Source organism: Vulpes vulpes, chromosome 7 (genome assembly GCF_048418805.1).
Source record: "Vulpes vulpes isolate BD-2025 chromosome 7, VulVul3, whole genome shotgun sequence".
Lineage (NCBI taxonomy): Eukaryota > Metazoa > Chordata > Mammalia > Carnivora > Canidae > Vulpes > Vulpes vulpes.
This window is the reverse complement of record NC_132786.1, coordinates 75,303,749-75,375,837: the sequence shown is the minus strand read 5'-3', so window position 1 is coordinate 75,375,837 and position 72,089 is coordinate 75,303,749. Positions and strand designations below refer to the sequence as shown.

General features: G+C 34.7%; 1 pseudogene; it reads left to right on the top strand.

Moving 5' to 3' along the window:
- The first annotated feature begins 36,373 nt into the window (after positions 1 to 36,373).
- LOC112928968 (microtubule-associated protein RP/EB family member 1 pseudogene) lies at positions 36,374 to 40,615 on the top strand (annotated as a pseudogene).
- Positions 40,616 to 72,089: the final 31,474 nt, after the last annotated feature.

The window sequence follows — 72,089 nt, the reverse complement described above, 5'->3', positions numbered from 1 at the left end:
TAGTAAACCATGACTTTGCTTTCCTTAATAATTTTACTTTTTCTCTATCTCTTCTGATAGCAGTACTTCTTTTACAGATTTCTTTTTTTTAGTGTTTATCTGTTATGTTCTTGGAGTTTTGAGTCACATAATTTTAGTGTGTCCTTGCACTTTTTTATTTTATTTGATTTTATACATTTTAGGTAAATTTAATCCATGTTAGGGAAAATTGATATATTTAAACTGTATTGCACCACGCTTGTGTTTTCTATTTGTTATAAGTTGTCTTTTTTTTAAATTTTTATTTATTTATGATAGTCACATAGAGAGAGAGAGAGGCAGAGACATAGGCAGAGGGAGAAGCAGGCTCCATGCACCGGGAGCCCAACGTGGGACTCTATGCCGAGTATCCAGGATCGCGCCCTGGGCCAAAGGCAGGCGCTAAACCGCTGCGCCACCCAGGGATCCCTATAAGTTGTCTTAACTTTATACTTTCTCATTTCTGACCTTCCATTCATGTCACAATGTATTTTTCATTTGATAAATTAATTTTCTTTGTAGTGGTTAACTTTATGTTCTAACATTGTATATCACTCATAAAATAATTAAAGTTGTTCAGCATATCTGTCTTCCTCACAAAAAAAAAAATGACTTTGGCATGCTTAAACTACTCACTAAAATACTACCTCCCATATTCCTTGTTACTGCCTATAGTTTTCTCTCTATTAGTTAAACATAAAATAATTTTACACAGTCTCTGTGTTTTACATAAAATATTGATTGATTGATTGATTGATTGATTTTTTTAAAGATTTATTTATCTGAGAGAGAGAGTGTGTGTGTGTATGCTCATGCATGGGTGAGGGACAGGGAGAGAGAGAATCTCAAGCAGACTCCCACTGAGTGTACAGCCCCATGTGGAGCTCCATCACATGACTCTGAGATCATGACCTGAGCCAAAAACAAGAATCTGAGGCTTAACCTACTGACTCATCCAGGTGCCCCTACAGGAAATATTGACTTATATATGTTAAATGCATATTTTATTTTACAAATTTATTTTTCAGACTCCATTTAGACAGCCAAAGCATCATTTTCTTCTGAAATCTAGTTCAGGTGCTTTGTTACACATGGAGTGATATAGGCCTTGTTCACCTAAACAGTGAACCTCTAATCTCTACTGGGTTAGATTTGTAACTTTGTACCACCATCCATGTCACCTCTCCAAACGTGTGTTCTACTTCTGCTTCAGTCTTTTCATTTGTTCCTTGTTTATCAGTTTGGTTTTATGTTTTTATTATGTTTACAATAATTTTTTTTCTGTTGCTGGCCTGTAGTTGATAAGATTTCTTCCTGAAATCATAGTATCATAAAAGCGAATTTGAGAATTTTATAATTATTCTGTCATTTTCCTTTTAACTAGTGCTTCTTTAGTTATCTGGAGATATTGTTAAAATTTAGTAGCTCTGTGAGAAGCCTAGGATTCTGAACTTTTTGTTTTTGCCCATGCTGCTGGTCCATGAGCTACACTTTGAGTAATAAAGCTTTAAACATCTGTACCATTTTTTCACAGTGATAAGACTGATGATTACAACATTCTGCTTACTTTGATCAGGTTTGACCAAGAGCTCATTATGAGCCCTTCATTCTTTGAGAGTAGTCAAGTTTACCCCTGCCTTGGAATTAGCCCCTTTAGCAAATAGAGTAGGCTTTCAATCATTTAAATTTAATTTTGAGACAGTTGATGATGGATGTATTTCCATCTCTGTACTCTTAAAGTTTACATCAAATTAAGCTCACAACATGACAAAATGTGCCAGTTTACTACTTGTAACTGATCTATACAAATAATCTTGGATAATCAACTGGAAAGTAGGATTTGTGGGTAAAATATATGTAGTAGTTCATGACAAGCACATGCTCTTTAAGAAAGGATTTATTTTTTAGTTCTTGACTTCTCCAATATCTTTAACGTTAGTAAAGCCCTGAATGAGGAAAATAGCATCTTTCTATTTCTATCGGTTTACAACAAAAATTTGTGTATAAAAGCACAACTAATTCTAAGATTTGTGAGACTTTGAGTAATATATTTTTACTAACTCTACAATAATACGATAGTGAAACCAATGCCTGACATTCATATAAAACCCTTAAAAACCATTTATGTTTCAAAGCAAAAGTCGCCCTTGTCTTCTGAATGCCAAGAGGATGATTTTCTCAATTTGTGGACATGTGCTGATACTCTTTCCATTCCTCAAATAACCCAAGGCTGTTCTGCATTCTTGTTTGTCTTATGTGGCACCCTGCCACATAAATATGTAACTCCATAACAGTGGAGTTCTTATTAAAGCAACTATATTTTAATTGCTAAAATGAATGCTGAATAGAATGGAATCAGTAAAGTTGTGACTACTTACATTTTGTGCACATTGTACTCTGGAAAAAAATGCTGTCAGGTGGCTAGTAAATGGTGAGTTTACATCTTAAATTTATGGTAGAAGCTAAAATATATTAATTCATGAATAAGAGTAACAGTTTTTAGCCTATTCTCTTTTCTTACTAGGAAAAGTCCAGTTCTTCCTAAGTAGTACTATTTTACATAATAAAATGGCCTTGAGGAATTCTGCCAATGTCATTTATAGACAAAAACAAGTCTTCCTTCAGCATTAGTCATACAGTGACATTGAAAACTCTTTGGCTTATATAAACATATTCATTGTATTCATTAAAGTAAAATTCCATTCCCTTTTGCTTTCAGTTCCATATGTCTCTACTCCACTCCCCAGTCAGTGATGCAGCACAAGAATCTTGCCCCAAACACACATTTGCTTATTTTGGATCCTTTCTTGCACTGTGTCATAGAACAGCTGGTCAAGTATAGCTACCTTCTGTGACTGTAATTCTAGTGCTGGGGAATAGTTCCTTCTATTTTTATATAAGAAATAAATATCATTTTCTTATAGACTCCTAGAATAATCTTATATCATCAATTGTTACTCTAAAATAATTAGGGAGATTATGAGAATTAGGATAGCATTACTAGAACAGACTGTAGAACAGATAATGTCATGACAGCATTGTAAATGGACTTGCTTTCTCTGCTCAGAATTAATATTTGTCAGCTATCATTTTAAAATACCAAGCTGAAAATTCCACTTACTACTTTTTTAAATAATTAGGATTATTTAATTATAAGTACTACATATGCTATTGATTCAAAAATAATGTATTATAATTTCAGTGTTTGTGCATAAGAAAAATAGTGACAGCCTGGAGGTGAAGAATAAAAGAAAGAAAGACAAAAATGTTATTTGTACATAGCTGGGCCTATTTAAATATTTAATAGAGACTATTTTAGAATTTTTCTATTGTGTTTCTTAGCTAAATAGAATTGCTAGTTGCATAATTTGCTAGAGATAATTTGAGTTTGTTGTGCATGGACCAAAATAAATATTTCTAATACTAGTTTGGAAGCTAATTTCTTTGAATTTCACACTTCTGTTGCCTAAATACAGGACATTTTATTTACACTAAAATTGTGATTTTTTTTTTTCAAAAGCCAACTATAAAATGCAAATTTTAGAGGAGCAAAAAACAGAATGAAATCAGATAACATTAGCCTAAAATCAATAACTTTGAGATTAAATGCCAAACAAAATTCGTATTTCTTTCAAAGCTTTGGTACTCCAAAATATGTGCCATTTTAGTATTCTACTTACTGTTTACCGGACTATAACAACAGATATTTGCTACGGTTTATGTTAAGTAAGCCAACTGAAATGATGGTTACCAGCCTTTTAAACTTCAGGGCGTTTAAAAATGCCTACAGTTTTGCCTTTTAATATTTTTGAAAAACTGGGCCGTTTTGAAGAGAGGTACATAATCCTTCTCTCTGCTTGGCACAGCTTGCTAAACCTAATTTAATGAACAGAGAAAGGAGAGAGGCAGGGATAGTGAAAAGCCCAAATTCTGTAAAACTCTGTATGATGCCCCTGGAATAAATCTAGTGTGGGAAACCAATGCTCAAACACCCTGAGGAAACAGCCTTTGTTGATTTATGACCATACAGTATACACATAAAAATAACTGAAATATCGTTATAGGACACAAATAAATAAGAGTAGGGATTGTTACACACCAATATTTCTTGGGATGAATCATGATTAGAGCACTGCGAACAATCCAACATGTTGAACTATAAAAAATTAAAGTTGAATCAAAAGCATCAGAGTAGGCAGCATCACGAACTCATTCTTTTTGTTTGAAGGTATAAGTTTGGGCAACTTTTGTGAATAAGAGAGTTCTAAAAGTGTGTTTCTGGGTACAATGTGTCAAACAATAGTTATAATGTCAACAAACTTGTCATAGAAGTTATGAAGGAAAAAGTCTTTCAGTGAAGAATGATTTCTCTCTAGGCATAAAAAGGGAAAATCAGAAATGCGATAATTAAATCTCCGAAATCAAGAGTTCCTCATTCTCTTTTCATTTAACTACTTTGGAAGAAATAAAGAAGAAGAATAATTTGAAAACATGAAGAAAGAAAAAGATAGCAGAGGAAGGCATCAAAGGATAGTAGTTTTCCCCTCTAGAAATGGAAAAGTGGTATCAAAGCCACCAGAAGAGGGCTGTAATTCCACTTCAAGCAATCAGTCTCAGAAAAATGAGTTCTAGGTTTCCAATAATATAATTCAAATTTTGGAAAAAATTTTATAGATTTATTTACTTAAATAAATGTTTTACTGATCTTTCTACTAAAGTGAACACAATTACTTAAATATCCTCCCTTTCACTATAGAGCTCTACTATTCAATATGATAGCCATTAGCCATATATTGCTTTTAAGTACTTTAAATGTATCTGGTTTGAATTGATATGTGTCATTGTAAAATGCTCCATTTCGAAGACTTAGTATAAAAAATGTAAAATATCTTAACATTTTATATTGATTACATGGCAAAATTATAATATTTCATAATCAGTTTAAATAGAATACATCAAAATTAATTTTACCTGTTTCTTTAAGTTTCTTAGTGTGGTAATAGAAAGTTAAAAATTACACACATGGCTAACATTTGTGGCACCAGTTATATTTGTATTGGACAGTGCTGGCATTCTGACCAAGATTGTCAGATACAAAAGTGGGATCCATACCCCAAATCTGATAAAATTCAGTTCCTTTTTAGAGACTTAAGACACAATCATGCATATGCACTTTCCTCTCAGGGATAGGGACAATTCTTTTTTCAAACCAATCAAAATTTTAACAGATAATTATTTACTTTCTCAGTATGAAAAAGGTGCTGCTAAGAAGTTGGGATAATAGAGGGAAAAAGAAACACACAGACCTTCCAGTCATGAAGTATGTATTTTAGAGAAGGAGATAGAAAATAAACAATATTAGTTACAGAAATCAGCTGATTTGGGTGCTAGAGAGAAGTGCAATGTCTTTTGCTCTGGATATGAGGGGGACTTAACCTAGTCAACATGTACCTCCTGGTACCATGTACACCACTCTGAACATAAAAGATGCTTTGTTTTTAATGGAAATAAGCAAAGAGTTTTTTTTTTTTATTTTTAATATTATCAGAAAGCTGTGTGTGGTTAGCCAGTGAGTTACATTTTAATTTAATATATCATATTTCAGGAATTTTAACAGCGTAAAGAATAAAAAACAAATACTTGAAAAATATGGTATCTCGAAGGCAACTGTATATAGTGAAGAAGGCTTTATAGATTCTGTGAATAGTTACCATACAATATAGAAAATAAATGATCTCATTATATTTCTTTATAGATTAAGTACTCTCATTATGCCTTTTAGGGTATGCTAAAGTTGAACTTCTTTTCAAGTAAAAATTAGAGACATTTTGTCTAGGGAAATATATCATGGATTCATTTGCTGAGATTGACAGAACTGCTGTGTTAATGTACTACATTCATTCCAGTTTTGCAAAGCATATTGAAGAAATGAGGGACAACACATCGGAAAGATGTGTTCAAGGAAAGATCATGTATTGTGATTTAATATCAATAAACCATGTACCATGTCTGTGTGTTTTCAAATGTTGTATATTGGCATATGTTTCCAAATGTTATAATCCTCTTACCTCTATCCAACTAATGTATTCACTAGTCTTCAGAAACCCTTAAGTCTTTTATCTATATAGATTTTTTATAGGTGTGCTTTTTACCATATACTGTGTTCATATATTTGTTTACCCATTCATACTGCACTCTAATATGCAGGAACTAGCAGTTTATGAGCTTCATAATAGATCAGTGTCTTAATATATATCATTATAGTATAGAAGCTTGGTTTTCAGTACATGGTCATTACATAAGTCATTGAAGATTCATTCATTTAAAAATATTGAAAATTTACTTTTTAGCAAGTATTTTTATGGGCTTCTAGAAAGTAATTCTAAAAGTAAAATAAGAAACAAAAGTATAAATTTCAGTGATGTAAACAGGTTTATGTAGTCAGTGTATATGAAAATATAAAATCTCAGTTACATAAAAAAGGTTATATAGCCATTGTATATAAAGTAATAAATATAGGGCAGCCCCATGGCTCAGTGGTTTAGCGCCTTCTTCAGCCTCGGGAGTGATCCCGGGGACCCGGGATCAGTCCAGCATCAGGCTCCCTGCATGGAGCCTGCTTCTCCCTCTGCCTGTGTCTCTGCCTCTCTCTCTCTCTCTCTCTTTCTCTCTCTCTCTCTGTGTGTGTGTGTCTGTCATGAATGAATAAATAAAATCTTTTAAAAATATAAAGAAATAATAAATATAGATATATTTAATACATAATATATATTCATCTCAGAACTTCTAGGAAAACAAGGAGCTAAGTGTTCTCTTGGTTAATAGGCTGATTCTTTGTCTTCTAGAGAAGAGGAAGTATTTAACAACTATTGATCTGGGTTATAGCAAATAACTTATAAAACATATTGTAGGACAGCACCTTTATTAAAGGTGTGTGCATAAATCAGAACTTTATTTGTTGCTGAAATAATGTTATTCTGGGCATATATGTGTTTTTATAGAGCACAATAGAAATAGTCTTTAAGAAGTCAATGAAGTAACCAAAAATTTATTGAAAGAATTTGCTACTTATAATTGATTAATTGGGTTCTAGTTTTCAGAAAAATGAAATAAATTGAGCCATTTCTCTTGGAAGAGTAAGAGAAGTCAGTAATTATTAGGAAATAATGACATGAATTGAGAAGTTGGAAAAGTTTTGAAAAGACTTTTAACTCATAGTATTTTTGCTCTATTTATTAATAGTAAGGAAAGCATGTGAAGAGATGGAGAGTGAAAGTTTCAACTTGGAAAAGAGATAGAAATCAAGAAGGGAAACTCAAGAAAGGTAATAGTTTGCAAAAAGTATTCTTTCTTAGTGAAGTTACTCTTCTTCCAGTTTTTTATTTTCTTAGTTTTTATTAAAGTATACTTCTCCAAAAAAAGAAAAAAAGTATACTTCTCTAGTTTTATTTCTATTCTGCTCCAGTTTACTTCTTTAGCAAATACATGAGTAGCTAGTTCAGTAACTAACATGGGCACTTGAGATGTGTCAGACACAAGATAAAATATCAGTTAATAGTCAAACGTGGTGTAAGTACAGATACCCCCACCCCCCTTACATAGTTTGGGATGCTGAATTCAAAAGAGATTGAATAACTTGCATGTGGTCACATGATAGTGGTAGAAATGAGACTAAAATAAATCCTTTTACGCCAAAGCTTTCATTCTCAGGTGTTACGAAGAGATTATAACTTCCCAGCTGAACTGTCTTTATCTATTCATTTATTTTTTGCTCCCTTCACCCAAAGGTAAATTCTAGATTCCCAATCCTTAAAATAATGACTGGTAATGTAGAAAATGTGAAGTAGATACTTGTTGAATAAACGAAAAGAGAGAAGGGGGAAAGAAGGAAGGAGGGAAGGGAGGAGAGAAGGAGGAAAGGAGACAAGAAAGGAAAAGTTCTGAATGAGATGTGTCTGTAAGTTCCCTCTTTTACACTTACTCTACTCTCTATACTTTACTAAGTATCATAGGCCTCTCAAGGGACTTCTTAATTATTTTGTCTTATTTTGTTTTATGCACCTGTGAGATGCACAACTTAAGCACTTTGAAATTTTTATCTGATCTTTTCATTCTCACTTAGAAATGGACTCTCAGTACTTAGAAGACATAATCCTAGTGTTAACAGTGACTTGTAGATAAATCACATAACAATTTGGTTCTAATTATGTCATTCCTCTCAACCCCCATTAGTGGTTTCATAAATTCAAGATTCTGAACTCTCATAGCTGACTATTACAAAATGGTGACACACACTTTGACATCCATATATGATATTACTCTGCTTTGAATATCATTTGCTGTCCTTTCTGCATGAAAAGCTTCTGCTCACCCTTCTCTACCCAGTCAGTTATCAGCTTCCTCGGAAACCTCATAGCAGTATGCTGCATATTCACTGTCAGCTCTGGAAGCCCTTACATAGCTGTCATCCTTACGTGTTTATCCTTTAACACATTGTATTGTCATAACTAGATGAAAAGTCTAAAATATTGAGGATCATGTTCTTCATCTTTAAAAATGCCATAGTTGAGTGCTTAACGCATAACGTGGGTTCAATATATTTTTGTCAATTATATGAATAAATTGTCTACAGGATTTCAAAATGGGCATAATAAGATGAAATATAAAAGACCTGGTAGGGTTATACTTATCAAACCATTGTTCATCATGAAATCCAGATGACAGGGAAAAATGGGCCTATATTTTTCAAAAGAGAAAAAATTTACTGTAATGAATATTAAATCATACTATCAGTATTATTCAACAAAGGCCTATTGCAAAAAATTTTGTTTTCTAACATTGTCCAAAAGAATTTTTTATAGTCTCTTATATATACTATATAATATATAGTTTTTACACCAGGGATGTTGTGCTCATTTATTTATTCATTCATCAATTTATTAAACAATGTTATTGGGTGACAGTGTGTTAGTTGTGAAATATAAACTATGTCAGATATTGCTCTTCCGTGTGAGAAGGCCTTGAAGCTGGTATGAGTGGAGTAGAAGACGTGTGGCTGTAATGGGGTGAGCAAAAGAGGTGTGAATAAGAAGAGTGTGAAAATTATTGAGAGTAGATTTTAAGCATTGTCAAAATGACAATAAAGAAGGAGTTAACTATATGAGGGAATGAAAGTGTTTATTATATTGATCTTGGAATAACCATGCTACCATGTATATGTATATCAAATCTTCAAGATGTACATTTTAAATATATGTAATTATATTTGTCAGTTTTTCCTCAATAAAGTTTGGAAGAAAAAAAATCTTCAGAAAAAAATCCTGGACATTGGAAAATAAACTAGTAATAAAGCATTAAAAAAGTATAGAGATGTCTGCAGAACTAAACCATGAATGATCATTTTATGAGTATGTAAATTATTCTGGTTTTAATCCCTAATAATGGCAAAATTAAGAGGTATTTTAAGCATGTTCATGGCAGCCCACTTTTTAAAATATGTATTTATTTGGATAACAAGTGTGAATGAATGAACGCTAAAACATTGAGGACAATTATCTACTATAATAATCTAGACAAGCAATGAAGAAGGAAAGAAAGATTTAAGGGATAAAGTTGTGAGAACTTACTGATAAATTGGATGCAAAGTATATAAAGTCAGTGGCTTAAGAAGAATTTCATAGTTAATATGGAATTAAAGAGGAGAGAGAATATCAGTTGCACTAAATTTTAAACAATTAACTTTATATCATGTTTAAATCTATTAAAAATTATAGCAGCAAGTAGAAATTTCAAAAATATTTTTGCCAGTGCAAATAGTAATAAGCATCAATTTGGAGTTTATCAATTGATCCACTTTTGATGTACTATTATGTTCTTAAATTTTGCAAAGACCAATTCCACCATATCCTAATTAGAGCTATCTACAGTTAATATACACATTTTCCTTGCCTTGGAATCGACTTTAGTTGGCTGTTTTGTTCCCCAACAAGCAGTGGAGTTGGAAAAATATTCTTCTGCTGCCTTGAGATAGAAGGCTAAAATGCCTGAAAAAACACAAGACCTCTTGATGTTTGTCACTTTTCCATGGAATAACCCCAGTAAATTGTGTAAGGAAAGTATCTCCGGGACAGTCATTAAAACTCACGACTTCTTATGAACCTCAGCCATCCAATTGAGCTGTGCCATATTCACATAACAATGTGCAGTTTGTAAGTCTGTACCTACGATTTCTCTTGCCTCAAGTTAAACCACTGTACCCAATTTATAAGTAAGTCTGACCCTCATCTTCACCATATGCACCTTTTGACATTGTCACTGTGGTGCCCTTAAATAACATGTTTGGATTAGGCAGCTCCCTCAACCCTCAGCTCAAACTAGCAGCCAATCAGTTATTGAAATGTGGATGCCAGAAATCAGAGAAAAAGCTAGCTTAATTCATGGACTCACTTATTTTATTTTTCCTATTTTTTCCATTGTGTCAAAATATACCTAAAGTTGACCATCTTAACTACTTTTAGGTGTATAGTTAAGTGGCACTAAATGTGTCTATAATGTTGTGGGACAGTAGCTACCATCAATCTCTGTAACTCTTCCATGTTGTAAAACTTGCAACTCGGAAGTTTCAACATCTAGAAATATCTTGAAACTCTACATCCATTAAAGTACCTCCCCATCTCTCCCTCCCCCATGTCCCTGGCAACTACCATGCTGCTTCCTGGCCTCTATAATTTTGACTCTGCTAAGTAGCTCATATATAAATGGAATCCTACACTATTTGTCTTTTTTTGTTAGTGGTTTATTTCACTTACTATAATTGGATGTGCTTATTTTAGACTGTTGTATGATGCAGAAGAAAAAGCTGCCACTATAGTGTCTAGTTGTCACATTAAAATTCTGTCTGTCCTCTGTCCCTTCAATCACACCCTTTGAAGTAGCAGACTTTGGACTGTCTACACTTTTCCCAGGAAACTTAAATAAAAGAAAATTATCCCTCAGCTCCAAGGTCTTCAGCTGTACAGTATGCTTCTTTTCCAATATTCCTTTTATGTCAACAAGGGAAGATTGGAATTATTTAGGAGCTTTGTCATGATTACAGTATCCCACATAAAATTTTAGTTTTTTGAGCCTTTCACAATTAATGTTTCTGCTTGTTTTCTTTTTTTAACATAATTTAGGATTAGTCAAGAAGCAACATTCTGGATTGAAATGTTGTTTCAGAAAACAAAATTACATGTGTCTGATGATATTATAAATGTTAATTCCAGTTTTGCATCACATACCAAAACGTCTGATAGATTTTTCTTGTTCTTTATCTTTTTCTGCCTGGATTGTGGGAGTATAGATCTCTGTAGCAGAGCATTTAAAACTCAAGAGACCTGATTGTAGATTGAAAGGATTAACCCCAAAGTAATGCTGCTATTATGTTTACCTGGCATTTTTAGTAAGATCATTTCAGATTCTGAAATGTTTTGAACTCCCTCTAAGACTGATTGCATTTGAATGAAGTGACCCTGAAATTATTGTACAGTAATTAGAAACATATTCAGTGGTCTAAACTGGCAAATCACTGTGTATTATTAACTGCTGCTCTGTTTGTTATGTAAATACTTCAGGTTGCTGCATTGTGCAATGCATGAATTGCTAAAGGGATAAATAATTTACTTTCAAGGCAGATGGCTGCCATTATCCAAGCTAACCCCATGTTCCATATAAAAGTATTGATATATCTTAACTAATTCTTTGAATTCTTGATCTTTCTTAAGTAAGTATTTTGGTTAATTCTTATCATAATCTGTGTCTACAAAAGTTCAGAGAATTATTCTCCCTGAACAAAAGAAAAGTGTGCATGGAATTGGGAGTCCAAGGGAGGAGATAAAAGGCCTATTTCTCTGCCTGTGTTCACATGATATTTTATTATATATTCTTTTATTTGTATGTATTTTTTACTATGTGTAAAGCTTTTATTTCCATTATTTTATTCATGAGCTAATTTGACTTATGGGTTCACATTAAGATATGACATTATGAAGATACTTCCTCAACAATTTGACTAATGCATCTCTGTTCTGCCAACTTATTCTTCCTTCTACTATTGAACTGATATTTTTCAATCCATTCTGATACCTGTGTCTTTTGATTAGAGCATTTAATCCATTTATATTCAGAGTAATTATTGATAGATATGAATTTAGTGCCATTTTATTATTTTGTCATTAGTTCTGTAGATTTTCTCTGTTCCTTTGTCACTTTTGTCTTTCTTTCCTACTCAAAGAGTTAATATTTCTTGTAGGCTGGTTTAATGGTCATGAACTCCTTTAGTTTCTGTTTGTCTGGGAAACTCTTTATCTTTCCTTCTAATCTGAATGACAGCTTTGCTGGGTAGAGTATTCTTGGCTGCATATTTTTCCCATATAGCATGTTGGATATATCATGCCACTGATTTCTTGCCTACTAAATTTCTGTGGAGAGATCTGCTGCTAATCTTATTTGTCTTCTCTTGTAAATTAGGGATTTCTTTTGCCCGGCTACTTTTAGGATTCCTTCCTTATTTGTGTTGTCTGCAAATTTTGCTACAATATGCCTTGATGTTAGCCTGCTTTTGTTGATTTTGGTGAGAGTTCTCTGTGCCTACAGGAATTGGATGTCTCTTTCCTTCCTTTGAATCTCAGTTATTGCATTATTCATTTTAGCTTGACTAGTTTTTAGGTCTCTTTTCTTTGCTGTAAAGGGCTTTCTGGTATCCTCTAAGCTTTTTCTCAAGCCAGATAGTATCCTTATGATTGTTGCTTTAAATTCTGAATCATTCATATTACTTCTATCTGTTTTGATAGACCCCTGGTCATGACCTTTTCTTGTCCTTTCTTTTGGGATGAATGTTTCCATCTTGGCATTTTGTCTAGGTTTTTGTTTTCTTCTCTGTGTTAAGAAAGGCTGTTATGTTTCCTGCCCCTGAGAGTAATGTCTTAAATAAAATCTTTTTTTTTAAATATTTTTTTCTTTTATTTTTTTTTTTTATTTATTTATGATAGTCACAGAGAGAGAGAGAGAGAGAAGCAGAGACACAGGCAGAGGGAGAAGCAGGCTCCATGCACCGGGAGCCCGACGTGGGATTCGATCCCGGGTCTCCAGGATCGCGCCCTGGGCCAAAGGCAGGCGCCAAACCACTGCGCCACCCAGGGATCCCAGTAATGTCTTTATTAAGAAAAGGTCATATATTGTCCAGGACCCTGTGCTTCAAGAAGTGTCTCTGATGTATGCTGTGTGCACTCTGCTGCTGTGATTTGGCTGATCTTTTCCTCAGGTCAGTTCTCTGCAGAGTGTCTCCTTGCCTGCAGAGGGGAGTGTTTGGACCTTGGCCAGAGTGTGGCAAGTTTTAACTAGGGGTGTTCCGGTCTGCTTGTTGAAAGAGACTTGATGGTATTTACAATGGAGATGAAGCTTTGCAGAGCTCATGGTTAATAGACATGGCATGGGGTTTTCTGCTGGTCTTTTGGGAGAGGGGTCCCCTGCTCTGGTTCTCAGGCACACCTGCCCTAGAAAAGTAGCACCTGCAGAATGCAGGGGGGCAGGGTTTGATATAAGTGGTCTAGGCTGCCACTGCTCACTCTGTGCTGCTTACCAAGTGTGCTTATTGTATTCTAAGGGCAGGGGGCGGGGGGGAGTTGGTGCCAGCCAGCTCTCTCATCCCTGGAGAGGGGAGTTCCTCGCATCTTTCCTGAAAGCCCTTACAGAAAGGTAAACAGTGTCCCTTCATGTGTCCCAGGTGTCCCTCAGCTCACTGCCTTCACCTTGTCTGTCTGATACATTCACCTTCCTGGCAGCACAGTCCACCTTGGGCTCTATTCCAGGTAGGCTGGCTGAATTTTAAAACTCCAAATGTTAAGTACCTGGGATGGCAGGGACCCATGCTGGTCCTCTGGGGATGGGTCTTGCCTCACTGGGACTGGTATAGGTTTGTCCCAGAAGGGCAATTGCACCAAAGCACATGATGTGGAGTTTGGAATAAAGCATAGCAAAGAGCCAGTGTCCAGGTTAATCACCCTCAACCAGTTTCTCTGCACTTATGCTAGGAGGTGGGGGAGAAAATAGTGCCCTGGGCTCTTTTGTCCCCTGAGAGACAATGCCACCTCTCTTAGATGTGCTTCAAGAATAGGGAAAAACATCTCTTGAAGTGCATCCCAGGGGATATGCAGATAGCACTGTCTGCCCTCTGGGTTATCTGCTCTCCTTTTCCACAGGAGCACTGCAGTGCCCTCAGAGCTCTACACCAGCTACACTGCACACTTCTAAAACTCCAGTCTATCATACCCACTGTTCGTAAAAACTCCCAAAAGTCAGCCCCTCTCTTTTCCCAGTCAGTGGTTTTAAGGAAATGTTTTCCTTGTGCAATCCTCTGTGTGTTCCTCTGTCTCATGTTCTCTCTCTCTCTCTCTATCATTTCTCTCTGTGACCAAGGCTCCCTCCCCTCTCGAGGACCCATGATCCATTTCTCCCCCAAGCCACAGCTCCACACCTCATACATTCCATAATGTGGCCTCTTCTCTCCCTCTAATTGTGCAGTTTGTTCTGTCAGTCCTCAGAACGAAAAAATCCTCAACAGAAGGTTTAGAGAGAACATATTGCAACATCATAAAGGCCATATATGAAAGACCACAGTTAGTACTATCCTCAATGGGGAAAAACTGAGAGTTTTTATTCTATGGTTGGGAATAAGACAGGATGTTCACTCTCACCACTTTTATAACATACTTGAAAGTACTTGGAAGTCCTAGCATCAGCAATCAGACAATAAAAGAAATAAAAGGCATCCAAATTGTCAAGGAAGAAGTGAAACTTTCACAATTTGCAGATGACTTGGCACTCTATGTAGAAAACCCAAAAGAGTCCACCAAAAAATTGCTAGGGCTGATACAAAAATTCAGTAGTGTCATAGGATACAAAATCAATGTACAGAAATCTGTTTCATTTCTATATACCAATAATGAAGCAACAGAAAGAGAAATCAAGGAATCAACCCCATTTACAATTGCACCAAAAACCATAAGACACCTAAGAATAAACCTAACCAAAGAAGTAAAAGATATATACTCTGAAATGTATAAAATATTTATGAAAGACATTGAGGTGACAAAGAAATGCTCGTGGACTAGAAGAAAAAATATTGTTAAAATGTCTGTGCTAATCAAAAACAATCTACACATTTAATGCGATCTCTATCATAATATCAGCAGCATTTTCACAAAGCTAGAACAAACAATCCTAAAATTTGTATGGAACCACAAAAGATCTTAAATAGCCAAAGCAATCTTGAAAAATAAAAATAGAGCTGGAGATATCACAGTTCTGGACTTTAAGTTGTATTACAAAGCTGTAGTCATTAGGACAGTATGATATTGGCACAAAAATAGGCACATAGACCAATGGAACAGAATAGAAAATGTACTCACAACTATATGGTCAGCTAATCTTCAACAAAGGAGGAAAGAATGTCAAATCGAAAAAAAGTCTCTTTAACAAATGGTGGCAAGAAAACTGGACAGAGGAATGAAACTGGACCACTTTCTTACACCATACACAAACTATAATTCAACATGGATGAAAAACCTAAATGTGAGACAGGAAACCATCAAAATCCTGGAGAAGAATATAGAGAGTAACCTCTTTGATGTTAGCAATGTCTTACTAGTTAGGAATCGTGAGGCAAGGGAAACAAAAGCAAAAATGAACTATTGGGACTTCATCAAGATAAAAATCTTCTGCACAGCAAAGTAAACAATCAGCAAAACTAAAAAGCAACTTTTGGAATGGGAAAAGACATATATGATAGAGGGTTAGTATCCAAAATCCATAAAGTTATCAAACTTAACACCTAAAACACTCAAATAACCTAATTAAAAATGTGCAGAAGACATGAATAGACATTTTTCCAAAGAAGACATACAAATCACTAAAAGACATATGGAAAGATGCCCAGTATCACTGATCATCAGGGAAATACAAATAAAAACTACAATGATATATAACCAGAATGGCTAAAATAAACACCACAGGAAACAACAGATGGTGAAGATAGGGTAGGAATGCAAACTGATGGCAACCCTCTGGAAACAATATGGAGGTTCCTTAAAAAGTTAAAAATAGCACTACCTTATGATTCAGCAACTATACTATTAGGCATTTACCTAAAGGTTACAAAAACACTGATTTCAAGGGATATAAAAACCCCAATGTCTATAGCAGCACTATCAACAATAGCCAAATTATGGAAAGAATCCACATGTCCATTGACTGATGAATGGATTAAAAAAAGTAATATGCTTATGCAATGGAATATTACTCAGCTATAAAAAAGAATGAAATCTTACCATTTGCCATAATATAGAAGGAGATAGAGACTATCATGGGAAGTGAAAGAAGTCAGAGAAAGACAAATGCTATATGATTCACTCATATGTGGAATTTAAGAAATAAATGAACACAGGGGAGAAAAAAAGGGGGCAAATCATAAGAGAGTTTTAACTATAGAGACAAACTGAGCATAGCTGGAGGGGTGGGGTGTGCGTTAAATGGTTGATGGGTATTAAGGGGGACACTTGTGATGAGCACTGGGTGTTGTATGTAAGTGATTAATCACTAAGTTCTACTCCTGAAACTAATCCTATATTGTATGCTAACTAGAATTTAAATAAAAACTTGAAACTACAAAAAAAAAAAAAAAAAAAAGGAAAGTGAACAAACTAAAACTGCATACAACAAATTATATGAACCTCATACACAGAGTTTTAAGCAAAAGATACCAGGAACAGATCAATATATACCTTATTATTTCATTTATAAGAAGTTCAAAAACACAAAAACCTATCTTTGGTGACCAAAGGTAGACACTGTACACCTTGAAAAGGTAGGAGTTAAATGGTTTTAAATGAGTATGAGAAGAGTTTTTGGTGTGCTGGTAATGCTATTTATTGATCAAAGTGCTTAGTACACAGGTGTGTTCAGTTCAGGAAAATTCATTTGGCTATATATGTACAATTTGTTCTTTGGGTATTTTGACTAAATTCAAAGATTCATCACTTCTTCCTGAAAAAGAGAAAATTGACATATCAGAAAGTAATAAGAGTCACTGTGGGAGGCTCTAATAACTCCAGCCTCTCTTGAGATAATTTAGTAAGACAGAAACTTGTTAATATTTTAAAAATGTGAATAATTAATTTGACATAATTTTTCTATCTCCCTTTTGTCCTGTCTTTTCCCCCCCTCTATCTACATTATTTGGGTTTTCTAGAAAAACAAAACCAATAGGTTATTTATATACACATACATAGTATGTGCATATATGCATACATACATACATACACACACATATACACAAAGATATTTATTATAAGGAATTGGCTCATGCTGTTATGGAGTCCTAGAGGCCCCACAATCCACTGTTGACAAACTGGAGAATCAAGAAAGCCAGTGGTCTAAGTTCCATACCAAGTCTGAAGTCTTGAGAACCAAAGAACCAATGCTGTAAGATCCAGTCTGAGGACGGAAGAAGAGTTAACAGATGAGTCAGGCAGAGAGAACAGATTATTATATGTAATATAATATATAGTATATATATTTTCACTTTACTCAGTAATGATGTTTAGTCCTGGAATTTTTTGGAGACATTTTTTTATTCAGTAATTCACAATTCAGCAATATCAAATCTGTTACTTCTTTCCCCATTTTGGGTTTCTAATTTATTATATATTAAAATCGTAGACATTTTGTCTTCAAAAAAATCATCTTATTCAATTTTTATAAAATCATTACTTTTCATTATGATTCCAATATCTCTTTAAAATTTTAAAGAATTTCTTAACAATATTTGTTAAGAAACTGATATTCTGTAACTAATAATTATCATCACTATTATTTTTAGCATTCTGGCTCATTAATATGTTTAATGATTTTTAAAAATATTATGTCATATTGTTTAATTTTTAATTGGTTGGAGTTTCTGGAGGTTTTCATTTGAGGATCTTTTCCTTAGTATATTTGTTTCTATCAGGCACCTATGAGCACTGCCAAATTGGTGCTACACTAAAATAAAATATTAACTAGTGTGCTTTGAACCATACAGGTAACATGAATTCATGGACCAGATTCAGGTTCATATGTGCATATGGTTAGATAGTCTTAAGGGATACTTATTTTATTTTGCCTGTTCTGTTGTAAGTAGAATTTGAGAAAGGCATATATTCTCACTCTGTAAAGGGTGATTTTTCTCTGCAAAATGTTATTCTTTGGGGTTCCAAGTTTCATGAGAGGTAGAAGTGGAGTGTCTCTCTAATATGACCCTAAAATATTGACAATATTAAAGCTGTCTCTCTTGTACTCTAATCCAGACCCCTTTTAAAACCCAGGCTTTATCCTACCAAATATCCCCAAGGAAAATGCCAGGGTCAGAGCTCACTTTTTTTTTTTTTTTTTTTTTTTTTTGTTATACAGCTTTCTTAACATTTGTTTAATTGGTTTCCCTGCCATTCCAACCATGGAATAAAAAAATTGTAACATATTTTATGGAGAAATTATTCAGTGTGCTGGATTGAGAGGATTTCCTCAGGAAATTCAGTCAGCATTTGCTACAAATTTAAGCAAGCAATCTTTCTAAATTTTTAAAAATGTGATTATTTGACTTACATGAGTAAAATCTTTCAGTGGATCACTTTGATTTTAAGATAAATTAAGGAGTACTGAACCTAGTGTCTAAACCTATCTCTTCTGCTTAATCTCATTACATCCCAACTCATGCCCTTGATATCAGCAAGTTTGACTTATGCACTTGCATTGCTCTAAGCATGCCCTCATCTCCATGACTGTGCTTTGATAATGCTGCATAATAAAAGACCCTCAAATATTGATTGGTAGCTAAAGAAAGTTCATATTTATTTTTTTATGCATGGATATGGATATCTGCTTTAGTTTGGGCAGATTTTGAAGCTGGTTGAGATAAACTTGGCCTGACTTCAGGCTTTAGATTCAGGGCACTATTTGTGTTCATTCTGGGCCTTACACTAAGGGAGGAATGGCTCCTGAAACATACCTTTTTCTTGCTGGTATTCAGAAACTCAATATAACAGAGCAGGAACACAAGAAGCCTTGGCTCAGAAGTGGAATGCTGTTATTTCTCTTCTCTTGTCTTCTCTTCTTTCCTCTGTCTTGTCTTCTTTCCTCTCTTCTTTCTTTTCTTTTCCTTTTTCTCTTTTCTCTCTTCTCTTCTCTTCTCTTCTCTTCTCTTCTCTTCTCTTCTCTTCTCTTCCCTTCTCTTCTCTTCTTCTCTCTCTTCTCTTCTTCTTCTTCTTCTCTTCTCCTCTTCTTTTCTTTTCTTTTTTTCTCTTATTTCTGCCTGCAAAGAAAGACATGGTCAAGTGGGGTGGGGAAGAGTCCTGCCTATAATGAATTATGTCAGGGGAGGGGAAGTTATATTATAAGAAAATGATACAATCTAACAAATCTCTAAAAAATGACATTATCGCCTAACAATATCCATTAAAAAAAGATATAGAAATAAAAAGGACAGTTTTTACCACGAACGTTAGAACTTATGTTTATATTACTCATTATCTTATCTGCAGAGGTGGTTATGTCTAACTTAATTGATTTTATTATATAGTTTATAACAGTATATTTTGAAGTTTTAGAAATTAGTTGATTTACTTCAATTTTTTTTACAAATTTGCAGTCTGAATGTGTCATATACAACATGATGATAATCAGCAATGTGTTATTTCCCATTATCCTTGCTCCAAAGTCATTTTCTCTGGAATTCCATATCATTTGTAAAATTTTCATCTCTTATTTTCTGTTTTTCTAAACCTGAAAATTAACCTACCATGAGATTTCTCCTAAATGCTTCTTTTTATTTTTTAGCTTCTGGTAAAATATTTTATTAAATATAATTATTGGGATAGACCAAAATTAAAAAGTAATATAACACAGTATATATCAAGATCAAGGTCTGGATATTTATTAAAGCAACTTCAATACTATATAAAGAGTACTTCATTGTATTTCATAGGTACCAGTATATAATTGCCTTGGCAATGTTAGACTAATATATGTCAATTTATGTCAGTTAAAAAAGTTATTTGCTATAGAGTGAATGTTTATGTCTCCTCAAAATTCATATGTTGAAGACCTAATGGTACTCAGTGATAGTATTTGGAGGTGGGGCCTCTGGGAAATAATTAGGTCATGAATACAGAGCCTTCCTACAGTGCCTTTATAAGAAACATGACAGAGATATCTCTCTTTGCCATGTATGTATACATAATAAGATAGCTATCTGCAAACTAAGCTTTCGCCAGAACCCAAACATGCTCATACCTTGGCTTTGGACTTTTCAGCCTCCAGAATTGTGAGAAATAAATTTTTGTTGTTTAAGCCACCTGGTCTGTAGTATTTAGTTAAAGCAGCCTGAAATATGTTGTTGTTTCATTACAACAGAAAACTAAAATTCATTTTAAGGTAAGCAAAAGAAGTGGCCAGAATTAAATACATTAAATACATATAAGACACATGAGGATTAATTGTTCATTTTTCAGTATTTAATTAGTCAATTTAGGCAACTACTATTATAACCAATTAGTTGCTTAATTTGAACTAATTAGTTATCCAACTAAAACTGCCATTTAACTCGAATGAAATAAGTGAAACAATCTCTGTATAGATATAATCTAAGATATATCTTGTCTTCTTACTGAGAGACTTACATGATACACTGATTTTTTTAAAGTATAAATTATCCACTTTTAAACATGAATAGCTACATCTGAGGCTCTCCTCAGGTCTATTAATTTTATCTGAGAAAACTATTTTCTTAAAAATACTACTGAATTATCATGTAAATAGTATGATGAAAAAATGTGAGCTATAATCTGCTAAAATATTTGGTCATTTTTTCATCCAACCTCAGCCTGCATTAAGCTCCAGAACAAAACAAAACAAAAGAGATCCTTGTTTAATAGAAATTAATTATAAAGTCAACTTCAATGACAGTAATACAACTTAAATGACAGTAATATAATTTCTACATAAGATAGAGTCATTTTATATGCAGAATAGTATAAATATTGTGCCTGTAGCCTAGTGGCAGTTTTTTATATCTGTGTTGTAGTATTTCCTCTTTCACAGAATTGAAGCTGATCTTACCCTAAAATCTTTCTTGTGTTCTTTGAATGCAGTTAAAGGGGAATATGAATAAATATTCCTGCAAAATTCTGAAAGGAAATAAAGAAAATCAGGACATTTTCCCCCAGTTTTTCTTTACAAAGATACCAACATGCACCACAAAAAAACATGAAAGTCTCATGTCCATTTACTGAAATCATCAAAAACCTGTCAGTAGGGGTTTGGTGGTCCAATCTCAACAGATTGTGCTTCCTCAAAACTAGTAAGATAAAATAAATAATAATTACACAAGTTTTTACTATCTATCCAGAGTAATAGTTACACCCAGCATGCTATCTTTCAAATAGAGATAAATAGAGATAACCATAATGGTTATCCCTGGTTTTAGCCCTGACATCACTGCAAAATATGTGTGTGTGTCTATATATATATATGTATATATAGACACACACACACAGACACACACACATATTTAATATGTTTTTCATAAAAATTTGAATGATTATTTCCCAAAATGAAGATTTTCAAATAACCCAGTGTCTAAGGAAATGTCTTCAATAGTTACAAATTTTTCCTTTGAATTTAAGAGTTTTAACTATCTTTCTCAATTGCCTGTTGATTAAATACATACTAATTTTTAGCATTGCTGAAATGAGTTCTTAAGTAATAATAATGTTCGTAGTTTTACAAAAGAATCTGTTAGCTGCCTGAATAGCTTCAAGTTTAAGCTGTAATGAGAAAACAAATTAAATATTAAGAATAAGGGATAAGGAAGCTTCAGGGTTCAGAAAGTATCTAATTTTCTCTTCAAATAATATCTTATTGAATATATCTCTTAAAAAGATTTTTAAGTATGAATTTGCCTCAACATCTTGTGTATTTTCTTCAGTATCTATTTACAAAATATTCACTAATCACCTAAGGAATACTAGTTACATTTCTTTTTATTTATTTATTTATTTATTTATTTATTTATTTTTTATTTTTTTTATTTTTTTATTGGTGTTCAATTTGCCAACATAGAGAATAACACCCAGTGCTCATCCCATCAAGTGCCCCCCTTCAGTGCCCATCACCCAGTCACCCCCACCCCTCACCCATCTCCCTTTCTACCACCCCTTGTTCATTTCCCAGAGTTAGGAGTCTCTCATGTTCTGTCTCCCTTTCTGATATTTCCCACACATTTCTTCTCCTTTCCCCTTTATTCCCTTTCACTATTTTTTATATTCCCCAAATGAATGAGACCATATGATGTTTGTCCTTCTCTGACTGACTTATTTCACTCAGCATAATACCCTCCAGGTTATCCACGTCGAAGCAAATGGTGAGTATTTGTCGTTTCTAATGGCTGAGTAATATCCCGTTGTATACATAGACCACATCTTCTTTGTCCATTCATCTTTCGATGGACACCAAGGCTCCTTCCACAGTTTAGCTATTGTGACATTGCTGCTATACACATCGGGGTGCAGGTGTCCCGGCGTTTCATTGCATCTGTGTCTTTGGGGTAAATCCCCAGCAATGCAATTGCTGGGTCATAGGGCAGATCTATTTTTAACTCTTGGAAGAACCTCCACACAGTTTTCCAGAGTGGCTGCACCATTTCACATTCCCACCAACAGGGCAGGAGGGCTCCCCTTTCTCCACATCCTCTCCAACATTTGTTGTTTCCTGCCTTGTTAATTTTCCCCATTCTCACTGGTGTGAGGTGGTATCTCATTGTGGTTTTGATTTGTATTTCCCTGATGGCAAAGGATATGGAGCATTTTCTCATGTGCATGTTGGCCATGTCTATGTCTTCCTCTGTGAGATTTCTGACAATCTTAGCTGAAGGCAAACACTCAATCACTGAGCCATGCAGGAGTCCCCCATAAGAGACCACATCATTGCAAATGGCAAGATTTCATTCTTTTTGATGGCTCAGTAGTATTCTATTGTGTATATATACCACATCATCTTTATCCATTCATTTGTCGATGAACTTCTCTTTCCATAGGTTGGCTATTGTGGACATAGTTGCTATAAACATTGGGGTGCAGATGTCCCTTTGGATCACTACATTTGTATCACCAGTAGTGTAATTGCTGGGTCATAGGGTAGCTCAATTTCTATCTTTTTGAGGAATCTCCATACTGTTTTCCAGAGTGGCTGTGCCAGTTTGCATTCCCACCAACAGTGTAAGAGGGTTCCACTTTCTCTGCATCCTCACCAACAGCTTTTGTTTCCTGAGTAGTTAATTTTAGCCATTCTGACCCGTGTGAGGTGGTATCACATTTGTGGTTTTGATTTGTTTTTCCCTGATACCAAGTGATGTTGAGCATTTTTTTCATGTATATGTTGGCCATTTGTATGCCTTTTTTGGAGAAATGTCTGTTCATGTCTTCTGCTCATTTCTTGATTGGATTATGTGTTCTTTGGTTGTTGAGTTTGATAAGTTCTTTATAAATTTTGTATACTAGCCCATTATCTGATAAAACACTTGCAAATCTCTTCTCCCATTCTGTTGGTTGTCTTTTGGTTTTGTCAACTGTTTCCTTTACTGTGCAAAAACTTTTTATCTGAATGAAGTCCCAAATGCTCATTTTTGCCTTTGTTTCCCTTGCCTTTGGAGAGGTACCTTTGGAGAGATCTAAGACCTTGCAGTTTTGGTCTTAGATGTTGCTGTCTGTTTTCTTCTCTGGGATTTTGATGGGTTCCTGTCTCACATTTAGGTCTTTCATCCATTTTCGGTCTGTATTTTCCTTGTTGTGTAAGGAAATGGCCCATTTTCATTCTTCTGCATGTAGCTGTCCAATTTTCCTAACACCATTTGTTGAAGAGACTGTCTTTTTTCCATTGCATATTCTTTCCTCGTTTGTCAAAGATTAGTTGATCATAGAATTGAAGGTCTGTTTCTGGGTTCTCTATTCTCTTCCATTGATCTACATGTCTCTTTCTGTGCCAGTACCATACTGTCTTGATAATTACATAATGCTCTGTAATAGATCTTGAAGTCTGGGATTGTAATGCCACCAGCTTTGGTTTTCATTTTCAAATTCCGTGGCTCTTAAGATCTTTTTTGGTTCCATACAAATATTAGGATTATTTGTTCCAGCCCTTTGAAAAAAGTTGATGGCATTTTGATGGCCAATGATAGGGATGACATTGAATGTACAAATTGCTCTAGGTAGCACACACATTTTAACAATATTTGTTCTTCCAATCATTAAGTATGCAACATTTTTCCATTTCTTTATATCTTCTCCAATTTATTTCATGGGTGTTCTGTAGTTTTCTAAGTACATATCCTTGGCCTCTTTAGTTAGGTTTATTCCTAGGGATCTTACATTTTTTTTTTTGGTGCAATTGTAAGTGGTATCAATTTCTTAATTTTTCTTTCTTCTGCCTCATTGTTAGTATATAAAATGCAACTGACTTCTGTGCATTGATTTTATATCCTGCTACTTTATGAAATTCCTGTATGATTTCTAGCAATTTGGGGGTGGCATCTTTTGGCTTTTTCACATAGAGTATCTTGTTATCTGGAAAGAGTGAGTGTTCAATTTCTTTGCTGGCTCAGATGCATTTTATTTCTTTTTGTTGTCTGATTGCTGAGGCTAGGATTTCTAGTAATATGTTGAAAAACAGTAGTGATAGTGAACGTCCCTTGCCATGTTCCTGACCTTATGGGAAAAGTTCTCAGTTTTTCCCCATTGATAATGATATTCACTGTGGACTTTCTGTAAATGGCTTTTTTGATATTGAGGTATGTTCCCTGTATCCCTATACTGTAAAGAGCTTTAATCAAGGAAGAATGCTCTACTTTGTCAAATGTTTTTTATGCATCTATTGAGAGGATCATGTGGTTCTTATCCTTTCTTTTATTAATGCAGTGTATCACATTGATTGATTTTCAGATATTGAATGACCTTGCAGGCCAGGAATAAATCCTACTTGGTTGTGTGAATAATCCTTTTAATGTACTGTTGGATCCTTTTGGCTACTATCTTGGTGAGAAATTTGGTGTCCATGTTCATCAGGGATATTGGCCTGTAATTCTTCTTTTTGGTGGGGTCATTGTCTGGTTTTGGAATCAAGGTAATGCTGGCCTTATAGAAAGAGTTTGGAACTTTTCCTTTCATTTATATTTTGAAACAGCTTCAGAATAGGTGTTAATTCTTTTTTTAAATGTTTGGTAAAATGTTTAAACATTTTTTAAATGTTTAAATGTTTTAAATGTTTCCCTTTGGAAGCCATTCAACCCTGGACTTTTGTGTTTTTTTGAGAAATTTTTGATTATTACTCCAATTTCCTTGCTTATTATGTGTCTGTTTAGGTTTTCTATTTCTTCGTGTTTCAGTTTTGGTAGTTTATATGTCTCTAGGAATGAATTTATTTCTTCCAGATTGGCATATAGTTGCTCATAATATGTTCTTATAATTGTTTGTATTTCTGTGTTGTTGGTTGTGATCTCTCCTCTTTCATTCATGATTTTATTTGGGTCCTTTCTTTTTGATTGATCTGGCCAGGGGGTTATCAATCTTATTAATTCATTCAAAGAGCCAGCTGCTAGTTTCGTTCATCCATTCTACTATTCTTTTGATTCCTATTTCATTGATTTTTGCTCTAATCTTCATTAATTATCTTCTGATTGTTTTAGGCTTTATTTTTTGTTCTTTCTCCACCTCCTTTAGGTATAAAGTTTGGTTGTGTATTTGAGACCCTTGAGAAAGATTTGTATTACTATATACTTCCCTCTTAGGACTGCCTTTGCTGCATTCCAACAGTTTTAACAGTTGTGTTATCATTTTCATTTGTTTCCATGATTTTTTTTTAATTCTTTAATTTCCTGGTTGACCCATTCATCCTTTTGTAGGATGCTCTTTAGCCTCCATATATTTGAGATTTTTTTCAAATTTCTTCTTGTGATTGAGTTCAAGTATCATAAAATTGTGGTCTGAAAATATGTGGGCAGTGATCGCAATATTTTGGTACCAGATGAGACATGATTCATGACTCAATATGTGCTCTATTTTGGAGAATCCCCATGTGCATTTAAAAAGAATGTGTATTCTGTTGCTTTAGGATAGAATGCTCTGAATATATCTGTGAGGTCCATCTCATCCAGTGTGTCATTCAAAGCTCTTGTTTCCTTATTGATCTTCTACTTAGATAATTTGTCCATTGCAATGAGTGGGGTGTTAAAGTCCCTTACTCTTATTGTGTTATTATCAATGTGTTTCTTTAATTTTATTATTAATTGGTTAGTATAATTGGCTGTTCCCATGTTAGGGGCATGAATGTTTATAATTGTTAGTTCTTGTTGTATAGAGCCTTTAATTATGATATAGTGTTTTTCCTCATCTTTTATTACACTCTGGTTTAAAATCTAATTTATCTGATTTATATCAGATATACATGCAATAAAACCAGCATGTAGTAAAAAATTATAATAAACATACAAAAAATCAGGAAAATGTGGACCATGGTCAAGAGTGGCAATGATATTACAAACAGATATTAAGATATCCTAGATGTTGGGATTATCACACCAAATTTAAAATTATTGTAATAAAAATGAAAAAGAAACTTTGTGGGAAAGCTAGAAAGAATAAAGCTATGGGAATTTTAGCAGAGATATGGAAACTACATTAAAGAACAAATAGAAACCTTTAAATTACACATACACACGCATACACACATGTACACAAATACATCAGAAATAATTCATTGAAGGAGCTTAACTTAAGACTCTATACTTAAGACTATTGAAGAGAAAATATACAAACTGAAATATAAATATAAAAGGAGAAGAAGAAATAGAGCATCATCCAGGATATGAGAGAAAATATCAAGTGGTCTACTATATATGTATTTGGAGTTGCAAAAGGACAGAAGTAAGTCAAGGAGAAAAAATAAATATTTAGAGAGAATGACTAAAAGAGCCTTTGATAAACTGATTTTAAAAAATCAACCCAGACCCCAAAGAAGTTCAGTGAATTCCCCCAAAGAGTGTAAACAGATAAATATAAAATATATAGGCTCACTCTTACATGCAAACACACACACACACACACACACACACACACACACACCACAGCTAAATTGCTTAAATTTCAAGATAAAATCAGAAGAAAAAAACCTTCTTATATATAGGAGAAAAATGACACAATAAAGACTGACTCATGCCAGAAATAATAAATAATATTTGAATGTTTTAAGTACCAAAAAAGAAAATATAACTCTAAAAATAGAATTCTAACTGTAGTGAAATAATCTTCACAAAATCGTCCTCAGACTGATGAAAGCTATGTGATTTTCTCCTTAATAGATCTTTACTATGAGGAATGTGGGAAGAAGTACTTCTTGCTGAAGTAAAATTTTGAAATACTGGATATGTAAGAAAGAATGAAGAGCACAGGAAATGGAAAATAACTGGTATTATGCAAACATAGTTGCTTTTCATAGTTTCCTTAAAAGATTAATAAGTTATTAAAGAAATCATGTTAACATTACAATATAGCATTTATGGCATACATAAAAACAACTAATAAAATAACATAAGCATAAAAGTTTGAATAAGTTTTTTACACCATGGATGTAGTAGCATGTTGTTTGAAGCAACAGTGTTGTAACATAAAAAATGCATATACTCACATGGGGTTAGTATCCAACATATATAAAGAACTTATACAATACAACACACACACACAAAACCAAAAAGTAAAAAAAAAAAAAAAAAAAAATGAGTAGAAGACATGAACAGACATCTTCTTCTCCAAAGAAGATATACAGATGGCCCACAGACAAATGAAAAGATGCTCAACATCACCACTAATTATAGGGAAATGCAAATCAAGACCACAGTGAGATATTACCTCACTACCTGTCAAAATGGCTAAAATCAAAAATACAAGAAACAGCAAGTATAGGTAAGGATGTGGAGAAAAAAGAACCCTCTTGCACTGTTGGTAAGAATGCAAACTGGTTCAACCACCGTGGAAGACAATATGGAGGTCCCTTAAACAGTTAAAAATAGAATATCCTATGATCCAGTAATGGTATTACTGGGTATTTAATTAAACAATACAAAAACACTAATTGGGAGGGATATGTGCACCCCTATATTTATTGCAGCATTATTTACAATAGCCAAATTATGAAAGCAAACCAAGTATTCATTGATAGATAAATGGATAGAGTAGAAGTGGTGTGCATGTGTGTGTGTTTGTGTACATATACAATGGAATATATATATATATATGCAAGGGAATATTATTAGTCATAAAAAGAATTCAATCTTGCAATTACTAATGACATTGATGGAGCTGGAGAGTATAATGGTAAGTAAAATAAGTCAGAGAGAAAAATACCATATTTCACTCATATGTGAAATTTAAGAAATAAAATGAATGAGCAAAGTTTAAAAAAGTAAAACCAAGAAACAGAATCTTAACTATAGAGAACAAAGTGACAGTTACCAAAGGGGGGAAATGGGTGAGAGGATGTGTTAAATAGGTGATGGGGATTAAACAGATACTTACCATGATGAGCACTGAGTTAATGTATAGAATTGTTGATCATTATGTTATACTTCTAAAAGTAATAAAACCCTGTTTGTTAATTATACTGGAATTAAAACAAAAATATATTAAAAATACATATGGAAATCACTAAAAAGAGCAAAAAAAAAAGCTAAAATATCAAGATAGGACATGAAGTAGAATACTTCACTCATGAGAAGGTAGAAAAGAAAGAACAAAGAACAAATTGCTAAATATCAAACAAATGTAAAAATGGGAAAGTCATGTTATGGGCTGTTTGTGTTCCCACAAAGTTCATGTGCTAAAATCCTAACCGCCAGCAAATATAGGGAGATTGGGCCTTTGGGAGGTCATGTCATGAGAGTGGAGCCTTCACAAATGGAATTGGTGCTCTTAGAAAAGCACTCCCACAGAGTTCCATAACCCCTTCCAACATGAGAGGACACAGTGAGAGTCCACACTCTGGCAGCCTGTAAAAGTGCCCTCATTTGACCATGGTGTCACGTGATCTTGGATTTATAATTTCCAGAATTGTGGGAAATATATTTCTGTTATTCACAAGTAATCTCATCTGTGGTGTTTTGCTATAGGAGCCTGAATAGACTAAGGTAGGCCAGCATAATTCATATATCAAAACATGAAAAGTAATACAAGAAAAACATCAGAAAACACTATTCCACTTGGATATAGATACAAAATTTCTTAAAATACTAGCAAATAAAAATCAACAATAATACAATAAATAAGCAGTGCTATCCCAGAAATTTGTTTGGTTTAGTTATAGAAAATTAAATGTAATAGATCAAATTAGAATAAATGAGAAATTATGTAATTATCTCAATAACTGCCTCCAAAAACCTTGAAAAATTCACCTTTTATGTACTGTTATGTAAAAAATAATACAATAACAAAACTGTCAGCAAGCCTGACAGTCTGATAATGGATATTTATAAAAAACCTACACTTAACAACACTATAAAGTTGGGACATAAACACTTTCCTCCTAAGTTCAAGGAGATGGCTAGGATACCTTCTCTTGCCATCTCTATTAAACATTGTCTATAGATTTTAACCCATATACTAAGGAAAGATAAAGAAAACTGTAAATATTAGAAAACATGAGGCAAATCTTTTCATTCACAGAAGATATTATTGTTGATGTTTAAGATAAAAATTTTCTTTATACAAACTACTAAAATGTATAAGGGAGTTTAATAAGGTCAGAAGACAGTACACAGCAATCCATTTTGTTTCTATATAATTGGAATGAATTTTTTTAATGTAAAATATGTTAGCATAAAAATCAAATGTCTAGGAATAAATCTTTTTAATGTGAAATGACTTTAACTTAGAACCTACAAATCTTTACTGAGAGAAATTAATAAAGACCTAAATTAATGAATCAAGTATCAAATGTATCAAGTTTAGGAATTGGAAGAATTGATATTGTTAAGGTGACTTTTCTCCCAAATTGATACATAGTTCTGGTCACTTGTTTTGAAGAAACAGACATGGTAATTCTGTAACTTATGTGGAAAAAATGAGGATATAGAATAACTAATTCAGCTTTCTTTTAACTTATCAGCTTTTTTTAAACTTAAAAAAAAGTCTAAGGATTTAATTACTTGATTTCAAGAATTATGAAACTATAGAAAAAAGAGAGTGATATAATGGTATATAGAATTACAGAAGTATAATTAAGTAAAATGTCCAAAAATAGACATTCTTATTCAAATTCAATAAACTTATATTCACATATTCAATAAACTTATTTTGACAAAGATTCTAAATCCGATATGGAAAGAAAAATCTTTTTAACAAATGTTGAAATACTGGATATCCATATTAGAAATAAATGAAGCTCTCCTATAACCCTTCAAAACATCAAAATACCATAAGATTTTAGAGGAAACATAGGAGTATATTTTATTGGACAGGAAACAGAAATCATAAACTATAAAACAAAATGAAATAAAAAATTAGTCAGCAACAAAAAATTAGATATCTATTCACCCAGAAAAACATTAATAAAATTAATACAAAACCAGAATACTGGGCAGCCCTGGTGGCTCAGTGGTTTAGTGCCACCTTCAGCACAGGGCGTGATCCTGGAGACCTGGGATGGAGTCCCACATCGGGCTCCCTGCATGGAGCCAGCTTCTCCCTCTGCCTGTGTCTCTGCCTCTCTCTCTCTCTCTCTCTCTCTCTGTGTCTCTCATGAATAAATAAATAAAATCCTAAAAAAAAAAAAAAACAGAATACTGAGGGACATATCCCAACATGTATTCTGACTGAGGATTTATCAAATACGTAACATATACAAATCAATAATAAAATGATTAATAACTGAATATAAAATGGATAAAAGGTGTGAATACACACTTCAAAAGTTAATCACATGAAAAGACGCTCAAGACAGTCAATATGCATATTAAATCAATCATGAATTAATTAAATTAATTAAATTAATGATGAAATACCACTTTAATGAACCAGAAGGACTGGACCAAAAAAATTAAGATTTATTTATTTATGAATTTATTTGAGATATTAATGATATTAATCTCAAAAAATTTAAAAGAGAAGAAAAATCACAAAAAATAAGTATTTATTGCATGGATCCAAAGTCAAAATTTATCCATGGTATTTGAAATTAGATAATATCATGGGAAGGAAAGATGCACAGAGGATCTTTCTGTTGGAAAGAATGGAAATGTACTGCATCTTGTTTTGAGTGATAGCTTCATAGATCTTTTAAAAACTAATCTAAAAGACTGCTTAAAATCCATGCATTTCTTTTAGCAGTAATTAAGAAGCAAATCTTGAATTTCTAAATCCATAAGATCTGAAACAATATAAAGGCATATGCTGCTGTAGCAAAGTTTCATACTTCTTGGTCACTGCTGATTTGTCAGATGGAATGTCAACAAAAATAATGAAATATCTGCTTTGAAGAATCAGTTTTCTTATCTGATATGGTAAAACAATACCACAGGATACTGAAATGATATTTTGTTTAAGAACAATGATAAAGACTGAGTGTCCAGTGACTTGCCCCTGGTAAAAATATTTTTCAACATCTGTTTAAATAAAACCTGTTAAAAAGTAAATGTATTTTATATATTATTAAGTTAATAAGGTTAGTTAACCTCCTAAGTCAATAGAGATGTTTTCAACTGAAAACTTAATAGAGTGTGGAGGATAAAACTCCTCTGGTTATTAATTGCACCACAATGTGGTTTTCCCAACAGGGTGTCTCTTCTAAGTAGCACTCTACCATCTGCAACCCCTAGGCAATAAATTCTGAAGATGGATGTAATAGCAACTTGGAAACAGGACTTTTCAAACTGAAAGATGTTATTATTCTTTCCAGTATGCTACTATTTGTGCGGTAAGGCTACATATCTATCAAGCCTTAATTCCTAAGTAATTATACCTTAGATCTGAGGCTTGAAATCATAATCAACCAAAAACTGGAGTTCCTGATAAAATTGGAGTCCAAACTATTGTGCTAACAAGTAGCTCAGTGGTTTTAATCTATAGATGCCTATTATAATCAGCAAAGATTTAAAAATAAGTAATTAAGAGCCTGAGTTTCATCCCAAAGGAATTTAATTGTGATCTAGGAAGTCATGCTAAGGCATCAGCAATTTTTAAAACCTTATCAGTTGATTTTATTGTGCTACAAGGGTTTAGATTTGCTGATAACAAACACTAAATATTGATACCTGAACACATCAGAGGATACAAGTGGGGAGCAGACAGGTGGGCATAAAAGCCCAATTATTGGGGCAGCCTGGATGGCTCAGCGGTTTAGCGCTGCCTTCAGCCCAGGGCCTGATCCTGGAGTCCAAGGATCAAGTCCCACGTCAGGCTCCCAGCATGGAGCCTGCTTTTCCCTCTGCCTGTGTCTCTGCCTCTCTCTCTCTCTCTCTCTCTCTCTCTGTCTCTCATGAATAAATAAATAAAGTCTTAAAAAAATCCCAATTATTACTAAAACGAGCACAACTAGGAGCAATATAATCAGCTGACAGACAGCCATGATTGACAGCCCTGGGGAAAAAAATATATGGATTACCTTGAGCTACTGAAGGATGAAAACAAAAGAAAGTTATATTGGTCAGTAATTTTATGTTCAAACCTTTCTTATTAATGATTTTGCTCTTCTGCACAAAGTGAGATTTCGAGTATGAGGAATGCTGCAAGTGGTGGTTCTCATGTGCATAAAAATCACCTCTTACATAAATTGTAAATGAGATCTTACTCTAGAAGTTTTTTCAAATCGTTCTTTGGTAGGACTCCTGAATCCTTTTTTTTTTTTAAGAAAAAATTCATGAAAGACACACACACACACACAGAGAGAGAAAGAGAGAGAGAGAGAGAGGCAGAGACACAGGCAGAAGGAGAAGCAGACTCCATGCCGGGAACCTGATGTGGGACTCGTTCCTAGGTCTCCAGGATCATGCCCTGGGCTGAAGGCATCACTAAACCACTGAGCCCCCGGAGCTGCCCTGAATATGCTTTTTAAATCCTATTTATTCCGATGCAGTTTGTCCACAGTTTGCATTTGGATAAATAGTATCTTAAAGGATGGAGATGTCCTAGACAGAATAAATTATGTGGTGTAAAACGAAATGAAAGCAATATTTAGGAAAAGAAAATGTAACAAAGAAGAAAAAATAAATTCTATCATTTGATCATGTTTTTTCATAAAAAAAAAACAGAATTATCTTTATTACAGAAAAATACAGAGAACTCACAGCCCATGTCAGCTATAATCAGTAAGAAAATAAAATCACATCTAACATCAGGTATAACATTAACATTCTATGATTCAGTTATAGTTAGGTGAAGTGTAGGATTAGCCATGTATTTGGAAAAGCATTTCCTATTTATAGGTAAGGATTGATTCTGACTCCATGTGATTTACGTCTTGATTCAAGTGAATATTTGTTTTGTCTAGTGTCTGTTAACAGTGATCAAATGTGATTGCAATTGGAATCATTTGGGGGATATTTCTAAAAACACTCATATTTGGATCTCATGTCTACGGACACACCAGGGCAAAGCTTGGGCATTGAAAAGTTTTCAAAGTTCTTCAGATGATTATTAACATGCAGATTTTGAGAATGACTGCCTTAGGTAAAAGCTGGCTTACTAACCTTACTGGTGGGGGAAGAGAGGACTAGCTGAGGACTAAGCGTATTAACAAGTCCTTGAACAGGCAGAGTGACCTTCCTCTAGGAACTCAACTACTGCCTCGATGTTCATACTTTACTAAGGGCAAAAGGGAATCTTAGCCCAACTCCCAGGATCTTGTGAGTCTACTTTAATACATAAAAATTCCTTTAGAAACTTCCTTTCTCTCTAAACCCTCAAGATACGTGTTGGCATTCATCCCCTAAGCACGTGGCCCACTGATAAACATCTGAAGGGTCTCATGACTCAGGTTTTATCAGATGGTAATAAGTGACCTTTTCCCAACAATAGCTAGCCCTCAGGGTCCTGGAAACCTTGCTTCTGTAATTCCTTAGAGAGTATGCTATCCTCAAACCCCTCCCAACTCCCAGTTATAAAATCAACCACTCCTCACAGGCCTGGGCAGCCACTCACCCTGCCCACCGGTCCTATCCTCATACTTTAATAAAACCACCATTTTGCACTAAAGACATCTCAGGAATTCTTTCTTTGTCGTCGGCTCTGGAACTCATCTATATTCCAAAACTTTATCAACCAAAACTCAACTAACTGAGAATTATGCGTTAAGAATTGTTTTAAAGGATCTGAACTCCTAAGTGAGCCTCAGCTTTATAATATTTTCAAATCACTGTATTATGGACAAACTGAATCTTTTTTGTTTGTTTGTTTTTGATGGCATCATTTTATTTTTTATTTGTATTTAAATTCAATTAATTAACATATCCTATATTATTAGTTTCAGAGGTAGAGATCAATGATTCATCAGTCTTATATAATGCCCAGTGCTCATTACATTACCCAGTTACCCCATCCCCCAGCCTCGCCCCCCTCCAGCAACCCTCAGTTTGTTTCCTATGATTAAGAGTCTCTATGGTTTGTCTGAATCTTTCTTAGAGGAAAAAAAAAATGACGTAATTGAAATCAGTGCAGAATTATAGTTGGAATTTTGCACAATTTACCCTGCTTCCCTGTTTTTCCTCTGGCTAGCCAAATGAGTTTCCCTGAAGCCAATACCAGAGCGTATGTTTGTTCCATTTTTCAACAAAAATAATTATATTGACCTACCTAACACTTCTTTATAAGTTTATAATAAAATATTTCAAAGTCATTCACAGATCTAAAGTTATATGTCAGTGATAAATAATCATTGCCCTTTGTGTTTGACTCCCTCTTCATTGATCATACTGCAGGTCTGTTAAGATCTTTGACTCGAGAACCTATTCACTTGCCAAATATTTTAATAAAAGGTATTTCTAAGGAAGCACAACTGCACATAATCATGCTATTTCATTTTATGGCTGTAACCATAAAAAATATTTTGCTCCTGCAAAGTGACGGAAATAATAGTACGATTAATCCAGATAGGTAAATATTTTTTTGTTTTTGTCATGTTTTAAAAATAATAACTAGAATTTATTTCTTTTAAATTTAGTTACTTTATAAAAATTCTTTATGTGACTCTATATCTTTGATATGAGATGGATACTCTGAATAGTTTGGGGTTATTAACTATTTTCTTACATTTTGAAGATTGGTATTATATTTTTTGTAAAACAGTGCTGTTATTACATCAAAAAATCAAAATAAAATGCAAGTAAGATCCCAATAAAAACCCCAAACTGCCTATCCATTAATAGATTTACCTACTAGTAATAAAAGCTCAAGATAGGCAAAATTCTAAATATAAGAGTATAGAGTAATTGTCAGTTTTTAGTTATTAAAAGTGTAGATTTTACATTTATATCTGTTCTTAACTAAAATATTTTAAATGATGCACAACATACATGTAAAACAATATAGTAAACTACATTATAAACTTGTAACACAGCCAGAAATGTGTTATTTTACATATATGTCACAAGAAATACATTTAGTAAAGGATGATAATGTTGAGAACCAAGGAAATCAGAACTTTAAAAGTCAAGTTTTTTTCCCCAAAAAATTTTTCTAGAGCAAACATTACTCATAAACAGGACATATTTACTTCACACACTTATCTTCTTCCCAATGTACATCTTTGATAAATATCCAGGTATCCTAAAGCATCCAGGTAAAATATAGTTGAGATGAAAAATAGAAAAAATACTGATATTGTTTTAAGAAGAACTTACATTTTTGAGTGTCCAAATAAGCAAAATAAAAATAAAATGTCACAGTATAAACTATACTTAAAATAAATACTATAAATATAAACAAATGAAATAAATAAGTAATACATTGAGCCAAAGCCTCTTAATAGCATGTCATACATATTTAAGTAATACACCATTTAAGGAAATAATTTAATTCAAATACAAGAAAGGAGTAAAATTATCTACTACTTTAAGATACTCAATTTTAATGCCATTCATTGAAGTAAAAACATCGTTTTAATAATTTGTGAAATGTTGGTTGGGTGGTTTGAACCAGACGAAGACAGAACCGAAGCCGGGCACAGGCAGTGGACGTGGTCCCGCCAGGAGCCGAAGATGGCAGTGAACATATACTCAACGTCCGTCACCAGTGATAACCTGAGTCGACATGATACGCTGGCCTGGATCAATGAGTCTCTGCAGCTGAATCTGACAAAGATTGAACAGTTGTGCTCAGGGGCTGCCTATTGTCAGTTTATGGACATGCTATTCCCTGGCTCCATCGCCTTGAAGAAAGTGAAATTCCAGCCTAAACTAGAGCATGGATACATCCAGAACTTCAAAATACTACAAGCAGGTTTTAAGAGAATGGGTGTTGACAAAATAATTCCTGTGGACCAATTAGTAAAAGGAAAGTTTCAGGACAATTTCAAATTTGTTCAGTGGTTCAAGAAGTTTTTTGATGCAAACTATGGAAAAGACTATGACCCTGTAGCTGCCAGACAAGGTCAAGAAACTGCAGTGGCTCCCTCCCTTGTTGCTCCAGCTCTGAAACAAACCGAAGAAACCCCTCAGCTCTAGCAGTGCAGTTCCACAGAGGCCCATTGCAACACACAGAACTACTGCAACCCCTAAGGCTGGCCTGAGTGTGGTGCGAAAAAATCCTGGTGTGGGCAACAGGGATGATAAAGCAGCTGAATTGATGCAGCAGGTCAATGTATTGAAACTTACCATCAAAGACTTGGAGAAAGAGAGAGAGATTTCTACTTTGGAAAGCTAAGAAACATTGAATTGATTTGCCAGGAGAACGAAGGGGAAAACCCTATATTGCAGAGGATTGTGGACATTCTCTATGCCACAGATGAAGGCTTTGTGATATCTGATGAAGGGGGCCCACAGGAGGAACAAGAAGAGTATTCTTTCTTTTCTTTTTAATTTTTATTTATTTATGATAGTCACACACAGAGAGAGAGAGAGGCAGAAACATAGGCAGAGGGAGAAGCAGGCTCCATGCACCAGGAGCCCAACATGGGACTCGATCCCGGGTCTCCAGGATCGCGCCCTGGGCCAAAGGCAGGCGCCAAACTGCTGCGCCACCCAGGGATCCCGGAACAAGAAGAGTATTAACAGCCTGGACCAGCAGAGCAACATCTGAATTCTTCACTCCAAATCATGTGCTTAACTGTAAAATATCCCCTTTTATTATTCTTAGAGGACTCACTGGTTTCTTTTCATGAGCAAACAGCACCTCTGCTTAAAGTGCACTTTGCAAATGTTTCACCCCTTTTCCAATGAGTTTGAGTTAGGAGCTTTTACCCTGTGGCAGAGCAGTATTAACATCTAGTTGGGTCACCTGGGGAACAGAGAGGCTGACCATGGGGCTCATTGTGTGGATGCTGATAACACTCACTGCTGGAGAAGGTGCTTTTATGTCATACGCTGAGGTGGAGTCCTCAGTAGGGAAATGTAAAGACTGATTTGAGTTTTAAGCTAATGTGAAATCTTGGCAGAGAACGTTTTAATAAATAAATGCCTTAAGAGTATTTAAAATATGCTTCCATATTTCAAAATATAAAATGTACCATGACAGGAGATTTTACATATTTGATATGGTGTCTGGGAAGGAGGAGCCAGACCTCTGGACCTTTGGAATCTGCTGTTCACAGGCCTTGCAGGACTGCTTGAATCCTTGAAGATCTAGACCTTGGCTCAAAAGGGAAGTTTAAAAAGTTGCTCTGTAAAGCCATTTGGTGTCCTTGACCAATCGTATCCCTCCTCTAAGAAGCAAGAGGCATTGTTGCCTGGATGAATAGAGGGCATGTTTCAGCCCTGAGATGCTTGAGTTGAAGAGCTTGAATTTCATTGAACATTTCTCTGACGATTTTTCCAGTTATCCCTAAAATTTCTATGTATTGTGTTTTTGGGAAATGAGGTGTGTCCAGTTTCTAAATCTAACAACTACTTTTGGGGACTTGCCCAGATCTCTGGAATTTGAATGGGGGTCATGTCCCATTTTACTGTCTTTTAAGTTTACATTGAATATGTTTCTCTTCTCTGCTCCCCGTGCCCACTGAGGACTCCTCTTTGGCTCCTTGAAGTTTGCTGCTTAAAGTGTAAGTTCAGCAGGCAGGTAGTCACGCCGCAAGTTCTTTCCAGACCTCTGGCAAAGGGAGTGACCAGTGAAGGCCATTGCTACCTTAGGATCTGCAAGGCTGGGTGTTCTCAGTACCTGCTGTCCACTGCCCTCCACTATTATCTGAATACTTTGCCAGTGCACTAATCTCTTTGTAGATAAAATTCGTTAGCATGTTACTAAATGTTAATTTTCTTTTGCAGAAGATAAGCACCGTATCTGAATTAATTATTAATATTTAAAATATTTCATTCCTTAACTCTTCCTCATTGCTTTGCCCCTAGCCTATTCAGTTCCTTTGTTTGGCAGAATTCTGCAAAATGTGTGTCACCCACTACTGAGATTGTTCAGCCCCTGATGTATTTGTATTGATTTGTTCCTGTGGTAGCTTGTCCTAAAATGTGTGTAGAAAGCAGATATTTTATGATAAAATTGTTGTATGGTGCATGCTCTGTGTGGAATTCAGAGGAAAACCCAGAGTCAGTGATTAACAATGCCAAAAAATGCAAGTAACTAGCCATTGTTCAAATAACAGTGGTGCTATTTCTCTTTTGTGGCCTTTTAGACTTTTGTTGCCCTAAAATTCCATTTTATTGAGAACCCATTTTCTGCCTGGTCTTTCTTGACAGGGTTTTTTTCTACTTTAAACAGTTTCTAAATAAAATTCTGTATTTCAAGAAAAAAATAATAATAATTTGTGGAATGTTGTAAATATTATGCTCCTATTTTTATGAAGGCATGACAACGAATAAAATTTGGGGGTTATATACGGTTTATGTTTTTTTCTCTTCTTTCAATTCCAGACATATTCACTATAACACCAAGTTTTAGTTTTTGGTATATTCTCTTCAATAAACACAAAACCTTTGGGGCACTGGGTGTCTCAGTGGTTGAGCATTTGCCTTCAGCTCTGATCATGATCCCTTGGGTCTTGTGAGTGAGGCCCACATCAGGCTCCTTGCAGCTTGCAAGGAGCCTGCTTCTCCTTCTGCCTATGTCTCTGCCTCTCAGTGTGTGTCTATCCTGGATAAATAAATAAAATCTCAAAAAAAAAAAAAAAAAGACAAAAGCTTTAAAAGTAATGTATAGCATTGAGGCAATGAGAGGAAGAGACTGGAAAAGAGAAAGGAAGAACAGTTTTGAACTTCACATACCTCAGTTGGTGACAAATTTCTAGGAATTGTTTGTTCTCCTTAATGTTTGTACTCCTTTTAAATGAATTTTTAGCTGCCTTGCACCTTGCTAGCACAGACACTTACTTGTCCTTTATCAGCTGTGAAAATAAGTTTAAAAAAAAAAAAAAAGTTCTCCAGGAGGCAGTTGTGGTGTCTATTTCAAAGTGGCCAACTCCTGCCCACTGGCCTTGGCGGCACTCATAGAGGATCATTAGGGAAGCACAGCTGGCTAATTGATCATGGTGTTTCTAGAAGTGAAGCAGATAAGCCCAATAAATTCTTACTTGATCTGTATAAGCAGAGAAGTTTTAGGTCAGGGTCAAGTGAACAGAAGCCTAACTTGAACCATAAAAACAAAGTCAGAGTCACTCAATCAGTTACTGATTTGAGTCCATTTATAGACATAGAAGCCCTTGTATGAAGGAGAGGCCAGGTCTCCTTGAGGAAGGACACCAGTAGACTACAAATAATTTATATTGTTAATCATTCTCCTAACTTTTCCCAAAGTGACCTATGACCTTTTACTGGGGTAAAAGTACATGGGAAAAAGAAAATAATCAGGAATTTCAGTGACTCCTGGGCACTGGCTCTGCACTAACACTAATTATAGGAGACCCAAAACATCACTGTGATCTACCAATTAAAGTAGGCATTATGGAGGTCAGGTGATCAATGTAATTTTAGCTTAGGCCTATGTCACAGTGGGCCCAGTGGTTCCACAATCCTTTTTGAGGATTTCTCTTCTGCATTTCAGAATGGATAATTAGAATAGATATACTCAGCAGCCGTCAGACTCCCCACATTGGTCTGACTTGTGCAGTTAGGACTATTATGGTGAGCTGAGTGGAAGTCCCTAGGATAGCCTCTACCTTGGAATATGGTAAATGAAAGTAATTCCATTTTCCTGGAAGGATTACGGTGAGTAGTGACACCAGAAAGGGCTTTGAAGTTTATGGGGATGATGATTTCCACCACATCCGCATTCGACTTGCCTATTTGGTCTGTACAGAAGACAAATGGATCTTGGAGAGTTACAGTGGATTATCATAGCCTGAACCAGGTGGTAAATCCAATTGCAGCAGCTATGACAGATGTGGTTTAATTGTTTGAGCAAATTAACACACCCCCTGATTACCTGGTATGTAGCTATCGAGCTGGCAAGTGCCTTTTTTTCCATCCCTGTCAATAAGGTCCATCAGAAACAGTTTGTTTTTAGGTGGCAAGGCCAACAAAACACCTTTACTGTCCTATTTTATGGATACATCAGCTCTTGTGCCGTATGTCATAATTTAGTTTGCACAGATCTTTATCACTTTGCCTTTGCATAAGTTATCACATGGGTCCATTCCATTGATGATATTATACTTACTGGACCTAGTGAACAAGTAGTAACTACTCTAGACTTACTGGTAAACATTTGAGAGCCAGATGATAGGAAATAAATGCAAGAAAAATTAAGGGGACTTCTACCTCAGTGAAATTTCTGGGGGTCCAATGGTATGGGGCATGCTGAAATATCCCTTCTAAGGTAAAGGGTAAATTGTTGTATCTGGCTCCTCCTACAACTAAAAAAGAGGTGCAAAGCCTCTTGGGCATCTGTATTTTATATACAGCATAATCTTCATTTTGATGTGTTACTCCAGTGCATTTACTGAGTGATTCAAAAAGCTGCTAGTTTTGATTAGAACTCAGAATCGGACAAGGCTCTGAAACAAGTCCTCCAGGATTCTGTACAAATTGCTGTGCCACTTGTGCCATATGATCTAGCAGAGCCAGTGGTGCTTAACGTGTCAGTGGCAGATAAGGATACTATTTGGAGCCTTTGGTAGGGCCCTTTCAGTGAATCACAGCACAGGTTCGCAGGATTTGGGAGCAAAGCCCTGAAATTATCCTCAGATAACTATTCTCCATTTGCAAGGTAGCTTTAGGCTGCTACTGGGCCTTGGTTGAGACTAGACATTTCACCATTGACCACTAAGTTACTATGTGGCCTGAGCTACCCATTATATATTGTTATTTGACCCATTAAGCCATGAGTTGGGTGTGCACAGCCAAACTCCATCATGAGTTGAAGTGAAATGTAAGTGATTGGACCCAAACACACCCTCAAGGCATAAATAGGATGATGTGAGGAAGTGGCTCAAATGCCCATTTTCCAACTCCTGCTATGCTGCCTTCTCTCTCCCACGCTGCATCTGTGGCTTCATGGTAAGTTCCTTGTGAGGAAGGTTAGGCCTTGGACTGGTTTGCCGATTATTCTGTACAATATGTGGCACCAATCAAAAGTGGACAGCTGCAGCACCACCCCACTCTTTCCTGAAATATCCCTGAAGCATAAGTGGTGAAAGTAAATCCTCCCAACAGGCAGGACTTCAAGTAGTGTTCCTGGTTGTTCACTCCACTTGGAGGGAGAAACAGCCATACATGTGCTTATGTACCAACTTACTGGCTATGGCTGGTGGTTTGTCTGGAAGGTCAGGGACTTGGAAGGAATGTAATTGGAATATTGGTTACAAGAAAACCTAGAAAATAAGTATGTGGATATACCTAATATATGGAAGGGAAAAAATGAAGAATTTGTTTTATATGTGAATGCTTACCAAAGTGTGATCTCAGCAGAGGAAGAATTGTAATTAAGTAGATAGGATGACATAGTCTGTGGATACCTGTCAGCTCATGAATAAAGTCATAGTGGCAGGGATGGAGGTCAAGCATGGGCTCAGCAATATGGACTTCCACTCATCAAGGCCGCATGGCTATGATCGTCCCTGAATGCCCACTCCGCCAGCAGCAGAGAGCAACACCGAGTCCCCAGAAAGGCACCATTTCCTAGTATGATCAGTCAGCTACCTTATGATAGGTTCATTATGTTGGACTGCTTCCACCGTGGAAGTGGCAGGGTTTTTCTTACTGGAATAGAGACTTACTGTGGATAAGGACTTGCATTCTCTGAATGCAATGCTTCTGCCAGAACTGACATTCATGGACTTACAGAATGCATTATCCATTGTCATGTTATTCCACCTAGGATTGCTCCTACACAGCAAAAGAGGTGTGGTAGTTGGCTTTTCTCTTGGAATTCACTGGTCTTACCATGTTCCTCACTGCCCTGAAGCAGCTGGCTTGATAGAACAGTGGAAAAGTCTTTTGAAGACTTATTACAACCCCAGGTAGATGCAATACCTTGCAAGGCTGGACAGTGTTCTCCAGAAAGGTTTGTGTATTCTGAATTAGCAACAAGTATATGGTACTGTTTCTTCCATCGCCAGGATTAACAGGTTCACTAGAAAAATTTTTACTCTCTATTCCTGTGAACATATGCTTTCCTGCCCTAAAAATTCCAGAGCAAAGAATAATTCCACCAGGAGATACAATAGTGACTCCACTAAACTGGAAGTTAGGACTGCTGCCCAGCTGCTTTGGACTTCTCATCTTCTGAATTAACAGGCAAAGAAGAGAGTTGCTTTGCTGACTAGGGTGATTTATCCTGACTACCAAGGAGAAATTGGACTACTACTCCACAATAGATACTGTGAGGAACAGTATGACTGGAGTACAGGAGATCCCTTAGGCTGTCTTCGTATTACCTTGCCATGGGAACAAGATCAGTAGAAATTACAACAAGCCAGTACCTGTGGGACTACCATTGACTCAGGCTTGTCAAGAATGAAGGTTTGGGTCACCTCACCAGGGAAAAACCATGAACAGCTGAGGTGTTTTCTGAAGGCAGAGGGAATGTGGAATGTGTACTGGAAGAATGTTAAAATACTAGCTACAACCATATGACCAGTTATAGAAATGAGGGTTGTAATTATCATGGGTATTTCTCTTTATTTTGTTCTGAACACATTTGAATAGATAAATAGATATAAAATATCCTTTTTCTCTTGCTCTTATCCCTTTATATATATAATATAAGATGTATTGAATTTTATATCATAGTATTTAAGCATTATTAATACTGTATCCTAATATTTAAGTTATAAGATATCAAGAAGGATAAACCACTCAGATTTTTTGTCTTTTTCAGGTTTAGGGCATTTTAGTTGTATGCAGAATAGTTGCATTATGGAACTATGGTGGAACTATGACCTCATTATTGCCGTTATTTAGAGATTAAATATAGTTTAAGGAGATGTTGCAGCTTGACAAGGTGTAGACTTGTGATGAATTTTATATGTCACTTGAAGGTGCTAAAGGATGCCCAGGTATCTGGCTAAATATTATGTCTGAGTATATTTGTAAGAATATTTTCTGAAAAGATTAGAATTTGAATTGGCAGTCTGAGTAAAGTGGATTGACCTCCCCATTTCAATTTATTGAGGGCCTGAATAGAAAAAAAAAAAAAACAGGTGGGGAAAGAGAGAATTTGCTCCTTCTGTGTCTCCCTCCCTCTTTATCTCTTTCCATCTCCCCCTTTCTCTATGTTTCCCTCTGACTATATGAGATGGGGAATCACTCTTCTTCTGCCCTCTCTGTTCCTTCTTCTCAGGCCTTCAGACTCAGACTGAAATTTATACCCTTGGCTCCTGGTTCTCAGGTCTTTGAACCATACCACCAGCTTTCCTGGGTCTCCAGATTGTAGAAGGGAGACCATGGCACTTTGCAGCCACCATAGTCATATATACCAGTTCCTTATAATAAACTTTATTTTAGATATATATCCTATTGGTCTCTTTTTCTGGAGAACTCTAATACAAGTGCATAATCATTCTTAACTCTCTGATTCTTTGAGTTATTTTTCTTATTAAACAGAACAATCCTAGCACCCTTTTCCCACTAGCTCTTGTCTTGAAGGAAGAACCTCTGCACCATGCTCCTATCATGTTGCTTGCCTTAGAGCTAAGAGTGACTCCCACTGAGAAATGGGTGAAAGAGATGTGCTCTCCTTTTGCATTTTCTCCTAATGCATTGTCTCTGAATGCAGTGTCAAAGTAGTTATCTGAATCTTTCTATGTTTTTTTTAATTTTTTGTTTGTTTAATTTTTATAAACAAACTTGCAATATTTCTGGACATTTTCTTTATAGCATGTTTTCATGAACAGAACATACTGAACATTCTAATTATTTATTTAAAATTTTGCTTTAACTTTTATATGCATTTTGCTTATGAAAATATCATAGTTTTCTAAGGAAATAAAATACTAAAATATAGAATAAATTTATCACCTCTGATTTCAGAGAGTTTGCTGCTGGGCTGCAACTTAAAGTTGATATCCCTCACATTGATGGGATGCAGACTCAATAGAACCCTTATAAATGATGTAACTCTTTCAAATAGTCTTTAAACACAACTGTTGTTAGGAAATTAGAGAAGAAGCCAGGGACAATTTTAAAAATGTAGGAGCATGGGACAGAAAAGTGTCAGTCAAGAATGCCACCGAGACTTATCTTTTAACCAGGAGACTGATGTCATTTATTTTCTCATTTGTGTATCAGTCTTCTACTGAACCAAGAAGATTTTTATGACCTTCTCAAAACTAGTTTCCTTCATAAATCCAAATCTTATTTCAAAGTTTCACTTTATTACTTCATTTCCTTTTCTTTTTCTGGCAAGTGAACCAAATCCACAGAACTGCCAATGGAACTTTCTGATGTCTTATGTGAAGTGTGATGAATTTAGTTCAACTCCTGTAGCAACAAAAGAAAGATCTGAAAAAATGTAGTTTATTGATAAAATAAAACCTAGCACTCCCAAAAATATAGTGTAGATGCAAAAAATAATTTAAGAATCAAAGTAATTCTCCTATCTTGCTTGGCACGTAACATTTCACCAAATTTCTGTATGTGGACATGAAGGCAGGAGTTTAGGAAATAATACCAATTATTTAAAATATATAACTAAGTTCAATAAAACATTGGAGTATAAATGAATTTTAGTGAAAATAATGAAAGTGGTTGACAGACTGGTAGATATGTTCTTTCTCCTTTCTCTTTTTGTGGAGTTAGCATGAGGACACATGTTTTGAGCTTTATACAAGAAGTCAGGAATGGAATTTCTGATTAATTCCCTTGATTAAGGAATGGAAGGAAAAGAAGGAGGAAGAGTCAGGGACATTGTTTATTTTATTTTTCAAACCAAATCTCTACACTGAATCTGAATCACTTAGAGGCCTTATTAGACCACAGATTGTTGGGCCCACCACCAAAGTTTCTGATTTAGTAGGTTTTGGATGAGGCCAGATACACTGAATATCAAGCAAGTTTTCAGGTAATGCTATTCTGGAGATCACATTTTAAGAACCACTGCAACAGAGTATCATGGAAGATAAGTAGAAGTTTTCAAGGAGATGAGATGGTCCAAATGTCAAATATAATTGAGTATTCAGGAATAATAAGTACTGAGCACTGACAACTTGATTTCCTGTTCTAGCATATTTGATTTCTTTAATTATCCTACAAATGAGTTAGAATTTAGTTAGTTCAATTAATGACATTAATAGCATAAAAAAATTGCAAGTATATGTGTATGGCTAAGAAATTAATGCAGTAAATATAAATTGATTAAAGGGTTGACGATAAAGAAGGCTTTGAAAGGATAGGTAAGGGTTTTTAGGGTCTTTCATTCTGAGTCTCTTAAGATAATAAACAAAATGATCATTTTTTCCCATGCTTCAGTGATAATATGAAGAAAATGTTATCTTCTTAGTGCTGGTAGGAATTCCATTGTAAAAAGGGATGAGTTTTATAGGACTGGCCAGAAGCTTTATAGGACTGGCCAGAAGTGTGGCTCCCACACTTTATTCAGAGGAACTTACTGTAATAAAGGAGAAAGGAGGAAAAAAGAATAAAGAATTTATAAAACTCAACACCCAAAAAGCAAATAATTAAGTTAAAAATGGGCAGATGACATGAACAGACATTTTTCCAAAGACATACTGATGTCTAGCAGACACATAAAAGATGCTCAATTCATCATCAGGGAAATACAAATCAAAATTACAATGAGATATCACCTCACATCTGTCATGATGACTAAAGTTAACAACAGAAGAAACAACAGGTGTTGGCGAGGATGCAGAGAAATGGATATCTTCTTATACTGTTCATGGGGATGCAAACTGGTTCAGCTACTCTGGAAAACAGTATGGAAGTTCCTCAAAAAGTTAAAAATAGAACTAATCTGTAATCCAGCAATTGCACTACTAGGTATTTACCCAAAGGATATAAAAATACAGATTCAAAGGGTTACATGCATCCTGATGTTTATAGCAGCATTATCAAATTATGGAAAGAGCCCATATGTTCATTGATAAAGAGAAAGAAGTGATATATGTATAAATATTATATGTATAATATATATATGAATTCATATATATATATATATATATGAATATTGCCTAGCTATCGAAAATAATGAAATCTTTCAGGCACTCTGGGTGGCTCAGCGGTTATCGCCGCCTTCAGCCCAGGGCGTGATCCTGGAGCCCCGGGATCGAGTCCCACGTCGGGCTCCCTGCATGGAGCCTGCTTCTCCCGCTGCCTGTGTCTCTGCCTCTCTCTCTCTCTATGTCTATCATGAATCAATCAATCAATCAATCTTAAAAAAAAAGAATGAAATCTTGCCATTTGCAATGATGTGGATAGAGCCAGAGCGTATTATGCTAAATGAAACTCAGAGAAAGACAGATACCACATGATTTCATTCATATGTGGAATTTAAGAAATCAAACAGATGGACATGGGAGGGGAAAGGCAAACCAGAAAACAGACTCTTAGAACAAACTGAAGGTTACAAGAGGGGAGGTAAGTGGAGGATGGGCTAAATGGGTGATGAGTATTAAGGAGGGCATTTGCTGTGATGAGCCCTGGGTGTTGTGAGAAATCACTAAATTCAACATTTGAGGGAGGCCTGGGTGGCTTAGCGGTTGAGTGTCTGCCTTTGGCTGAGGGTGTGATCCCAGATTCCCGGGTTCGAGTCCCACATCAGGCTCCTTGCATGGAGCCTGCTTTTCCCTCTGCCTGTGTTTCTGCCTCTTTCTCTCTGTGTGTGTGTGTGTGTGTGTGTGTGTGTGTGTGTGCCTCATGAATAAATAAATGAAATCTTTAAAAAAATTTTTTTAAAAGCTTGAAGAAAAGGAGGAAAAAAGAGACTGGAAAGGATTATATGGAGTGATCCAGTGGCCTGGGGCCAGGAAAAGAATCACCTCTACTAGAGAGCTTCCAGTGAAATTCTATGCGATGTAATCATACTTCTCTCTGGTACCTCTTCATCATAGAGCAGATATAACTGGGCTTCTTGTGGAGGCCAGTGAAAAAGCTAGCCTGTGCATATAGATTTTCACACAGATCCAAAACACTTAGAGCTGATGTACATTGATGTGTTAATTCAGTAAATTAGCACATAAAATAACCTCTTTGTTCTCCTAATTTATATGTGATAATTTAAATATAAGACTGAAAGTTTCTTCATAGTGATCAAAAAGTTTAATCATCACTATTTTAGCATCTTACATAAAAAATAAAATTTCTAGTATCTTCAGAAAAAATCAGGATATTTTCACCGATGGGAATATAATGGAAAGTTCTAATTCATGGTAAAAAGATTTCTTTATGTTGTATCCAAATTCATTCCTTCCTAACTTCAAACCACTGGCTTTGATCTGTTAGTTCTTCCTTCTGAGTTAACATACATACAATGTAAATATCTTCTCCCTAATGTTCTTACAAATATTTTAGATATTATGTTTATTTGTGGTTCTGTTTTCATTTCATCTACTCTTTTAGCACATCATGTTTATTCATCCATTCTTTGTTAGGGTTGGCTTTCATTTCATGTAATAAAGATACTCATCTAAGCTCATTGAAGTTTGTCACTGTTCCTCTTCTGTTACTATGGTGTTGAGAGCCAGATGTATTTCAGACAATTCTAGGTTGTAATCAGCATTTTGGGTTGTCTTTTTTTTCCCTTACCATTATCTATTCCCTCTTCCAATAACAGAATTTTCTTGGGGCATCCCCTTTCCCCAATACCTTTATATATGGTTTAAGGGCACTTGGAACCAACTCTGATCACACAGGAGCTTATCTGACCCTGTCATAACCAAACAGAGCATCATATCATCTGGTAATGGTAGTTGGTCCAGGATAGACAGTTGTTCCAGGCTGATCAGGTTAACTTAATCCTGGGGCTCTTTGGAAATATTGAGAGGAGAGAGTCTCTCTTTCCATGAACTTGGAGCTGTCTTGATTTAAGCCTGTGTTGCTGGGGGGAAACCATGTAGAGAAAATCTGCCTGAAAATGAAACCCACAACAAAGGAAATCAGAATCAAAAGAGACTGGTTAATGATGACATCCTTTGAGTCTTTGGAGCTCAAGAGGGCAAGAAAGCAGCTCAGCTCTAGGAAATCATAGATTTTCTGTTTCTACTTAAGCCAGTTTTGGTTGAATATTTTTTAGTTCTAATTTAAACACGAGTTAGTAGAATCAGCATAGGGTGAAGAATGCTGGAGGCATAAAGCTTGGAGTCCTACTTCTAAAATTTTCAGGATTGTAAACTTTCAGTGGAGTTCATTAATAATTGCATTCTATCTGTTTATAGACTGGTTGTTACTCAGAGTCTGGGCAGTGGAGCAATAGCACCAGCCCCCTTATCTTGAAGCTTATTAGAAATGCCCTCTCCCAATACCTACTGAATCAGAATCTGCATTTTAAAAAGATATCCTGTGACTTTCTCCTTCCATGAGAATGTGAATTCCTTGAAGCAAAGAGCTTTTGGCTGCTTTCTTTTGTGATATCACCCAAACATCTAAGGCAGGTGCCTGGTACAAGGTGGTTAATAGATATTTGTTGGACTGATCAAATTCTGATACCTATAAGAGCCACATGGTTGACATCCACTTATCTCTCAGATATCACCTTATATTACTCTCCCCCTTTTTTGTTCTGGTTTAGATATATTGCTTTCTTTTTTTCTCCTTTAAATATGCCAAGCTAGTCCTGTTCAGGGCCTTTCCACTTTGTCTTAATTACTTCTGCACATTTTTTTCTTTTATACATTCTTTACCCAGATCTTCACATATTTATCTCCTGTTCATCATTCAGGTTGCAGATCGAATTTCATCTCCCCAGAAATATCTTCTCTGACAGACTTCAAAGTTACCATCTTCCCACAAAACCATCCCTCTGTATAATAGCTCTGTCCAACAGAGAGTCAATGTATCTATTTAAATGTTTCATTTTACTAACAGCTTTATTGAGATATAATTCACATGCATAAAATTCATTCCTTTAAATAAAATGTAAAATTCAGTATGGTCTTTGGTATAATCACAGAACTGTACAATGATCACCATCAATTTTAGAACATTTTTCATTACTCCGAAAAAACACCTGTTCCCATTAGCAACCTTTCTCTAATTTCCCTTTTCCCCAGCCCCTGGCAAACTATTTTCTATTTTTACTTGTCTTTTGTGGATATTTTGTTTAAATGGAACCATACAATATGTGGCCTTTTGTGACTGGCTTCTTTTATTTAACAAACGTTTTTAAGGTTCATCCGTGTTATAGTGCATAGCAGTATATCATGTTTTATGGCTAAATAATATTCCATTGTATGATAGTCTACATTTTATTTATCCATTCATCAGTTGATGGACATATTTACTATTTTTCCTTTTTCAATATTAAGACTGATACAGAACATTTTAATGTTCTTTAATAAGAAAATTTTTGCACAAGTTTTTGTGTGAACATAGGTTTTCAGGTCTCAGGGGTATATACCTAAGGGTAGAATTGCTGGGTCATGTGGTAACTTTAAGTTTAACAATTTGAGAAACTATCAGACTATTTTCCACATTCCTCAAGCAATGTATTAGAGTTCCAATTATCATTATTCTATGTCTTTTTAATTTTAGCTTTCCTAGTTTGTGTGAGATGGTTTCTCATTTAGTTTTCACTTACATTTCCCTAACGACTAGTGATATTCAACATTGTCTCATGTGATTATTGGCCATTTGTGTATCTTCCATGGAGAAGTGTCAATTTACAATTTGATAATTTTTCAATTGGGTTGCCTTTATATTAAGAACTCTTTATATATTATTATCAGATACATAATTTGAAAATATTTTTTGTCATTGTGTGCACTGTCTTTAACATTCTTTTTTTTTTTTTTTTATTGATTTATGATAGCAGAGAGAGAGAGAGAGAGAGAGAAAGAGGCAGAGACATAGGCAGAGGGAGAAGCAGGCTCCATGCACCGGGAGCCTGACGTGGGATTCGATCCCGGGTTTCCAGGATCGCGCCCTGGGCCAAAGGCAGGCGCCAAACCGCTGCGCCACCCAGGGATCCCCTGTCTTTAACATTCTTTAACAGTGTCCATTGAAACACAAAAGTTTTTACTTTTGATGAAATCCAATTTATTTATTTTTGTTAATTCCAAGGTCATGAAGATCTACCCCTTCATTTTCTTTTAATAATTTTATACTTTATATTCTCACAATTAAGTCTATGACTGATTTTAAGTTGATATTTCTGTATTGTATAAGTTAGGGATCCAACTTCATTTTTGAATTGTGCCAGTATAATTTGTTATGCCAGTTGTGGACTCAATTATGCCAGCATAATTTTTCGAAGAGACTAATCTTTTCCTATCGATTTGTCTTATCCTATTCAAAATTCAATTGACTATAAATGTAAACTTCTTTCTGGACTCTCAACTCTATTGGTCTATGTGTCATTCCTTTTGCCATGTTGTCTTTTGATTATTTTTGCTTTGTAATATTTTTGAAATTGGGATGTATGATTGCCCCAACTTATTCCATTTTTTAAGATTGTTTTTGCTGTTCTGGGTCCCTGTATCTGCATATGAATTCTAGCATCAATTTGTCAATTTCCATGCACACACATAATATACCTAGGATTTTGACAGGGATTATGTTGATTCTAGATCAATTTTGGAATTATGGCCATTTTAACATTATTAAATATTCCAATCCATGGGCATGGAATTTCCTTCCATTTATTTAGACTTTCTTTACTTTCCTTAATTTTGTAAGATTTGTATGTAAAAATCTTGGGCTTCCTTTCCTCCTTATTGTTATGTATATATTTTTTCTTATTGATGCTATTATAAATTGGAATATCATTTTTTGCTCATTGCTGATGTGTAGAATTACAAGTGATACTTATATATGAATCTTGCATCCTGAAACTTTGATGGATTGATTTATTAGTTATGATAGCTTATTGTGGATGTATGTAGTGCACTGTGGTTTGAAAATATACTTTGCAGGGTATCCCTGGGTGACTCAGCGGTTTGGCGCCTGCCTTCCACCCAGTGCATGATCCTGGAGTCCCGGGATCAAGTCCCGCATTGGGCTCCCTGCATGGAGCCTGCTTCTCCATCTGTCTGTGTCTCTGCCTCTCTCTGTGTGTCTCTCCTGAATAAATAAATAAAATCTTATATATATATATATATATATATATATATATATATATATATATATATACTTTGCAGTTATTTTATTGAGGATTCCTTTCATATGATCTATCACTTTCTCTGTTTTTAATAGTCTTTGTTTTAAGCTTTGAACAGTTTTATTCTGATACATCCAAGTGTATTTCTTTTGTGAATTTTTCTTACATGAAATTTGTTGAGCATGTTGGATATGTAGATTAATGCTATCTATTAGAATTGGGACTTATTCAGCTATTTTTAATTCAAATATCTTTTCTGCCTCCCCCTTCCTTTCTGGAACTCACATAGTGTGCCTAGTGGTACACTTGATTATGTCCTATATTTTTCTAAGATTCTGTTCATTTTTTCTCTTCTTTTTTAAGGGAGTGAGGACATTGGGTATGGGTATTCAGTCAGAGTAATGGCAGTTGACCTTTCTTCAAGTTCACTGATTCCTTCTTCAGTCAGCTGATATCTGTTCTTGCAACTCTCTAGTGAATTTTTCGTTTCAGTTATTGTATTTTTTCACTCTAGAATTTTTGTTTTTTTCTTTTTATTGATATTCTCTACATAATTCCCATATGTTCCTTTAATTATTTAAATATGGCCTCCGTTAGTGCTTTGAACATATTTCTTTTTTGTGTGTATTGCCCACACTTTCCCATCATTTTTATAAGTATAGTAATTTTAAAATTTAAGTAATATAATGTGGCATCTCTGAACATCAAATTCTCCCTCTCCTCATAGTTTATTGTCATTACTATTTGCTTCTCTTGATGTTTGTTTAGTGACCTTCCAGTACTAATTTCCTAAAGCTTATATTCTTTAAATTGTGTGTCAGCTGAAGTCTCAACTCAGTTATCTTAGAGATCTGTTAATAATTGGACAGAAATTTTTCTTAAATGACTAACCAATTGTTATTTGAGACTGACAGGACTTCCTCTGTGTGTTATAATACAATTTTAATGTTTTATCAAACAGTTTGTAACTCTGCCTTAGCTTTTACTTCCTGCTTACACAGGGCTCACAGTCAGCCTGAGGTAAAAGATTAGGTTTTCTGAGACCTCGCCTATGCATGAACTCTGTGAATATGTTTGTGCCTTCCAGGTTCCCAGGAACATATTGAAATTTTCAAAAGCTCCTACAGACATCTAATTCCCTAGTTTTTTAATTTTTTTTATCAATTTATTCTTAACCCCAACTGGTATTTTTACGTCAGTCTAATGCAATATTAAAACAATTGTTGCTGATTGTTTACACCAAGCTTTCTGGGGATATGGCTGTTTGCTCAGTATGAACCCTCAATCAAATAAAAAAAGAAGCGAACCCTGCTTTACTAAGGAGCTGCCAGAGAGATAAAACAGTGAACTTTCTGGGGATGGGCTTTGTGGGATATCAAACATATTCTGACTTCTTTGTTGCAGCTCTACTTTATTTTTACAATTATTATGGGTTTGATGTTGATGTTGTTTTTCATAGCTACCTCAGAGCTGAGGAGAGGGGATGGTAATATTTCAAATTAAAATCAGCACAATTCATTGATCTGACATTTAGCTAAGTTTCTTAAGTAAATACTCATGTGATTGTTGCAACTTCAGTTAATTAACAGAGTTCTGAAAAATATCGATTGTGACTTTTTTGCCCCTTGTTGTTATTTTATGGAGAAGTGGCTTTTCACATTTCTTTCCTCTGCGATTCTAGAAATATGTCCCTGTCTATTTAATTTATATTGAAGTTAAATATAATTAAAATTTCAGTTTCCGAAGTTACACTACTTATTTTTTAAATGTTCAATAGTCACAAGGGGGCTGGTGGCTACCTTATTAGGTAGATAGGTTATTTTCATTGACACAGAATCTTTTATTAGACAGGACTATTCAAAAATATTACTTTATTGCCCATCAAGTAATTGTTTGGATAATAAACTGTTAGTTCCTAATGGGTAGTTATTTATTCCTCTGGACTGTCGGGTCCACTAATATCTGAGTTTCTCAGTTGCGGGTCAGAGTAGTCACACAATTAACTATGTTTCTGACGAATAAAAGGCTTACTGTATAGAATGGGAAAAATCCCAAAATTAGGTTGTAATTTGGCACTCTTGAGCATTCACATTATTGTAGTCTTGAAATAAAATTAGGAAAATAAATTGACTCTTAATTTTAGGAGGCCTTGAATGCAAAACTTTGGAGTTCAGGCATATAATTCCCATTTGCCAATTTATAATGTTAGGTACCAATTAGTGGTTGCTTATTGTGTTATGTTCAAAGAGAGTCTCAAGCTACATTAAGGTTTTGTAGAATATTCCCGGATTCATAAGTGTTTTCTTTGTGCACAAGAAGTACAAGTGGTGCTGTATTTTCTACTTGTTAGTTTTATTCAAACATGCATTACACAGATGGGAGAAATCATGGGGTTCTCTTAAATTCTCAGAGGCCCTTCCTATTAATGATCTCATTTTATCTTCATAGCAACTTTGATACTGGTTGTATTATCCATATTTTTAGAGTGTGGACACTGACAAAGAGGTTAATTAACTAACCCATAAACACTGAATTACACATGGGGGGAGTTGTTTTGTAGCATATATTGGCTAGTTACCAGTCTTTTAAATATAAAAGATAGCACACTGCATACTTTACTATATGCATATCAGAATATGTCTCTTGATTCTAAGTTGTTGTATAATCAAATACCCACCATTTTAAATAACAATTTGTATCAGTTTATTTTTAAAAAACTTGTAATCCTTATTCACATTACTTGTAACATCCAGAACTTAGAAACAAAAAATAATGTGAAAATATAAAGTGCCAGCAATTTGCAAAGTGGAAGATAATAGATACTTTGTTTCTGATTGTGATCAAAATTGTATATTCATGTTTTGCCAGTTGAATTCTTTGGGAAATAGACAGGAACACTTTTTAGGAGTTCAAACTTTTATTGGATGTAACACCTATGAAATAAAAAGGAGGAAATACACTTCGGCAGAAAGAGTCATTGTGCCATTACACAGACACGTTGAACTCTGTGTCAGCTCATTAAGGAGCTCTAAAGAAAAAAAAAAGGTCTATTAAAGAAGTCTTGCTTTGGGTGGAAATGACTAGGCCTTTGTGGCTCCACCTTGCTTAGTCATTAGCTGGGAGTCATCCTTGGAAGAATCTAACCTTAGCTCAAAAGTGAGGCCAAATATAAAAGAGCTAACAGCTAGAAACTGCCTACTACCCACGTTCCTAGAAAATGGACAGTAAAGGAGAATCTTGAAGGACAGTCTGATTGATGTATGTTCATGTCTGCCACACACAATCTATCACAAAATCAATATTTTTAAGCATAATAAATCATTACACTGTGGAATTTTTATATTTGGTATATATGGTCACAAATATCCAAGCAGTTCATCACTATATGTACTCTTATGACTACAGATAACAAAAATGATCATTTTCTGGGCCGGGATTTTCAGCAAACTCAAAATTAAATAGATAGCTGTTTATGCATTTACAATCTGATGTTAATTACCTCAATGTTTGGATCTTCTCTATTTTGGTCACAGAACTTTATATTCAGTAGGCTATCTTCCCTAATAAAAATTGGAGACAAAGTAGCAAAAATTAACATATTTCAATGAATCTTAGCCATTCCTAATTGTAAGATGCAGCACTATGTGCTACTAAATGAAATGACCAAGTAGGCAATGATACAGTTGTATTTTATGACATTTATTGTAAGACATAATGAGATTTCAGAAGTATCGACATGAGAAAAAATGAATTTATTGCAGAATCATAGACATTTGATTTTTTTTGTTGTTGTTATATTCCCACTGGTGGCTTTGCCTCAGAAAGAACCAGTAATCATTTATTCCTCTGCCTAGAAGAAAGCCAATGATATATTGGAGTTTCTGGCTCATATATAATTCAGAACTGTACACTCTTGCCTCCTTTCCCCCCTATTACACTTGCCCTGGCCCTTCTCTTATTTTCTTGCTTTCCATTATATAAAGTCTTGACCACTAAAGATTCCTACTCTGTTATTAGTCAGCATAAGCTAACATTTCATAGTCTTATAAATAAATATTTATTTTTTACTCATGGTAAACATCTGTGACATAAATGGGACTGTGTTCAACATGTTATTTAGGGACCCAGATTGATGGAACTCTACCATCTTGTGATGGAGACATCTTAACATGTACTTCCAGACGAGGATGAGCTTCTTGTTACCAAAGTGGTAGGTTCTTTTTCTACACAGTACCATTCACCAAACATCCAGATAACAAACCTGTATTTGATGGCAAGCAGATAATTCAATGGCCAGAGAATGGAGAAGCAGAGCTCAGGCTCTAAAGGTACCTTCCCCCAGATTAGATCTCATTTAGGTATTTATGGGGTTAGGGTAATTAAGGGGCCAGCAATAAAACTGATCTCAGAGTTTTGGGGAGGAAGGAGGGCCTTCTCAGAATTAGAGTCTCACTTCTTTTCTTCCCTTAAATGGATGCAGTTGGATCTGTTATGGAACTGGTAGGTGTGTTTTCTATTATGACAATTATATGATAATGATCTCAAGGTCATCTGGAGGGCTGGCAGGGTGTCTGAACTGGATAGAACAAGTCAAAAACTGGGTCTCAGGGGCTTGTTTGGAGCTTGTGACTTCTGGCATCGGCCTTAGTTTTTGATGGTACGTAGCACCTGCAAGCAAGGTAGAAAACTGGGTTATTGTGGCTTGTTAGCAAGTCCATAGTGACATTTTGTCTCAGTCAAGAAGACCAGAAGACAAACCTTACTTTATCTTCCGCTTAGTTCACAAAACTAGTCAGAAGGCTTCACCTGAATGCAAAGGGCCTGAAAGTCATACTTTTTGCATAACAAATACGGGAAGACTTGTGTGTCAGTTAATTGGAAGAATATACCTGCATTCTAACACAACTAGTAAGTTTGTTATAACTCATTTACATCTCATTATAATTACTGAATAGTGTCTTCCAGAGACTTCATGCCTTAGAATATAGGGATGACATTGATTCCACACAGCTGGTCTTCTTATGAAACTATGGCTAATTCATCAATTTGAAACACATCATTGAAATCTACTCTTATGTTGCTATTTTCTTGATCAATACTTTTTGTTCTTGGCACATTTCCTATCCTCTTAGAACTATCCCACTAATAATTCCATCAGCCCAGAAAAGATAAAAGCACATTTATAATTTCTAAACAAAATGTTTATTAATAAATGTTTAGCATACCTAATTATTAAAATATTAGTTATTAAAGTTAAAAAATAATTTCCCATCTTTTTGTGAAATTTAAAATATTGTCTTTTTACATTTTTCTATTCATCTTGTTTTTTATGCACTTCCTTGTATTTTGCTATTCTCATATTTGATAATACTATATCTACTGGTATTTCTTCTACATCTAATTTTATCTTTTTTAATAGTCTCCTTGTTAAGACTGGATCTAATGTATAGTCATATTTTTATTTCAAAAACACTTAAATTAAGCTCTTTTATGTCTCTACTGAATCCCTACTTGCTAATTGAGATGATTACATTTGGTGTTGACCAAATTCTGAGTGTAATACTTAAAGAATTCAAGTTGTTCAATACAAAATATAACACTTTGATCATACTATGATATATAACAGAATTCTTCTTCTGATGTATTAATTTATAAGTAATTAAAATTTGGTTTTAACTCAGTGGCTATAATGATTTACTACCCATATCACTAATTCCATGACCTATAAATTCTAATTGTGATGAACAGAAATATTTTCTATTATTCATCAGTGTTTTTTATTGTAACTATTAGTTCTAAAATGCAATTTTACATCTTTAAGTCTTAATAGATAGGTGAGCAGGAAAACTGACAATATATTAATGGGGACTTTCTGCAATACTTATTGACATGAACAATGGATTAGATTCTACCTTAATGCATTATATTTTGTAACCTGGTTGACTTATGGCTTCCTCTTCTGCACTGCTAAAATTCTTCTTTATTTAAATTAAAAAAAAAAAAGTTTTATTCTTTTCCTATGGCCCTGACATTCACTGGAAATTATCTGTTTTTCCTCCAGAGAGGTATCTGAGATCCCCTAGCCTAGGTGACTCTACTTAGCAACAAGTCTATCTTTCACAGCATTTAGCAGACCTGAAGCAGCAACGTGGCTCTGTCCCCTTGAATCAATTTGCTTTAGTGACAAGAGAGGATTGTGATTAGATAGTAAAAGTAATTAATTCATCTTATAGTATTTAACTTCATGATAGAATGTCAAGAACTCCAGCAGTCAGAATTTCCCTTCCTTGCCTCATGAGTATTAACTCAGCAAATTACATATTTTGAGTCTGAAATTCTAGATCCAAGGGAAGAGTTTCTAATTAGATGTCTTCCTGAAATATATGGAAAGGAAGGAGGGATTTGAATAAATAGGATGAAGACGACTGCTACTAAGTCTTAATTCTATGAGTTGTTATAATGCATTTCATGCTATAGATGATAAATAACTTGTGGTTATAAAATATCTTAAGTCCTAATTCCAGATATTGGTGAATGTTTTAGTTATGTAGATGACTGCAATTCAGCTTTAGTGTGACATTAATAAGTTTGGGAAGCTGTGTTTTGAATGAATAAATGAAACATTAAATATTTGGAAAGCTATTAACAAGCAAATACATGTTGTACTCCCATAATGGAAACATGAAATTCATGAACAAAAAATGTACTGTAGACAATCTCTACACAGAATATTACTTGTGAAATATTACAAAATAGCAATTTCCTACAGAGGGACATCTCCCACTTTTTAAGTAATAATAATTATTATTAGAATATTAGTACTTGTCCATTATGTAAGGATCAAAAAGTGAAAAGAGATCTCATGCTTTAAAAAATGTACTTGAATAATAAGATTTCTCAATTTCTGTTTAATTCATCTAAGATAATAATGTTGCCTACCACAGATAAGTCTTCTGAAGGCTAAGGAAAAATGATCTCATGCAAGCTATGATGGCTATTTTTGAGAATGAAAAATATGTTAGATGTCACAATTATGTTTAAAAGAAGAAGTATTTGCTTAGGTGAATAATATTAAGGGAGATTTTAAAAAGATAGGCAACTTTGAACACTTACAGCAAAATCTTTGAAAAGACTGAGATGGTTTTTCAATTATGAAAATAACTATTTAGTAGTGCTGTGCATAAGAAAAATAAAAAATGAAAGATCTGGATAGGTTCATTTTACACTAATTCTGTTATGCTGTTTACTCATCTGCAAATATTAGTGATCACGATAATTTTGAACCAATGCAAGTTTTTATCCTTCCTTACATTTTGAATGGCACTGCCATTTCACGAATCAAAAGATAGAGTGCGTAAATAGTCAAAAGCCAAAGAAAAAGGCCATCATGGAGGAATTTCCAAATAGTACTACCAAAGATCATGAAGCAAGTCTGATTTGAAAGTGAGTCCAAATTAAATTAGTATAGGATGGGTATAAAAAGCTATGGGTTCCTTGAAAACTTGAAACCTTCCTCAGATCACAAATGCAATTGGTTAATACAGAGACAATAGGACTAACTAATTTGTGGAAGGTATTAATAATGCCATGTTTCATGCTGGTAGCATGGAAGTATGTATATTGTAATTTGACAAGTCCGGATTTTGAAATAGCCTTTTACAAAAGTTTTTACAAACCAATTCACTCTTTTACACTTTAATATATTTTATAATTCTCAAATCAGTTTTCCCTCTTCCATAAGAACTCTGATAAGGAAGTTATACTGAAAAAGAACATGCATTGAATGTTTGTTGCCAAGGGTGTCATCAGAAGACCTATCAACAGGAGAGTGTTCATCTCCTGAACCTTTCTATGCACCCAGTTAACACATCTAAGAGGGTACCTCTGAAGGCTGAAGGAAATAGATCCTGCTAAGTATCTATCTATCAATGGTGGGTCAAATATCAGTTTTACAAAAATCCTACATAGCAAATATGTGTAAGGTAAAGGTTTCCCATTTGAGCTATCTTACTAAAGGTATGCCCTAAATGAAAATTAAATGTTAATATTCCTAGGAACAGAAGAAGTCAAATTACATAAGGAAGCGCCATAATTAAAGAAATATTGGCAGTGATAATATAAAAGGCATTATACCGAGAAAATCACATAAGAAAGAAATATAGGCCAAGATAGTGAGCTTCATGTGTGTTTTCCATTTTGTCTAGGCCATCAGATAGTTTACTCTAATTCTCTTTAGAAGATACCTTCTTAAATCTCCCCAACAAATTTGCTCTTTAAATATTTCTCACGATGAAAAGTCAATTAGTTCTAGCAATGTCTATAGGGCAAAAAGTATCTTAAACATTAAAACATTTTAGAGACACAGTTATTTGCTTTGCTCTCCAAAGAGAAAGTAATGACAGTCCCACTATGAAATTGTTAAAACATTAATGATTCCTGTATAGAGGCATAATTAACTAATACTAGATTTACAAGCAATAAAAACACCTGTGGTATCTTAGACCAGTTGTTATTATAAACTTATCTGACGATCTAGAAGTAGACAAGTAGATAAATTACTAGGAATAAGGGACACTTGCTTAAGATGCTTGAAAGCATTCCAAGGAGAAACTATATAACTGTTGTAAATTGTGTAATATGTTAGCATATCATGTGGCATATATGGTAGACTGATTGCCTGTATGATTTCTTATGAAAAATATTAGATTCCAGGATCTATCAAACTAATAATTTCCCTTCCATACTTAGAAACTTCGTATCACTATGACGTAGTATAGAGTCCCTAAGTGCAGGAGGTTGATGGGAGGGGTTGAGGTTTAGAAGAGTATCTATTCAGAGAGGTCATCTGTGACTATCATTCTATGAAGATTATATTAAGATTATAGGAGGAAATGGTAAATATTGATCTGCTTCTTGAAAAAAATTTATAAGACAAAGTTTTTTTAAAAATTACAAATTCATGAATTAGAGGAACTTCAATTTTCCATATTTAGTCTTAGAATCAAGAAACTTATGGTATGAGTTCATTTAATCATTTACTAAACATGCTACTATGTCTCTGCCATTGTGGTAGACACAGAATATACAAATAGGACTTAAGTTCTTACCCTCAATAACCTCACAGTTTATAAGGAAAGGAAATATGAAAAAAATAGAGTATGTCAAGTAGCACAATTGTGATATATACAAAGTTACCAGGGGAGTATGGAACTGTTTTTTTCTCATAACCTGTTCTAGACAAGGAACAGCTTCATAGAAATGGTAGAATTTGGAAGACATAACATTCTTCAGATAGGAAAATAAAAAGAGAACGGGAATTAAAAGCACAAAATATATAAAGTGTTTAGAAAAAGTTTAATGTATATAGTATCAGGATATAATTAAGTTGGGAAGAGTATAGGCTAGAATCTATAGAAATCAGAAGTCGAAGTTCTTTAAAAAAAAAAAGATTTAAAAAAAAAAAAAGATTTTATTTATTTATCCATGAGACACACACACATACACACACACACAGAGGCAGAGATATAGGCAAAAGGAGAATCAGGCTCCATGCAGGAAGCCTGATGCAGGACTCAATTCCAGGACCTGGGGTTCATGAACTGAGCTGAAGGCTGATGCTTAACCACTGAGCCACCCAGGTACCCCCAAAGTCAAAGTTCTTAAATGCCATGCTACAATGTTTGTTTGTTTGATTGATTGATTGATTTTAGCAATCAGTGACAGAGCCTTTGAAAATTTTAAATGTTTGAAGTAATATGATTAGATTGGATAAATAATTAGAAGGATAAATCTTGAATGATATAAAGTGTAGACATGTAGCAGAGTCATGGACAAGAGTGTAGACCTGTTAAATGGAAGTGAAGAGACTAGCAACTGTTTGAATGTGAAAGAAAAGAAAGGCAGGGATCAAGAACCCCATTTTATTTTATATTTTATTTTATTTTATTTTATTTATTTTATTATTTTTTTATGTTTAAGATTTATTTATTTATTTATTCATGACAGACACAGAGAGAGGGGGGCACAGACATAGTCAGAGGGAGAAGCAGGCTCCCCACAGGGAGCCCAATGTGAGACTCAATTCTGGATTCCGGGATCAGGCCCTGAGCTGAGGCAGAAGCTCAACAGCTGAGCCACCTAGGAGTCCCAAGAACAGGGAGGTGTTAGTGAGTAGGTGGATGATGATAATGGTTATAAGATATTACAGAATCTGGGAACAGTAAAAATGGTTCTGAGAGTCTCGTATGTGTTTGCTTAATCCCACAGCACTAAAGGTGATGTGGGATTAAAGGTGATACATCTGATTGTTAATAAATTGACAAGAAATAAAATACTAAATATTTTTGTATATGTGTTAATAAATTAAAAGTACTACACATATCTGGTGATCAGGAATAAGTTCTGGCAGAAGATAGGAATTAAATAATTGTATTGACTTATTAAAATTCTTTGAATAAGTAAGCTCATTTTAAAAATGTCTGTGGAGGGCAACCTGGGTGGCTCAGCAGTTTAGCACTGCCTTCAGCCCAGGGCCTGATCCTGGAGTCCCAGGATCGAGTCCCACATTGGGCTCCCTGCATGGATCCTGCTTCTCTCTCTACTTGTAGTCTCTGCCTCTCTCTCTCTCTTTCTGTCTCTCATGAATGAAGTAATTAAAAATCTTTAAAAAATAAAAGTCTGTGGAGACAACTCAGACCAATTAAATGACAAGGAAATTTGTCTTGCATAACAAGTCAGAGAGTGATGCTACAGATTCTGGTACATTGGATATCTAATTCCATTTTGCTATGATTGTCTTGCCTCAGTTTTTAAAGAGGCTGTTTTATACTCAGCTAGCTCTCTTCCTCATATATAGCCACTGGCAGCAGCTGAGGCGTCATACTTCCTTATTCAAATCTGGGATAGAAAGAGTGGGAGCAAAGGAGAAAAATGTTATCTCAAAGCATGGAATGAAAGTTCTTTGATTCAATTATAATGAGCCATGTTAGTTTACGTGCTCGCTTCTGAGCCAATAGGGTGGCAGCAGTTTGCCATGTGTGGAGTCACTTAATAATGAAATAACCACAGATCTAGGGATTGTGCTGGTTTTGCCTGACTTAAGTAGAGAAGTTAAGAAGAGTTAAGTAGAAGTTCATTAACCTGAACAAAATCAGATCTGTTAGGTAGGTAAAGAATTTCAAGCTTTGCCGAGAGCAGCCTCAGCAGTACAAAATGAAAGGATAATCAGAGGAAAAGGAGTTTCTTAGGCAATACTGAGAAGACAAAGTTAGAAATGTGTGTGTAGGGAAGGAGGGAGAAACAAGAGAGGTAATCTGGAATCTAATGGAGAAGAGATATTTTATGAGGAGAATGAGATGCAAAAATTTTGGAGACTTTGGGTATGAAGCTGAGATCATACTTAACAATGTTTCAAAACACCGACCAAAAGGTAAATATCAATATTTATAATTGAGATTTTGTTTTTCATCACAGAATTTTCCAACGTTCATAGAAACCAAGGAAACATGGGACACTTGGTTGGCTCTTCAGTTGAGCGCCTGCCTTTAGCCCAGGAAGTGATCCTGGAGTCCACGGGATCCAGTCCCACATTGGGCTCCCTGCATGGAGCCTGCCTCTCTCTCTCTGCCTGTGTTTCTGCCTCTCTCTCTTTGTGTCTCTCATGAATAAATAAATAAAATCTTAAAAAAAAAACAAGGAAACATAAATCTTTATTGACCTTCAATATCACAGTCTCCTCCAAACTTCAGTGTCTCCAAAACATAGCTGATAACTAAAACCATATGAAACATTTGTTCTAGTATTGATCCTTTATCTCTAGAGGTTGTGTTTCAGCAGTTCTGAGTAAGACTCAGGAATCTATAGGTCTAAAACACCCACAGAGTTTTAATTAGTCAAGTTTTGAAAACTCTGTCTTACATTATAGAAACATATGTTTATTCAATAGTGACCTATAAATCTTTTTGAGCACATGAATAAAGTAAGGATGAACACAATATTGACCAGCATAATCAGGGAATATTTTTAGAAAAATAATATTTCTATGTTTGTAATACATAAACTGCGTAATCTTGTATAACCCATTTCTTATGGCCTGGCAAAATGTAAGTAGGTTGAAAATACTACCTACCAGTTCAATGTACTACTATATTTAGAAAGAAAAAGGGTAGCCACAGATACTGACCACCATCAAAAATTCACTGAAAATAGGCACAATGCTTTTTTTTTTTTTTTAACTTTGCACAATACCCAGATAAAGCTGCATCTAACATTCTGCTTAGACCTTATCAATCAAAGCATACAGAATGGATCTGGAAAGTATGTGTAAGTGATAAATTAAAATCAAGAAAAGCATAGAAAAACATGCAAAGGAGATGATTGCTCAGTGAGTACAGGGTGAAATGTTCAGACTCTAGTGTCTTCAAATAGTGCAATTGAAATGTGGTTCGATCATATAAAAGAATTGAGATAGGACATTAAAACATGAAAAAGCTTAATAAAGTTAAAACCTCAAATTGTAAGCAGTGTGTTGCACACCAGATAGTAAACTCAAGAACACCCTTTGCTTAGGAGAATGGTATGCATTGAAGTTATATTTACAGGATGGAAGATTTAGAGAGCTTTGAGGGTGAAAGATCTAGTGTGAATTCACGCTCATATAGAAAAAAAATACTCTTTCTGGCCTAAAGCCAAGCCCTCTAATTGTCCCACACACCCATTTCCTTGTTCCCTCAGGTCATGGCATTCTAGTATTACTCCTTCTTTCTCCTGCATCATTTTTTCCCATAATATATTTCATTTCTATCAATATGTGCCCATGTTATTTTACTTATGTTAAAAAAAAACACGTTTCTAAAAATTAGCCTCCTTTAGACCATTGTTCCATTTTTCTTTGTCCCTTAACAGAAAAATTTTAGATAGATAAAGAAGGCAGAAAGAAACTTTGGGAAGTGATATATGTATTTATGGCATAGATTATGGTGGTTCCAAGGTTGGATACTTCCCTCTAATCCCATCAAGTTATATACATTAAATATGCAGCTCTTTGTATGCCATACATACTTCAATAAAGTAGTTTTAAAAAAGGAAAAAGGAGTGCCTGTGTGGCTCAGTTGGTTGGGCACCAGACTCTTGATTTCAGCTCAGGTCATGATCTCAGGGTAGTGAGATCCAACCCCGTGTCTGGCTCCTCACTGGACGTGGAGCCTGCTTAAGATTCTCTATCTCCATCTGCTAAAACAAAAAAACAAAAAACCTGTCTAAATTTACTGTCATTCCTTATATTTATATTCTCTCCATTTTTAAAATAAAGATTTTAATTAAAATACAACATAAATGTGGAAAATTGGATGCATTATGAATGTTCAGCCCAATCAGAAATTTTTACAAAATGAACACGGAAACATAACCACCACCCAGGTTAGGTAGAACAAAACAAAAAAACCCTACCTCTGCCTGCAAAAACCCCACTTCTGCAGTCATAATTCACCCTCCCATCCTTGAAGTAACTACATATTCCATGAAAAATCTTTTCTGTTTATAAACATTATATATACATGGAATATTATACCAATTAGTTTGGTTTTTTGCTTTTTTTTTTTTTTACTTTAGTCATTCTATAAATGTGTGGTGATACCTCATTGAGATTGTTCTTTATATCTTCATATGACTGAGATCTAGAAACTTTTCATAATCGTCTGGCCATTTGAATAGCTTCTCTTTTAAGTACTTACTTAACTATAAGTATGTATTACTCATTTGTAATGGCAGCTTTGTTTCTTTTATTGATCTGTAGGCATTTCTATATATTCTACATACAAATTTCTATATATTCTATGTTTGGTTGCGGGTATCTTCTCTAATATGTGACTTGCCTTTTTAACTCTATTAATAGTATCTTTGAATAAATAAAGTTCTTAAATTTAATTAGACCCATGTTCCAAATATTTAGGATCCTCTTTTTAAAAAGCTTTTACTACTCAGTGATTATAAAGATATTTCCTTATGTTATCTTTCATAACCTTTACTGTTTTACTTGCACATATAAATCCATACCGGGAATTGATATTTTGGTGGATATTGGAAGGAGGGGTTCAAAACTATTTTTTTAGTGGCTGTTTAACTTGGTTTTATTTATTGAAATGACTGCAATTCCCCTACTGCCCTATAGGACCAACTGTGGCAGAAATCTTGTGTACATGTATGTGTAGGTGTGTTTCTGAACTCCAAGTTAGTTATAACTGTTTGTACAGCCTTGTGACTTTACTAAAATTACATCTAAACTTCTGGAAGACATATTTCTTGATATCCATTTGGAAAAGTTCTCTAGTTTTGTTCTTTTTCTTCAATATCTTACTGTGCAGACTTGGCCCATTGCATTTGCATATAAATTTTAGATTTGATATGTCAATTTCTTTAAAAAAACACCTTTAAATTTTCAACTTCTTTAAAAAATTCTGAAATTGGGGTTAATATTATGTTAATCTATAGATTAATCAGAGGAGAATTGATATCTTTATACAATTGAGTCTTCAGTGCGTAAACATGAACCATTTAGACCTTAAGTTTTACTCAGTAGTGTGATACACTTATCTAAGTAGAGATGTATACAATTTTTACTCTATCCTTTTCTACAAAATTTATGGGATTTTGATGGTATATTTTTATTTGAAATAAATTTTACTCCTTCATTGCTTGTTGCTAGCAAATGGAAGTACAAAATTTTTTTGTATTATTATCTGTACTGACATAAAGCTCTTAGTGAAGTTTTTATGAGCTGAGAGTAGTATATGGGAGGGGAGGGAAAAGTATCTTGGAGGAGACCAATTCCATCCAGAGACACCGGACATTTGTTTCATCATTTTCTCCTCTGATTCTTTTTTCAGTTACCCTTTTTGTCCAGAAGTCATTTTACTACATTGTAAAACATTAAGAACGTTTCTGAGTTTGGCCTACATAGCAAACCCCCTTACAGACACCAGCAGCACAGAAAGCTGTTACTATATTTGATGTTGCCACTGATTAATCTTTCTGAATTGCTAGTGCTTTTTTTTTCATGGACACTCAATAGAGATTCAATGTCTATGCAAACTGTGAAAACAGTTTTGGTTACAGTGAAATAATATTATGAATGAAGATTCCTGACAAGGAAGACTCCTTGATGTGGAATTCAAAGAGGCCTGCTGAAAATTGCTCTTTGTGTGAAATGCATACTTAAAAACACAAATTGTGCTATTGTGTTTTAGTTACACATGGTATTATTTCATGCAGACTTAAAAGTGGCAAATAAAATTTATGAAGTGATACATAAAAAACAGAGAAAAATCTAATTTCTCTGGGCAACAAAAACAGATCAGCCTATGCAGTCACTGCTTGTTATTAAAATAGCCTGAAAAGACCCCTGCCACTCTAGCAAGACATGAGCAGGAAGCTATTAAAAATTGAGTGTAAACCCCTCCAAGATGAAACAGTCTGATTCAGTCTCTAGTGGCCTCTCTGGAAGAGAAGCCAGATAATTACAAAGAAACCAGAAAGGAAAACAAAAGAACCGTGGAAGAATTAAAATATTTTGGAGAAACACATAGAAAAACAATGCCCTATTCCTGCTTTGAAGAAATAAAGTAACATATAAAAAACCTTTTATAGATATTTAGATATAGTTTTAACAAACTGTGTCAATCTCTTTCAATCTCTAATACTTGTTTATAGTGTGTACATATTTGCTTATTCTAAATCACAAAAATATAATAAATGTTATGTTTGGATAGAGAGATACATTTGGCACCTTATAGAAGAAAGATGAACATTTAGAGTAGAACAAAAACAACGGGATTTTGTTAATTTAATTTCATCATTATATACTTAGCATGTGTCTGGCTCTTAGATAGGTCCTCATTTAATCTCTACAAAAATCCTTTGAGTATTTTCACCCCCAGTCTACATATGATCATACCGATATTCAGTGATGTTAAGTGATAAGTGAAGGGTCATGTACATTAGGTGATGAAGATCAAATTCAACCCACATTTCTGAGTTCATATGTTCTTTTTCCATAATACAGAAGAATGTTGTATTGTTCTCCTTTCTTCAAAAGGTAAATGTTAGTATATAAACATAGGCCTCATAATATAAATGCTTTTATAAACCTAGAACAGGATTTGGAGGAGAGTCTTTTACCATAAGTAATACTAATAGTAAAGTCCTAATCCATTTAGTCCTTTTATTCAGTGCACATGAAGAGTTACATGTGTTGGAAAGTGCAATAAATCAAGAATGAAATGTGTCCTCAAGTCGCTTCTGGAATTACACGGGCACTAGGATAAAATATTTCATAAATGAAAACAGATGCAATTTTCAGGATATGCTTTATAGTAAAATTCTTAGGTTGATATACAAAAACATGTGGCATTTCCCCTTGTACCTATTTTCCTACAACTCCTGTGCCCTCCTGTCAAAACATTTTATTATTCACCTTTGCAAATTATGTCACAAATGATGTAAACAAATGTCTGAGACATATTATAAGGTGAGTGTTGAATACTGAAACAAATTTTCTTATACAATCATTGTTTCCATATCAAACAATAGTGGTCAGGAAACTATGTAAAGTCATGACCATTAGAAAATTTGATATGAATAGGTTTTTGTTCCTTAATTTTAAAACCACTTAACCACTCTGTTATATAGCCCTAAAGTAATAGAAAGTGCCAGTGTGATTGCTGTTAATACTCACCGCCTTACTATTTTTCCTTTAATACTGAAAAAAGAGGAGGGAGAATTTAAACAGAGCTGATTACCTGTGATTGTTTACTAAAACCTCTGTATTTTTCCTGTTCTGATATTTTTAAAAAACTATGATCCATTATAAGGAATAATATGGAAAATACAGTAATTATTGGAACATTCTTAATGTCCCAGATGTAATAAGTGAGTTGGTGACTGGCCTCAACTCAGAGCCTATATATATATATATATATATAGGCTATGTATATATATATATATATATATATATATATATATATATATATATATATATTCTTATCTCCTCTCTTTTGAAACATCGGCAAAAGTTATGAGTTTTAGCCCTTATAATTTCCTGAATGTCTAATGGGTTACTTCAAACCTGAGCCTCAATTCTGTGATGTTAGTGAAATCATTTAATATCTTAGAAATAAATACAAAAGGAAAGTGTGGTATGACAACAAAGACAAAAATGTTCAGGATCTACTGTATACCAGTAGTCTAGGTTCTTCAATAGTCACTAAATGATAAAACAATGACAGTGTTTTTCTCTTCTAATAGAACTAGACAGTACAAATATCCCATCATAGGGTTTTAAGATGTGGAAATTCATCATCCTCAGAGCATGCCTGGGTTGACTTAATGTTATATTACATTGAAGACCATGAATTAACAATGGAAGACTACAGAAAGAGTGTAAAATAATCTAGTTGGAAGCCTACTCCACTTTTGTAATGTTAAGTTCTTTCTAAAAGTAGCAAAATAGCAGAGACTCTCAAGTTATAGTAGCAATGTTCTTTAGTATCCCTTATGGATACAATATATACACATAGTTTGTTTTGCATATGCTTCACTATTTGGACTGTATTGGTCTAATCCAGTCCATTAAGAAAAATGCAGCAAATTCATAGTGTCAGTTGCATAGCTAGTCAATGGTAGCATTTGAGCTGGAATATTTATTTTTCAAACCTTATTCTCATGTTGTTTTATGTTTATTTTGTAGATTGGATGTGACACAACATGCAGAATGTTAACATGTTATAAATTTTAAAGCAATATAATAGTTAGCTATAGTTTTTTATGCACTAACATGTAAGGATAAAGATGGGAATAAAGCAAGACTAATCTTATAATTCATGATAAATATGATGATGTCTTAAGTAGGGGTGTGGCAGTGGGGAACAATTCTTGGGTTTAACAATGCTCAATTTATTAGATATGGGCAGCAGTTATGGGGATAAAGAAACCATATGGGTGTTCAAGTTTCCAACCTGGGCAATTAGGAAGATGCTAGCATGATAACTATAAATTTAGAATACAGGAGGAAGTTTGGTAAGAAATGATTCATTTTGTATTTACATTTGAGATATATATGTGAGTAACCAAGTATATTTGGAAGTCTGGATCTGGAGTTCAAGGAGAGAGATGTGGGCCTGAGATTTAAATTCAGAGTTGATTGGTACATGGATTAAAATTAAACCCAGAGGTTGGGAGGATGAGATGATGATCATCTGAGATATATCCAATATGAAGTTGAGTGAGAAGCAGATATCAACAGAGTATCACAATATTTAAAGGACAAAAACAAGCAATGAAATGAAAATGGAAAAAAAAATATTTCAAAACAAGATTGCATTCAACAGTTTGAATGCAGCTTAGAGACCTAGTAATAGAATTGAAAAGTATGCATTGGCTTAACCATAAAGATATATTGATGAATTTCATGAGAACATTTTCTATGACATGGAAGCGAGGGTGAAGAAGGCTGATATAATGGTATGAAATAAAGAAATAGAGAACAGAGAAACTTGTTCAAGGAATGTGGGTCTGAAGATGAAGAAAGAAAGCAATGGCTGACTGGTAATGCAGAATCGAGCATGGCACCCATGAGAATGCAACTCTTGGTATGCCTGAGTGGCTCAGTTGGTTAAGCATCTGCCTTCAGCTCAGACCATGATCTCAGGGTCCTGGAAAGGAGTCCCACATTGGGCTCCAGGCTCAGCAAGGAGTCTGCTTCTCCATCTCCTCCTGTTCCTCCCCCTGCATGTTCTCTCTGTGTAAAATAAATAAATAGTTTTTTTAAAAAAAGAGAAAGAGAATGTAATAATTAACAAAGAACCCCAGCTACTGTGCTTTAAAATCCATTACAGCATTTACACGATACTTCCTATAAGTTTCATCTCATCAACATCAGTGTGTCATAAATACTAAAGTAGAGCATTTCTGGGAGACAGGGACAGACATGGGCTTAAGGACTCCTTGATGACTTTGTTGAATGTTTCTTAAATTGTACAGCTCCCACCCTATCTTCTCTCCATCTCTTCTTCACTTAAGATCATATTGCATCCCTGTCTGACTAGTTCTCTCAGCCTTCACCAGCTCTTTTCCTATTCACTTTCACATAGGCCTTTCCCCTAATAAAATCTTTGTATGCCTACTTCCTTGTGTCTACAACTCAGAGGACCTGACAAACACATCAGGCAAAGGGCTGCAGGTGCTCTAGTTCTCAAATTCATTTGTAGGTAGAGAGACTGTTTAGGGGGAAAAATTAGAATATAAGGAATCTCTGTATTAACAACCAGAGTTCCAGAAAACAAAGTTGCAGGCTTTTTTTTTTTTTTTAAGATTTTATTTATGTTTTCATGAGAGACACAGAGAGAGAGAGAGACAGAGACACAGATAGTGAGAGAAGCAGGCTCCATGCAGGGAGCCTGATATGGACTCAATCCTGGGTCTCCAGGATCACACCCTGGGCCAAAGGCGGCGCTAAACCATGGAGCCACCTGGGCTCCCCCAAAGTTGCTAGTTTTGAGAAAGTAAGGAGCTAGGGCACGTGAGGAGTTGTGTTTGAAAGAGTCATTGCAGTTCACATGGTGAGAAACTTCTGAGGAAGAGTAAGCAGGAGGCTTTACGTACTAGGCTGTGATGAAGGAGTTAAAGCTCAGGGTTTATGTTTTCATTAGATATTATTATTATTATTATTATTATTATTATTGTTTTTGTTGTTTTTGTTTTAAGAATGCTTGATATGGGTTCTTCCCTCTTAACAAATTTTTAATTGCACAGTACTTAACCATAGACACAATGTTGTATAGTACATCTTTAGAATTTATTCATCTTGCGTATTTGAAACTATATAGTTGAATAGGAATTTTCTATTTTTCTCCTCCCTCTAGCCTCTAGGAACCATCATTCTACTCTCTGTTTCTGTAAGCTTGAATATTTTAGATACCTAATATAAGGGGAATCGTGCAGTATTTATTTTTCTATGGCTGGTTCATTTCATCTGAGCCCATCCATGCTGTCACAGAGAGCATTATGTTTGATAGAACTACTTCCAGCCATCTCCTAGTGGATGTAGGTTTG